General features: G+C 39.0%; 2 protein-coding genes across 2 annotated transcripts; one reads left to right on the top strand and one right to left on the bottom strand.

The window, feature by feature from the left end:
• Positions 1-38,860: 38,860 nt before the first annotated feature.
• LOC147229274 (DEP domain-containing protein 1B-like) lies at positions 38,861-51,807 on the top strand. The gene is made up of 11 exons (XM_086154611.1): positions 38,861-39,035; positions 41,792-42,057; positions 43,541-43,682; positions 43,947-44,074; positions 44,152-44,282; positions 44,367-44,414; positions 46,116-46,256; positions 46,391-46,557; positions 48,324-48,500; positions 49,806-49,988; positions 50,300-51,807. The coding sequence occupies exons 1-11, from the start codon at positions 38,988-38,990 to the stop codon at positions 50,462-50,464; spliced, it is 1,596 nt and encodes a 531-aa protein (XP_086010737.1). The 5' UTR covers positions 38,861-38,987; the 3' UTR covers positions 50,465-51,807.
• A 12,445-nt stretch (positions 51,808-64,252) lies between these two features.
• LOC147229273 (galanin receptor type 1-like) lies at positions 64,253-71,666 on the bottom strand. The gene is made up of 3 exons (XM_086154613.1): positions 70,728-71,666; positions 70,586-70,651; positions 64,253-65,230 (listed from the first exon to the last, which is right to left on the bottom strand). Exons 1-3 carry the CDS (start codon positions 71,391-71,393, stop codon positions 64,910-64,912), a joined length of 1,053 nt encoding a protein of 350 aa, XP_086010739.1. The 5' UTR covers positions 71,394-71,666; the 3' UTR covers positions 64,253-64,909.
• Between the last annotated feature and the right edge of the window lie 423 nt (positions 71,667-72,089).

Here is a 72,089-nt window from a genome sequence, read left to right as displayed (position 1 = left end):
ACAAGCATCCCAGTTAATGTATCATCATCTGAGTAGGTTTAGATTGGAGTTATTAGAGTATTTCACTTCATTGCATGACCTCCTGTTCCTCCTCAGATCATGAATCCTATTCATTACCCAGTCCTTCTGGAGTGCCCGCCTTTATAATATTACTCAATTTATATTCTGAAGCGGGCTCCTGGGAGAGCGATCAGCGCTCCGAAACAGCGACCCCCCTATAACCCAATCACAATATTTAAAGGGCAGCAAAGAGCTTTTTAATGCACGTCGTAGATAACCATTTAAAGTGGATTGCTTTGGTTTAATATGACCTTAACAGGCCGGCAGTCACATGTGAAGAATGAATAAGCTAATAGGAGAGACGACAGGGAAAAAGAATGAAATCAAAAAGCTGAATATGAGAGATTTGTTTCAATGCTAGCCGGCCTCTTGACGGCTGCTAAGAGGAGCATGATAGAGAATCACAAGCGTGTGAATGAAACAGGACAGGCGATGAATGAAGCTACTGCTTGCATTTCTCTTTTCCCTTTTCACAGGGTATGGACTGCTTTATCATGATAAGAGACAAGACAGGTATAAATGACACATTTACATTCTCCCATCAAAGGAAAGCTTGTCTCAGTCTGAATGAAAGCAACCGTGAATCTGGGTTTTCTACAAGTCACAGGCAGTTACATGACACTATAGCAGCAACATTCAGTGATAGTATGAACAGATCTTGAAAAACATCAACGCCAGGATTTTCTTTGCGGTTCGATATTACGCCGATGATGGTTTCTCATCATGTCCGTGTCAATCAAACACTTCACAACTTAATTCTATTCTCTTGTTTATTGATTGATTTATTTTCTTATGAATTTAATTGACAGGGCAGCTGGAATTTGCATTCTCTGCATCATATGACATTATTTGCTAATGTATGTGCAAAATGTGCAACGCTGATTTGTTTGCAGTGGAGTGAATGAGGTAGCACAGTCAAGTTCAAAATGATCTCAAACACCAGCTGAGTACTGCTATTTTCCACTACTTTATCTGCTGTGTGAACTATAGATATCAAAATCAGACAAACCATTCATATTACAACATTTATAGAAATGGAAGAAGTTTAACGACTGTTTCTGTTGTATAACCACTAAATCCAGATAATTAGTATTCTTTATTTTTCACATTTTAACAAAATAATAACTTAAATCCATGCCAAGGTTTCAGGAAATGACCAAAATACTAGACGTTTCCATGTAATGCGGTATTCAAACAGAATTTTTACACAGCATCTCTAAATCTTTTGTGACACATTATAACTCTAACAAAGTAAATAAGCCATGACTGATGGAAAACAATAAAGAGAGGAAAAAAAAGCATGTGAAAATGAATAGTCAAATCATTGTCAAATAAAATTTTTGAATACATTTAATTTCAGTAGAGTTTAGTAGAGCTATAGTCATGGCAAGTCAAGGGCTGATGCATGAGGGTTCACCATCAACAGATCGCCCCGGGCCCTGTGTTGGTTTGTTTCCCTTCAGCAAAGCAGCAGGAGATTATCAGTGTTTGAAGTCAAAATATGAAAAGGGTTGATCAAGGAGATTTCCACTTTTTAACTGCATTAACCAACTTGTAATATAATGATACAGCAAATCAGTTCAAAGAAGCTACAGCTGTTGTATTTCTATCCTATCAGTCAGAGAAAACTGCTTGACTTTTTCCATCTTATTGTTGACTTTAGTATATTTTTATCTGCACGTGATTTGCGCATGGTGCATAGCTGCTGAAGGCAGGTGCAGATAACTTATATTTAAAGCCACTCCAGTGTCCTTGACTTTAACTTTACTCAGATTACAAAGGCATCATTTCAACTTTAACGACACCGACATTGACGGGTAAATCGAAATAATCTTGCATGTAATATTGCATAGAAGTCTAATCTGATGTGAAGATTGCCCTATGTGTTGTGCTTTGTCATCATGAGAGAGAGCAAGAGCAAGAGCGTGTGTGTGTGTGTGCGCGTGTGTGTTTGTGTGTGTGTGTGGGTGTGTTTGTGTGTGTTTGTGTGTGAGCGAGAGAGCGAGAGAGCGAGAGAGACTCATCCACTGCACAATACAATCTAAATGATTGAATACATTCTGCTGAGAGGGGAATTAAAGACAAAATAAATGACTATGGTAATAGGACAAAATAGGCCGGTTCATAAAACCTATTTGCATCACCTTGATTGATATCTCACCATAGATCGCATTGTCAGTTGGTGGTCAAAACTTGTGATTAAGAATTTAGTGCTGAGTCAATTTCACTCTGTTTTTTAAGATTTTAATTAGTAAATGAACCTCTCTTATGGACAAATGATTGATGCGCCACACTAACCGTCTGCCTTCAGCATGAGTGACTGAGTGCAGACTCTGTGTGTATGTAAGCATGTGAATGATGCAGATGATATATAACAATCGTCTGAAAAAGAGCGGCCAAATGAGAAACCAGCATTACATTAATGTTTCCCAGCGTGATATACAGGAAAGGGTCACTGCGTCTAACCAGTATTAAATTCTAATTTGAGTTATTAGGTACTGGTAGCTTGTCAAAATAAAGGCATTTGATTTAAGTGATTGCAAAGGGCCCTTTAGTTCATGTCAAAATGTCTGTTACGGCTTATAAATGTGTTTATTTCCTGATAATGGCTTGTTTTAAATTCACCATTAAATCCCGAGGGACTGAGATATGAAGGTGTGAAATATCAAAACATGCGATCAAATAACTTTTTTTTTTTCCCAAGTGATTTACGGTTAAAAAAAGAGGACAAACAGGTTTTGTTTCCTCCTCTTAGCTCATTTTGGAACATTGAGCTTACCACACAGCTTTCCCAGACGCTGATTGTCGTTTGGATCATTGCTTATAGGGATTAATACCCTCAAAGTGGAATCCTATTGGTTTGTCAAAGAGCCCGTATAAATCATCCACCACCCGTTGATATGTAAACTGCCCACGAATCGCTTCGTGTTCAACTTTTTCTATTTACGTGCAAAAAAATGGTGCCATTTTGGGGGCTAAAATGGTGACAAATAACAGTAAAAGACTGCGAAACGCCGCTCTTCACACTTTTCAAGATTAATGTCATTTGTATCAGTTTAACACCCGTGGGGTTAAACTGCGTGATGAAGGAGATGTGAATTGTCCAAAACTGGAGAGAAACTGTGAAGGTTGGGGAAAGAGAGAGAAAGTGGAACGCAGGGGATATAATATATTTGTCGTTTGGGCCGGGGAGGGGAGGGACGATTCCAGGGTCAGAGGTGGATCGAAAGCAACAGAAACAGGAGAGCGTTACATTTCTCTGGCCACCCTTAAATAATGTCCGTAAGCCCAAGTTATTAACCTCTTTATAGCCCACAGAGCAGAGTACCGCAAGCCTGCAGTCAGGCCTGGTTGTGGTCAGGGGACAGATAGCCAAGATAATAGAAGTGCACATGGAGGAACAATGCACTGCGTATCAAGGGATGCAAGAAAGAGAAGCACAAGTAGGAGAACAGGAGCAAATATATAAGGTATAATCCCAGTCACAGATAATCAATGTAGAGATGAGGTGAGGTGAATGAGAAATGCACTTGAATGTTCCGCCTTACTTTTCAGATTCTATTTGTAATAGAGTTTATGATGTGTTATTTCTGCCCTGGGTAGAGGCTGGGGCGGTGTGAGACGCTGTGCTGTTCTGAGGGCTGTTATGGAGGCTAAAGATGCTGGTTCACAGAGGGTTCACCCATTACCCAGGCCCTGCAGCCAGCTGGGGGGCTAACCAGGATGATCAGCACGAGCCACAGCCTGCACAGGCCCCAATGATTTTCACATCAAGCTGCCTGATGTACAGCTCCACCATCTACCAATCGCTCTCCCATATCGATCCCCTCTTAAATGAGCCTTCCCCGCTTTGTACCATGAGCAATAATTAAAAAAGCAGCACATTGATTTTAGCTAATATTATGAGAGATCAGGATGTGCACATGCTTACAAAACAGCAAAGGCGCTTCAACTACCATCGGCAACGGAAAAACAAAGAAGAGAGGAAAAGGCGGAGTGAAACATTGATTCATTTCAAAAGGATACTAAACCATAGAAAACTCGAGAATTTCAAAGTAGTTTGTCTTGAAAAAAAATGCAAAAAAGGGACGCAGATGTCAGTCAGAGGGGAAATTCCTTCATGCAAAGTGTGTCGAACTGTTAGTGCTTTTAAAAGGGAAACAAATATCCAGTGGGTCTAGAATGGAACTATGAAGAATGAAGTGCAGGCGCTTGAGACGGTAAACACTGCCGCGTAGGAACCTGCATATTTCAAACACCATTTTTTCAGCTTCAGCCCGTTACTTTTTTGCGAGACGATATAGATTGACTTATGTCCAGCACACAGCAGACAGTCGGGCGACCATCAGCGGAAGCCCACCATGGAGGGAATATTTGTTTTCAAATCCTCAAGATAAATTATTCTCTCCACAATTCCCATGTACTTATTCATAAATAGTTTGGCATCACATTATCATAACATTTGTAAAGAGGATAATGGTAATCTGAATGTAGTCTTAGTATATGGAATATGATAATGTCATAACGTTGGATGACACACCGCTTAATTTATAAAGTTTTGATGACGCATCAGATGACTTGAAAATACGATATACATAGTGACACATCACATATTTATGAGGTCGCATCACAGGAGATGCGGCATTGTTCTCGGGGTCTTTTCTATCTTCGCAGCAGCAGAAGACTCCGGCTATTACATCGTGGTCGGGCATTTGTGTGCCCCTTTCCGTGTGGAATGAAACTTTGAGGGAAATAAAACAAGCAGACTTGAAAAAAATGCCCTCACCAGAGCACTTGCTCCCCCCCCGACGCCGTTTCACTGGGCTTTTGTGAATAGGTTACCTTTGAAAATGGAAATGAGAGATGTATGACTTTACAGCCTCGGACACAGACGTTCAACATATGCCGGGACAATGTGGACACTTTAACGTGATAAGGTTGTGTCACGCATGGGAGGGGGGAGGGAGTCCCTGGTCGCTCTGGCGCTGAGGTTGATAGAAGCCCCCAATAGACAATCTGCTCTGCTTGGCTATCGTGACTCTAACGTTGGCAGTGAGGGCCATTAAGGTTCCCATAAAGTGACCAAGGCCCAGGCGCCACACAGCGCTGAAGTGCCTCACACTTATGCGGCGCACAGACATCCCATAATCCTTAGCATATGGCCTTTGAGTGTCGACAGGCATGAAATTACATCAAGGGCATTTTTTGATAACTGTCGATACTCTCACAAAGCCGGTCAGTCTTATTGACGCCAAAGTCAAGGGCTGCAGTTGTGTGTGTGTGTGTGTGTGTGTGTGTGTGTGTGTGTGTGTGTGTGTGTGTGTGTGTGTGTGTGTGTGTGTGTGTGTGATGGGGGAGTTGTCTGGGTGTGATGAGGGACCTGCAATGTCAGACAGATGCCAGTGAGAGCTGATCCAAAGGGAGCCTGATCTTTATTGATATGAGTAAATTGATATTGATAAGGATTTGGATTGCTATGGATTGTTTTAAGCAGGAGTATAATAGAGAAGTCCTCAAAAAGGATTGCGGTCACAAAGTCACTTTATTAGAGAATAGTGGACTCCGCTATTTTAACCATTACTCAATTTAGTAAATTCATCATTGTGAATGTTCTCATCTTTCTCAAAATGTGATGAAAAATATAATGACTTGCCATCAAAGTGTGCCAGCATTATTTTCAGAATTTATCTTGATTTCATCATCATAGTGTCCATCCTTATGACATGCTTACATTTAAAAGGTACACTTTTCAAACTTACAAGCAAAATTATGTAACAAAGCACAGACTTTTCTTTCATGACTATCACATTAGCGATATTTGCTCGATCTTGACAAGTACAGATGATGGATGTCTCCGTTTCTGGGAAAAATCACGAAAGTGTTTGGGTCAGATAACATCCAAAACCTCTGCAAATAAAGGACAAGTGTTTCGAGTTGACTTTTTCACAGACGAATATGCACATATGCAATTACAGTGTACTATAGTGCCACCTAGTGATTATTAAATGTATAGATATTTCTCTCCTGTGCATCTTGTTTTCCAGCAACATGCATGTTTAATTGATGACTTGAAAATACAGGATGAATTTGTACAAACACAACATTTAGAAAGGTCTACTCTGAGATCATGAAAATCCTCGGGATCATATGTTTCTAATTTCCAATGGCAAATTCTTATGATGCTCCAGGCATCCTGCTAAGCGGAGGCAATGTGAGCATTCAAGTCCAACTCCCACAGCGACTCCTTTCAAAGTGTAAAGAGGATGGATGCTTTTAAGCTTGGACATAATCACATTATTGTCTGTAAAAGTAAGATCAGACCCCAAATGATGCTCTGGGGGACTTAATTCTAATGTCTCTTTTTATTCCTTAAATCAGATTAAATCAATCTGGCTCCTTTTTTTTTAAGTGAGATATCGACCAAAAAATAGAATTTCCCTCATGAATAATTTATGAAATGACAACCTACAAAAAAGTTTGAATTGGAGTTAACGGATGGAATTAGTGAAGCAAGGACTTTTCTTTTACCGGAGTCATCAATGAGTTGGTTGATCATAAACACACTGCACAACAGGAGGAAGGAGAAAAATATAGGTAAAATAAGAAACTTCATGTAACAAGTAAATAGTAAACCATTTGGTTTCCTTCAGGGTTCAAGATGAAATGATATAAAATGTAAATAATATAGTAAGTGTATCTGTTTATCTGTATACAAACACATTCTTGTTGTCCTATGGGAGTCCAGCCTATTTTGAGAATGAACAGCAGCTACGTCACTGGGATAGAACGGCTCATTGTTTGTGAATGAGCTCCTTCCTGTCCATACTGAAGCACTTAATGCCAACCAACACTAAATTAGGAAAGGTATTAAGAAGTATTATTTCCTTTGGTGCTGCAGGAAAATGAAGGCAATGAAAACATGAATTTTTGTTATTTAAAGTTATATTTAGACCCCTTCATTTTATTGAGGCGTGGAAGATGGAACATCTCACATCCTGAGAGAGAATGTGATCACCTGATCACAGATTCACACACACACGCACACACACACACACACACACATGCACGCACGCATGCACACAAAAGGCCACTGCGACACACTTAGCAGTGTGTCTAACTGCTTCCTGGTCCAATTAGCCTCCATTAACAGCCGCTAGCATCCCTCTTACAATGTTGACAAACACTTTCACACGCGCTCACCCTCGCTTGTTCAGACGTTCACATACGGACACAAACCGGCTGCCTTTTTTTTTTTCTTTCTTTTTTTAACCCACACACATGCACAGCCTGTACTTTACAGATATCAGCTGTTATCCCGTCTAGCATCAGTCCCCAGGCACTATGCTAACAGCCTCCTCTACAAGCCAATTTACAAGGATTCTGGTCATGTTTACATTAGCCCTCTCTCAGTGCATGAAAAGAGCAGGGCCGCGCCGCAGAATAGAAATGAGCAAATATGAATAATTCAATCTTCCTCCTGGCCATTAACACATTTCCCTTGAATAAAGTGATAATAGGTTATCATCTGTGAAATGGAAATTTCATAACAGAGTCGGTGAGAGGAGCGTCTCCGGTTACACCAGAGGAAATTAATTTCACAGCACATCTGCTCCACAAAGCCCCGGCCCTCCAATGCTAAGTATGAGAAAATGTAGTCGTTCAGCTCTGCTAGCTTTCTAATTAGATTAGCATGCTTATTTGAAGGTGGGAATCTTTAGTCTAGTCAAAGGAATTAGTGTTCCCCATTACATATACCTAATATTTATAATAATGAAATGACTTGGCCAATTAGGGAGGGTTAAAAATGCATTACTTTAACTTATTATATTAGACAGATGGCACGCTGAATAGCCCACGTTGCGCCGTGCATCCGGATTACGACGGAGGCCGGCTCAAATGTTTACATTCTCTTATAAAAGCTGTCGAAGGGGCAGTTCAGACGTCACCTTGCTGTCACTCCGCCTTTCTTAGGGAGCAGCTTTAGTGTGAGGAGCAATAAAAAGTTTAATGAAAAAAAAAAAAGAAAAAGAAAAAATACGACACTTCACTCTGCCCCTTTGTTGAAAAGATAAATGGCCGAGAAACAAATCAATCTCGAAATTGAAAACTTAACGGCGTGAGGATAAGAAACTGACAGCAGTTATGATTTCGATGCCTATCGTCACACGGAGGGCAGGGTGGATTTGGAGGGAGTGAAACCTCTGAGGGTGCAAAAGACTCCCTCCCTCCCCCCCCCCCTTTCATTTTGTTTCTATCATTTTTTTTTGTTTTGTTTTGTTTCGTTTTGTTGTTTACTGGTGGACAGCTGTAAATGATAAGAAATTGAGGGCTGTTATCTGAAATGGGGATCAGCAATCCCATGGCACGGTGCTATGAGACTCAAAGCAGCAGACTTAAGAGTCTGCAGACTGTGGAGGAGGAAGAGGAGGCAAACGCTGGCTCATACCTGAAGACCATTGTTTCCTCTCTTGAGCACCGAATGTGAAAACCTTTTGGCATTTTAGTCCAGGTTTTTGAATCCTATCTATTGACTTCTACACTTCGCAATTCACTTTGAGCAGGCAAGCCTGTTGAGGTGAGGATGGCGTTCGAGTATGAGAGATCCAAAACATCGGACCCGGTGATTTATGGACAACTTACAGACCTGACTCGCAGAAATAAATTTGGTAAAGTTCACTCAAATAGGACCAAATACAAAGGTATGAATCAAACCTAAAGAAAGTTTTTATCTCTACGTTTTTTAGCTTGTCTTATGATTTAAATCCTTGCACGGCATTGCATTTAGCAGAACTTCATCAACCAACACGAATGATAGTCAAATGAACACAAAAATTGCCCTTCATATTTTCCAAAATGACAAAATGTGAGACAACATATTTTGTACATTTATTGAAATCATAATCATATTGAGTAAAGTATAAAAGTCAAGTTTCCTCATTATGCAATTGGATATGAGGTGTATCGTTCGGGTTCTCACAGCAGGTCAAAGTATCCCTCTAAATCTTGAGTTGCGTGTCATGCTGGGGACCAGAGCTGATGAGCGTAGGTTAATGTTCACCTTCTCCGAGACCTTAACCCCAGCCGAGTTTCATTGAACTTGAACGTTGCTGATTTTTTTTTCCTAATATTGACATTTGTGTGTGGAGACAGGGACTGCCCTTCACCGCCAGAGGTTAGTACAACAAACCTCTGCAGCTACAACCCTCCACCCATGACGGGATGTCTGTATTTTATGACCGATTCAACATACTATAATCCAACACTACTCTACCTTCACACGCACAATTTTTGAACAAGTTCTGACGCCGTTTTTGTTGAATTTCTCCACTCCTCCTCTATCTTGTTCCACTCTTTTACAGCTTCCCATTGCTGTGTTTTAAAGCACAGAATCACAACTGCGGTGTTCCAGAGATATAGTCCAATTCACTGGTCTTAATTTTGCAATTCCATCACTCTGTTGCCGCAAAGCCCTGCTTCTCCATCAAAACCATTAAAGACTGCGAAGCTTGGAGTATCATCAACAATGACGGGTAAATATTTAGGCTGCCTTACGAGTGCAAATAAGCCACCCAAGGTCAAATGGCTCTGTTAGTCCATTGCGGCTTTAGCTGTAATGGTCTTTAGATCTCAGCACAAATTACCTGTATGTACACTATCCAGAATTAGACAGTTCTATGCATCAGCTCGCGGTGGGAAAATACAGGCTACACAAAGTCTACACTGCATTATAAAATGTGAGATAATGCAGCCTTCAGAATATTAAGATAAAGAAAATCTCAAGAGATTCACTTCTTCGCACCATCATTTTATATCATTTTCTGCATCAAAACAGTCAGTACATCTCCAAATAACTGCTGCTCGAGAAATAAAGGTTAAGTCAGCCTATTTACCACTCAGGAAATCATCGCATCTTCAGCAACAGACTTTCAAAGGTGTCATTTATCATACAATCTGTCACACGGAAGCAATGCTGGGGAAAAAAAAAAAAATCATAAATGGTCTTTTTATCTTTTCCATTATTTCCTTCCTCAACTTCTGTCAACAAAATCAAAATACCCTTTTGAGTCAAGCAAGGAGGTGCAGCTTTGGGGCGGTCGTGGTGGTCTCAGAGATAGGCTTCACAGGATAAGAAGTAAGTGAGTTCTTTGCCTCTGTGTCAACAAGAGACTTTATGGCTTTAAAGTAATAAATCATAAAAAAAAACTCCTCTAAACATTTATAGATAAGGGAGTTAGGAATCAAATCAATTTAAGTTTCTGTACACAAGGTCCCAGTGTGACCTGCAAACAGTTTGAGTATCAAACAATCTCAACGTGAAGTCACTGTAAATGGATTAGTGTGTGGAGAGTTGGAGGTCCCGTCCTCTCGATGCAACTACAGTACGAGGGGTATAAATCATAGATGGTCAAGATATCTTCAATTTGACTAGAAATACACAATTTTATATATTCTTGAGTTATTCAAAATGCATTAAATTAATTTGTAAAAATAGCAAACATTTTAAGAGAAACCAGAGGTGTGTTTGTTGCATGCTCTGAAGAAACTAGCAGGGAAATCAACAAAATAGCAAAAAAGGAAAAAGAAAAGGTATTCATTGTACAAAATGTCCCAATACAGTTCTAATTTGTCACTGTGCCTTTTAACAATGTTGACTAATTTGATTCAGTTAAATGAAATAATAATAAAAAAAAATGACATCACATAATGCTGCTGTGAATTTCGTATTAAAACCTCTTGAATATCAGAGAGATACAGACAGAGTCTATTGTCGGTCTATTTTTACTTACAAATTAAAACACTTTTTACATAGAAACCCAAACGTTAGGTCTGATTTTTAACTCATTTAACCCAGATATCAAGAAGGAGTCAAATAAATAAAGATTTGGATTTTTAGAAGACTTTTAGAAGACAGTTGGGTGCATTTTATACAATGTGATTGCATATCTTGTGTATAAAATATATGTCTATAAGTTATATAAAAGTCTCATAATCCGTTCTTATCCACTGCACCAATATTTACTTTAACTAAATTAAACTTAAACTAAAAAATCCCATCCTGTCTTTATCACTTATTTACTTTTCTTAATTGTGTATTTATGCAGATGTGCAAAACTAACCTTAATCAAAAATCAAAAGAAAACAGGCAGACTTTTTCTCCCATCATACAGTAAAGGTGTAACCAAGACTACATGCAACTTCTTTTCCTTTATCTGTTCTCAGGATCAGGCTGGTGTATGATCAGTGCAGTCTCAACAGATTACCCAGTGGTGTCTCGGGTGGTGGATTTTGACAAAAACTCAAATGAAAATTGGATTGCTGGGAAGTAACAGCAGAGGTTTCTTTATTCTATCTGCTAGGAGGCAACACTTTATTGTTTTTTTTTCTATTCAATTTTATTTTTCCCTGAAAGACGTAATGAATTTTGACACAGAGCTTATAATCAAATGCACAGATGTCAGCTTAATTCAATATTAAGACCACATGTTTAATGCTTAATGTGCATATTCAACTATAAAATTGCATCCCAGGGCAAGCGTTTCACTGACTTATGGCTACAAAAGAGCAAGTCAGTAAGAACTGTGTCAGCACTTACTTCTCTTATTATAAAATGACTGGATGAAATATAACTTTATTTATGTTATTTGCATAAAATGAAAAAAGGCAAGCCAAGGGCAAATAGCCTTTTTGAAATATAAAATAAAGAAAGGCCCCCTAAATGAGTCCTGGCAGGACAGAAAAAGTGGGTAACTCTGTTAAGCTCCCAATAAATTGTTTTATTCTCTTTTTAATAAGGCAACGCCTCGATCTGTGAGATCTTCCTGGGGTAAATGTGCCTAAGGTAGCTAAATCCCATGAATAGAAAGGTATAAAACTATTTATTGGACTCTCAATAGTGCTCAGACCTGTCCCATTTGAAAACATTTTCAACCCCCCAAAACATCTTTTTTTTTGTTTCCTCAAAGATGTCTCAAATTCAGTGAAGACTTTTTAATCTTGTTTATTCCATCACCAGCAATATACATATACATATTTCCATATATATGCATCGTCTTTCATTGGTGCGGCCGATCATTTCGGAATTTGCCTCATTTCTACACCACGTCGAATTTGAGATGACACAAATATCTCATACCTCGCAGCAGGCAGTGGGCATGCGTAAGCAAAGGCCATTCATCAAAGAGTTAAGTGTCAGCATGAAATCATCCCCTCTATTATGACAGCAACATTACTCATCAGGATTAGGCCAAGCCAAACAGAGCCTCCTGAGCCGCAGCCATCTCCTGCTCCCTATCGATCGCTGTTCCCTCCATTACCAACACAGAGGCTATCTGCATGACACCGGCACACTGCGCATGTTGATGATGCTCTTGTCTGCTACCAGGATGCTTGTATCATGAGGTAGAGAGGGAGCGAAGGAGGAAGCAAAACACGGGAGAAAAGAGGAGATAAAAAGAGACTGTACGTAGAGACTCTCCAGAGAGTGAAGGTATAATGAAGTGCTGGATAGGTTTAATACGAACAACAGAAGGGGCCACTGCTGTAGTCAAGTGCTGTTAATATCTCCACCGTTCCTTAAGCAAATCAAGTTATCTGGCAGTGGCTGTGTTTCGATAAGGAGCGGATGAGGTCCGTTGAGAACAGCTTGATTTAGATGTTGTTTAAAGTGAATATCCAGATAACTCAAACATACTCTTTATGATCTGAATCTGCTTGTATGTCTGCTTGTTGTTTTACTCCGCCGACCGTGCACTCGCGCTGAAAAGGAGAGATAAAGCTGCATTGGTGTCTGCATAAATCCCTCATTTCTATTCTCTTGCTTCCAATGCCTCAAATGTGCCAAAAGACATTACTTAAATAATGCCTGAAGGTGCAACGCCACTGACGGTGTCCCCTTTCGTTCAATTTGAAACGCATCAAATCCTCTCTAATTCCGCATTTCAGGCTTTTTAAATTGCCCTGTGCTCTGAAACGTAACCGAAGGCTTCAACTTTGTTTCAAGACTTTTCCCTTTTTATTTTCTATTAATGTCAACTTTGTGTTACTCTGAGAAGAGATAAGAGAGAGAATAAGGCCATTTTCTGTTTGTTATAAATGTCCTTTCTGCCGTAACACCGGAGCAACCTAGTTGATGCCAGACCTGGGAATTTAAGAAGCAGACCGGTTTTACCAAGTAAAAGCTGAACTCGTGAGGAATTTAACACAGTTTTTGTCAGACACACTAAAATCACACAAGACACTGTTCTTAAGGAGGACCGCACAGACATCAGTATATTGATTTTTCACCAAAATTCACCATTCAACCAAACCTATGGACTTGAATAACAGAAAAACTTATCATTATTTGGAATAAACAAGGGAATACTTGAAAAGATGACTTCATGGAACTGTGATTGATGTTGTTGCTGCAGTTTTCCTCTCCAAGCTACACCGTAAAAACGTAAAGAATAAGCTCAAAAACGATTGCGTTCCTTAACCATTTGACTACTTTTACAAAATAAGAGGGATTCAAGCGATACATCAATGCCACTCGTAACTTTCGATGTAAAATTATTCATCAAATATCAATTTACCACAGTCTTTAAATGATATTAATCGGGTAAGCTACTGGATGCAAGATCTCGGATCCACACTTTGCTGTGTCTCTTGGTTCATCGGTGGGTTTTTTAGTTGGAGGCGAAACACGTTGAATAATGGAAGACTTTCCAATCACCGACACCAAAGTTCAAAAATATATTGAATGTTTTTGTTTTTTAGTTTACTAACTGTACCTTTCCTCCAGAGGACCACATATCAGGTTTAACAACCCTTTTGTCTTGTCTCATTCCATCAAAAATGAAAGCAAGAGGGCAGTCTGTGTTTAAGTCGTGCACTTTAGCTTTAGCTTACTAAGTCACAGTGTTTTGCCGAGAAAAAAAATCCCATTTTCAAAGAAAAACTTATCATTGGACACTTGTATAACATAAACCTGTATGCTTCATGTGTTGTGAAAGTGGAACAAAATTAATCTACATACAATTCTTTTGAAGAGAGTAAGAAAAAAATATGGATGGTTTTTTGGTCATGTTTTAAAATGAACATCATGATTTAAAAAAGCTAACGGGTTACCTTCCAAGTAAATGATTATTTAAGGCTTGTTGTTTTCCTCTCTGCTTGTTTTGATTTATTTGTTTACTTAGTTCTGAAACACAAGACTCGTTCTCTACCCAAATTCCCTTCGTTTTTACAAGGCGATTGTTTCGTTGTACTTTACAGGCCGTATTCTAACACGGTGAAACTGCATGTGTTATGTATCAATGACATTAAAAAGCAACCTGTACTTGGATGCTGTAACTCAATCCTTGCGTGAATCAATGTATGGATCCTGCGGTATAGAGCTCAGAGCAGATCAGATAAGTTTCAAGTGGTTGAATGGTTGCTCTAAGCTGTTTTGAAAAGCTGAAAATGGAGAGGCAGAGAGACCCCCGAGAGGGCAAAACCGTTTGAAATTATGATCGGAATTCAAAGTGATAAAGCCGACCTTGGATGTATAAACGTCTCACCCTCTCAAAAGATATCAATACAGAGATAAAGGTGACTATTGGTCTAGGCTTTGTTCTTGATAATCTTGTTTTTCTTTTAAGAAGTAGACCAACTTTCCCCATACAGATTTAAAGATTTCTCAAATCAAAATCAGACACTTATCAAAGACTCCGAGGGACGTCTAGAGCCTTCACTCTTTGTTTCCCTGCCTTTAGTTCATCTTATCACTTTATTACAAATCTCACTGCTTGGACTAACGTCATTTTTCTCCCATGTAGCTATCAAATGCCCCTTCCCCCCATGTGTATCGACCACCTTCCTCCTGGAGATCAATAATGAGCCTTCGGAGGCAGAAACAAAAACTGTAATTACTCACAATGCTACAAATTCCTTGGCGATAAAAGCTTATTTCATTCATTATTGCAAGTAAGACAAATACTCACGGGCATGCGCGCGCACACGCATATACACACATATACATTCCATAAACCACGGCAAAAAAAAAAAACACACAAACAAACTTGCATGCAACGTAAAGAACACGGATCATTTTTGATCTCAAAAGGTTGATCTCATACGACGACTCGCGGGAACAAATGTAAATTCCCGCTTACTCTCAACGCCGTGACGACAAATCAAGTTTTTGTGAAGGGCTGTGTCATTCTATTAGCGAAATATAACTTTCGTTGTGAGTTTCATGATTCATCCGGTCAATATGTGCTCATTCATTTCCCCTTATCTCCACCATCCACATGACAATAAGTGAAATAACATTCGATCGAAGGGGGGGGGAATGAAAATCCATTGTGAAGCACATCTGGAAAAGATGAATTATTTTCCACCATGAGAAATAAGGTGAGCAATAAAACCCTTCATGATACAAAAGGGTGAGAAAGGATAACAAACAAGTGGGTGAGATTTGCTGCCTTTCAGCAACCCTCTTAAGTGGTAATGGGATAACCCTGGACACGTCAAGAGCCTATCAAACTGCCCCTCACATTCGACCCCTGGGTGAGACAGGAAGGGCCTGCTTTGTTTGTAGCAATTGGGTCCTGTGTGCAGGGCCGTAATGAAGTGACCTGAAATAATGGAAAGCCCTGGGCCCCACATGGATGATTTTTGCTGGGATAAGAGCAGGGATCCTGATTCGGAGTCACAGTTCATTTCATTTTTCGCCTCTGATGAGATCTCCTCTGTTATCTGATAAAATTGAACAGCCATTACCGGCAGGGGCTCAGGCCGGCCAAGCGGTAAAGCGCTGCCGACTGCTCCTAACAGAAATCCTATACACTCCACTTTGTCAGCAGTTTTGAATTTATTGGTGCTGGAGGTTGAGCCAGATGATAGGAATAATCTTGGCCCAAGCAAGATTGACACTTTATTTCAGAAATCAATATTTACAATTTACTTCTTTCAAAGTTCATTCTGGGAGAAGATTTCATATTATCCTTTCCAAATAAGCTGATCATATCTCTCTCTAGTTCCAGAATGGTTTCTCCAAAATGTGAATTTTTTTGGTTTGGGAAAAAAAAAAAAAAAAAGAAAAAAAATCAATGTCACCATTGTGGGTTTTAATCTGCCCTTTGATGACAGTAAATCTTTATCTTTTTATAGGCAAACGGTTGTGGGCCGCTGACACCATTTCCTCCCAGAACAAAGCCCCTCGCCCCGTGTGGACGTTGGTAGATACATGGAGCCCTAATGTGGCTGGACACACCACCGACGGGTCATTAATCAGACAGTGTGACAGCCACCTCTTCCCAATCCGGCCTGACTTCAGCTCTGAGACAAGCCCACTCAACTCCAAACCCACAGGAGGCCACGCAGGAACCGAAGAGACAGAGGGAGAGGAGGACTGAACGGCTGTTGGGAAAACAGGATAGAAAGGGATGAGGAGGAATGCCACAAAGCCAAGATATAAAAGGACATGATGGGTAGGACTAAGAGATAAGGGATGTACGAATCAGAGATGCTTGAGATATACCGGTGTGGGCTAAATCTGAGCAAAGAGGATTATTTTTTTTTTTTTTCACAGTTAATCATGGATGAACCGCGAAACTCACAGTATATAACCTAAGTACCTGCAAAAATCCACCCAAATGGTGTGCTTCAACACCAGATTTTGACTTGTCAGCCACTCTATGAAATGCAACCTCCGATCCCCAACAAAGTCATCCAACCTAATCTCATAGATAGGTGGAAGATGGTTGGGATGCTTTCAGATTGGTGGCTGCTGCCTCGAAATTCATACCTATTGCAGGTGCCAGGTCACAATTACCAGTTATGACCTTTGGCTATTTTTTTCCAAACATAGAATTCTACACGAGGACTATCTATTTGTGAGGGCTGCCATACTTTTCCATCAGTATTTGTATGCATGACTAGGCACATGACACATTTGGGTTTTCGGGGGCAAATAAGAAAAGCAAACGGCATAAGAAAGCATGAAACTCATAGACCTGTAGACTGCAATGTCTGACGCCTTCCTGTCTTCAAACCCAAGTCTCTCTCAATCAGTTCAAGAACCGCTGTGCTCCTGGCTTTAGTAAGGTTAAGCCTGGACAGCTAGCTGCAAAACACGATTGGCAAGCAGCTAAAACAGCAAAGGATGGAATCTCAATAACAGAAGAACCAATATTCCTCACACACTTGTATTGTTTCAGTAGGTTTCCCACAAGGAAAATGTACAAGCAGTTCAAAACAGTTTTATCCGTACATGGTTCAATCACCTGGACAATCTTCTATCTTAGGGAAGACGAGGGGAAAGGAATACCCATTGCAATTTACAACTATTGATAGAGCATCAGTTTCAAGGACAACAGAAACATGTCTTTGGCTCATCATATGCAAATAAAAAACAGTTAACATGTCTGATAAGGCTCCACCAGGACTGGGTAGGTTTTCGTTTGTCATTTTGTCAGGTAAACTACAATTTCCAAGTAGTTTTTTTGATTGAAATTCTTGAAAGAGGTTGATGTTATTTGCTTTTTAAAAAGTGAATTCATAAAGGATATTTAGCTTTGCATCTCAATGTATTCATAAATAGTTGGAACCAAAACCTGAAATCAAGAAGAACTTGACATTCAACATTCTGAAACTACATTGGTAACAGCGCAAGCACCTACGTCATGTTGTTACCACTGAGAATCCTCCATGACTCTGTGGTAATGCCCACTAACAATACTCCAAAGCTCTTAAAAAAGTGACATTGTCCACATTATCAGCCATTAAGAATATAACGAATAGGTCTAAGGAGTTTGCAGTTGAAAAGGGTATCATCTCGCACCCAAAGTTCCTGGTTCGATTTCCAAGATCATCCTATCGTACCAAAGCGGTATTGAGCAAGAAGCTGAACCCCAAATTGCCCTCTGCACAATGCTGAAGTGACTGGCCACTACTCGGGGTTCATCCATGACGGCTACAAATTCGGAGAATAATTTCCCGTGTGGGATTAATAAAGAAGTCAAAATAAAAATTGAAATGAAGAAGTGAGAATTTCCTTGTTTCCATATTTTGATTTTAACACCACAATGTTCAGTTTAGGCATTCAGTGATCAAAAGGCTTTCCATTTAGAGGAGGTCTGGGATAAGCAGAAATTAACACAAGGTAGCAAAGATATTAATTGAAACAGATATTACACCTCCATTACCAACTTCTGTGCTTTATTTGTAATAGTTTACTACAAGGTGCCAGTAAAATGTGGCAAATATGTTTCTGTACATTTCTGTGGCAGAAACATTTCACTAAGGTAAGTGATTTTGTGATATTTCGCTACAAATCCCAAACCATGATCCGTCCAGGGAGACTACATTTCTGAACTTGACATCAGTGATGTTGAAATCAATGGCTACTAAATAAATACATTTGTCTCTCAATCACGATAGTCCGATTAGAATTTAGCCCTGACCATCCAGCTACCACTCCTGTCATTAACCCCTGCCTTTCTATGTCGAGTTCGCGTGTCTCCCCCTGTGCCGCATACTGGATGCCGGTTCCCTGGCTTCTGCCCGCAGCAATTCCCTCACTAAAAACCAAAGACAAAAAGCTGTCCGTGTGTGTGGACGTGACAGCGAATGACCTTCGTCTCTACATGTGGCCCTTTGATGGACTGGAAACTCGTTCATGGTGGACCAAACACCTCACCCACAGCTTAGATTGGCTGCAGCCACCACCCTGTGTGAAAGATAAGAATTAATTGAAAGAAAAATGCTGTCTGCCCCAAATTGAGGTTATAGGGAAAGTGTGATATATGCGGAAAAAAATACAAAATATCCTCCTTATCTTTTGAATGGTTGGCTTAAACAGCTGCAGAGCTATAGAGCACAACAGTACACAAATTACAGTTCAACTTCCCTATGAGTATATGCACAGCTCAGTGATCCGAGACACACAAGTGGGAGCTAAACCAGGCTAAAATGATTCTTTACAAAATATTACCTTTGAGAATATTGTTAACAATTTGAGTTTAGTGTCTAAGCACGCCCTACAATCAACTGGTGACTGGTCCAGGGTGAACCCCACCCCTTGCCCAATGACAGCTGGGATAGTCTCCAGCATCCCTGTTACCCTAAATGGAGGAAAAGCGGTAGATAATGGATGGATGAATGGATGGACGGATGGATGGATGGATGGATGGACGGGTAGACGGATGGACGGATGGACGGATGGACGGATGGACGAATGGACGGATGGACGGATGGACGGATGGACGGATGGACGGATGGATGGATGGATGGATGGATAAGCGTGCTAATATCATCAATTGCCATTAAAATACAAATGTGTCCAATCTGTATTTGAATATTTTACTAAAAACCCAGAGATCGTGATCCCATGACTGTTCAAACCAGTTGAGACCTAAGGCAAGCCACAACCATGGCTGGGGACCATGATATATATTTCATTTCTCTATATAGGGAATTAATGACAAGAAATATCTGACCTGTGTTTAAAACATTATTACATTCAACTCATGAGGCCATACTGTATTGCATAGACTCTCCACAGCTCAATTATCTATTGCATGAAAGGACAAAAGTAGTCCAGACAGGTCACACGGGAGAAGTAAAGAGACTACTCTCACTAACTCTTCACTCTTAAGATAAAGACATAGCTAATGCCATTCTCATTTATAAACTGTCGCTTAAAGCATCTCGCTTTGCATTCTAAACGTGGTTCACTTGCAATCACCCAGCATTTCAGATATAAGTTGGAAACTGTTGGAAACTGCTGTGGAGTTTAGGTCATGGTGCCAAACAAAGATAAGCTTTTTTTAATGTATTTTCCTTTTTATTTTCATTCCTGGTATCTCCCCTTTGTGTGATATTCATTTCCTGTGCGTTTTTCAGTCACAGAAAGGCCATAAGAACACATATTAACACAGATCATCACAAGTAAAGCCTCAAAGGTACGACCTGATGCAGTTAAAGAAAAGATAACCAATCACAACTTTGGCTTTACTGAAAACCTTAACATGATTTGCAGCTAAGTTAGAGCCCAGTGAGCATGTGTGTTATCCAATTTTCAGTGTTCTTTGGGATTGAAGTGATGTTCCAAATCATCTTATGGGCAGAGCTAATGCAGTTTCAATTGATCACAGGTTTGAAGGAGAACCATTTTCTCATCTGCCTGAGGTGCCCAAGGATAGCAAGGAGAAAATGTATATATTGCCCTTAAACTTAAATATATGAGCATTAATATATACATCCACATTTTTGTTATTGCATCCCTGCTGGTAGTACGGTTTTCTCTCCTTATACAGAAACCCCCCTCTTCTTGTGCCTGGGATAGTCCATTAAAACCCCACTTCACTGTAAGCCCCAGCGGATAAAATAAAATACTGCACTTCTCCGTATTGACTGAATAAAATGAAATAATCTATGATGCATGAACAAGCTCTTAATGAAATAATAATGTCCTTTGCGGTGAAAAACGGATTGGTGGTACAGTAATTGAGCAGATTTATTTCTACCCGCTGGAAAATGGGAGGAGAGGGAGGCAGTGGTAGTCTACTGAAAACTGCCCTGCTATTTTATTTAATCTCATATTGGAGGAATTATTGGCTGGTAATCTATTGTTAAACATCATTTAGGGTGATGGATTGAGACTGTCAAGCTTTTCCCCACATAATCAATTCATATCTCATTAGCACGTATTATTTATGATTCTCATAATGTCCCTGTAGGGACAAGGCTGTGGGAGAGCTGGCTCCATTGGAGGCCTCAGCTGTTGCTAAAATGAAGTGAGACATACTGTAGCTTATGACCTAATAACTGCATATATAAAAATGCTTTTGCTCACACTATTGATTTGTTCGAGACCATTCCATAAAAGAATAGAGAAGATTGAGAATTGAGGACTTCTGGCCCTTTAGCAAAAAAAAAAAAAAAAAAAAGAAAAATAGCCAGGGTGTACAATAGGTTTCCCATATTACAGAAACTGAATGATAATAGGAAAGTTTGATATACGTACAGGATATAATCTCATATGACGTATATGTGATCATATTGATAAGGACATATGATATTCTTTTTTTATCTTACCAAGAAATGTTAGGGGTCCTGAAAATGTGACTGGGTCTACAAAACTAAATATTCACAACGTTTAGCTGGGTGTGATTGTACACAAAGGCCGACTAAAACCGTTGTTCAGATAGTGATAATGAAAACAGAAATGCAGAAAAGTAAAATCCAGGCGATCGTTTCAGTAAAGTGCAAAATATAATTGATTAACTGTCAATGGATTCAGGAAAGCCGATAATGCGAGGATGAAGCCAGCTATAGTTGACCTCTCTGAACCACAAATACAAAATTAGTTTTCAACAAATATATGAGAGCTTGATAGTTTATTCTGAGTTTCTCCCCTCTACTTTAAATACTTCTGTGCCAAACTGGCAAAAATTCAGCATTTACGCTAGATAGAGATAGAGAATTGCAGAGTCGGTTAATGTATGTATATATATGCACATGTGCATATATATACAGCATGTGAATCTACAACCACATACAAACACACACACACACACACACAAGAACAGATAAAATAAATAAATAAATATGGCGCTTAACCCATACTCAGCCCTAGATAACATTCTGATAGATTTGTGCTTCCTAAAATGAGGTATAGTAAGAGACTTTGAAAATAAAAGGGACCGAGAGATTTTCCACTAACAGACTTGAGAGGTCTTAAGTCTGAGATCAGTGATCAATATCCTGGACAGGAGCATGCTGAGCTGCAGGAGCTTTCTCTCTGTTCACTGAGCCAGCACAGAAAAGGAAAAGTGTCATATTGTGATCTTTATCCAGTAATCGTCCTGACACGCAGTCAAGTGATATATATGTCTACTCGTTTGCCCGAGGGTTCGGCGACTGTCCACAGAGTGTGGCGCTGCAGACATCTCTGCTGAGCTCTGGCAACACTTTGCAATAGAAAGCTAAAAGCCAGAGGAGAATGAAGAAAAAAAAAAAAAAAAAAAAAGCAATTATGGACAAGTTATGTTCAATTGGACTTTGTTACAACAAAACAGTCTTAGAATGGATGTATACTGATAATAAGTTTCTGGATCAGTCAATGTTTATTTTCTGCAACCACACCAAACAAGCTGTTCAACTAAGTAGATGCACAACCTGTTAGAAGAAAAAACATCCCTGTTATGGAAAAGAGTCGAAGCCAGTTCTTGCAAACTGACAGCTGTCTTATCTCGAGCCAAATAAAGGTCTTTAAAAGAGTCAGTTTTTTACTGTCCTGACAATTAGTGTCAGTACAGTGATTGTTGCATTTTATCCAGATTCATCCAGAAAACCTGAGGCCCATTTCGTTGTTGCTTAGCCATAATACAGTTTAACAAACATATTTTGTCGACGCTTAATGATGTATCTATATTTTTATATTTTTTCCGAAAGTTAAGGAATCTTGCTTTGAGGCAGCTTAAGAGCAACAGCGTGGCATTGCAACAAAACCCATGTAGTGCTTCACATTGCTTTTATTCACAGACACGACTGTGCCATGGCTGGGCGATGGTATATTGCGCAGTCAGCAGACGGCAAAAACAAATCAGGTTTGCAATCATCTGCTCTTAAATTTTTACCCAAATTTCCAAAGGGATTTTTACCATTGTGACCAAGGAAATAGTCACCGCCAAGTTGGCAGAAAACAGATCGTTGCTTTGCTGTGTTGCATTCGAATCAGTATTTCCCACTTGACCATCTAGAAAGAAGGAGGCTGACTAACATTAATTTCATGATTAACTTGTTATAATTTTATGTAAATATATCCCGCCATTTAATGTACAAGTTAAATTTATGTGATTCATTTTACTTATGAGAAAATAAGCTTGCAAGGTAGTAAGTCCATATATTTTCCTTGTTGGTTTCCTGCTGCTTACTTTTACTAAGTTAGAAAATATGTAATTGAGTATGTAAAGATGTAAATGACAATACAAGTAAATAAGTAAGTTTGTTCAATTGGTTTCCTCCTTTAATTCAAGTAACCATAGAAAAGGATTGGGTTTAATTTTTTCTAACTAGGATAGCTCAACATCGCGGATAAAAAAAATCCCTAGAACCCTTAAGAATTCCTTTTTTTGTTTTCAAATGTAAGTAGGAGTTTCCATTAGAACAGTGTGCCATTCGTACACGACAGCTGAGTGTCCTGAAAATAAACAAATGTCCGTCAAAAGAAGTATCCTTGTCAAAATAAAACTTCTCTTGTTTTTCAGCACCAAGCAATATATACCAATGGACCTCTTAAAACTGCTGCACCCAGAGAGAGAAATGGTTGTGATTGTCAAAATAGTTAGACATAAACTTAAATTTCCCAAAGTCGTGAAAATAATATACCCTCTAAACTAGACTTCTTTTTCAATTGATTCAATGAAAAAAGTTACAATAGTTACTTTTGATAGTCTATTTCTTTATTTTCTCTATCCTTGATCTGTGAGTTCGTACTTTCCTTATTTTTTTCACCGTGACGACAGTGCATGAAAAGAGTTGAAAGCTGAGAACGCTCCACTGAGGACACTTCCACGACACACTTTCAAGCAGCAAGAAGCTTCCCAATGCCCTCAGCTGTGAATAGTGCCTCTCTATCCATTAAAAATCATTTCACTGAAATATGTTGTTTAGCATAAAAAAATTAAAAAAAACGCAAGTTGAAATGTATTTTTTATAACACAATAATATCTATATTTTGTTTTTGTAAGCAACTGCTGTCATCACAATATCATGTACCTTTTCTGAATTCATCCAGCAAATGGAGAATTTTGCAACAACATTCGTGGATCGAGTAACTCCTAATGTTCAAAAATGTGCATTAGACAGTTGTTATATATCTTTTGTGCAAGAATGTATTTTGTGCACAACACTGCTATTCAGGAAATGCTCTGTACTTCTTTGCTTGAGACATCACAAACTGTACATTTATGTTTTTGCATCTTGTACCACGGATTCATTCATTCATTCCTTTGCATACTTGAACTGTGCAATGCTGTTCTTTTGTCATTTTCTACATTTCTACCAAGAGGCAATTTGACATATTTTGAATTAGTGATCTCTGTCTATCTTAACCATTTCCACAATGGTATGCTGATACGTTCAAGATTCAAACATGCTTTCCAACTTCATCTTTAACACCTATGAATCCTTTTAACTCCTATTTTCATCTTATGATTTTAAAACCCTTTGGTCTTTGCCTGTTTGCCTAGTTAAAAAAAAAAGTGTAATTAAGTTCAAGAACGAGGTGGTTGAACATAAAAAAATTTCTTATACAAACCTGACACCTACTGGGCATCCAGGGAAAACGTTGAAAACTACTCATGAAAACACAGCATCACAGCCAGAGTAATTAGGTTTTATCCGATAATTGCAATACAATTGAAATATTTTAAAGAATTTGATCTAATTCAATGCAACATTACCTTCTGCATATAATAGAAAATATGTTCATAATCCAAAGAACACATCCTGTGAATGTTAGACTGTCAAGAATGTATTTTCCAAAAATAAAAACACAAAAAATAAAAAAAACAATGAAAGATATTACTCGTGGTTCATGTTTACTTGAAACAACAAATATTTACATTCTTAGATTTGTCTACCTAATGCACTTTACTTTTACTGTTCAGTAAAAACATGTATTCCACTGCACAGTTACATTTCAATACGTTTGTCTGACATTCAATTCATTGAGAGGAATCTGCTAAGTTATTCATAAAGCCCCATTACTCCTAATGCATTTTTTATCAGTTAGACATTGCCTTTATGTGATGATATGGAGGCTTGTAATGAATATTTACTGTCCAATTATTAATGACCTGGACGATTATTAATAACCCAAAAGGATGGCATGTTAAATTCCAACACACAATCCATGCTACTGCATCATACATGTATGCATTTAACTATCATACTACTATCTTTGTTGATCTTATTCAACATATTTTGACCTTCATTTATGTAATGAAATATTCTTATTGTATCATTTATATCATTATTCAAACTAAATCACAGATTGAGGCTTGAACTTCATGTGCACCAGTGAAAAAGATCAAGTGGCTATGCATAAGGTCTCACTTCATTTGTCCCACATTTGGTTGCTGAGTAGAATATTATTGATTTTTTTTTTTTTCCTGACCATATCTCTTTACCTTGAATGTCGGAGATGTACATCAACCTTTTCCACTATTTACTCACCTATCGTGCTTATCACATCACTCACAGACTTCCAATGTTTGTTAAAATGCACCTTCAGCAATTCAGCTAGAACTGCAAGCTTTTCTTTTAAAAAAAAACATGGGCAGGAAAAATAGAGGGGAGGCTCTTAGTTACTTGCAAAGCTCGAGACAAGGGAATTCTTAATATCAAATATGGCCCTATTCTACAGTGCAAAGAGACACATGAAGCATTACGCAATTACTTGACATATTGTGATACTGCAAGCGTCTTTACTTAGAAGCGTAGATGCACACACACAGAGTTAGATTTTACAGGAGCTGATATGCCTGCGGACTCATTCTAGCATTTGTTTAATCACATTTGCTTAGTTATACCTGTTGTGGTGACAACGGACAGGTGATACAGCAGTGAGAACAGGACGGGAATGGAAATATCAGCTGCTGTGTTCAGAGGATGGTAAAACATGAAGTAATACACATCCACTTCCGTCAGATCAGATTATAGCTGTTTTATAAAAGCAACATTACATGTCACCCATGTGTGTTCAAATGCAAATAATATGTGTTTATTGATAGCGGGAAATACTGCTATCCACAAATAAAAGACGGTATTGATATCAATAGGTTTTTCATTGAAACATTTTCGATGGAAGTTGGGCGATTGAATTTCTGGATGGATGTCCTCTATTCTACAAGACACCTGTCTCTTATCTCCCTCTTATCTGTGAGGATCGAAGCATGCAGACTCTTGAATTACCTATCCATACAATGTCATCTGTTTGTCCCCCAAGTTGGTGTAACCTGACCTTGAAATCAGAGCCCCCTAAAATAAATAAATGAAACCCTAATCAAAAATGCTACTCTCCTTTGGACGGGTGTCAAAGGGAAAGGATGATCCGTCCTGATTTGATTTTGTTTCCAAACCACATGATGCATTCGGACAATTAAAATTTCAGCAAGTCATTCGCTGATAGCCTGTGAGTGAGTGCTGCTGGGCTGGGTTTTGGTTTTGAATTTCTTGCGGTTCTGCCGACACTCTGAGGGCAGGTTATTTATTTTGGCCTGCCGCCATGTCTGAGAAAACCATGTTTCTCTGGGTTTGTGTCTGGAGTCAGAAAGCAAGGTCAAAAGTGTAGAGAGGTCCAGTGAAGAGACACAGCTGACTGTTACAGAGATTAAGTCACTGAAGGTTCAGTCTTCAGAGGTTGACACTTAAAATGCATTTGTTATTGCATATTGACCATATTATGATTGTGCAAAAAAAAAAATCTTAAAAAATTGAAAAATAAATAAGAAATAAAGAATGTCACTTCTTTTAATCCTTGCATGGGAAAAAATAAAATAAAAATAAATTCACATGTAAATGCCGATTACAGCAGATACTTATCAGCTATGAATATTGTTCACCATGTGATATAATAGCAGAAAGTTTTACTTCAAACAAAATCAGACTTATATGTATTGTGGCAGTTGGTTTGTCACATACACAAAATCATTCCCCCCCTCCCCCCGCACACACACACACAAGCAGACACACACACAAACACACACATGCCCATGCATGCAAATGAGTATTCAGTAAGAGGCTTGTGCGCAGCCACTTGTAGAATGTTTCGCAGGCAATCTGGCACAGAGGTTCGCAGATAAATGAAAATGAAGCAGAATGTGATTAAAATGAAGTCGTCAAGTATAATCTGCTGCCACCGAGCGACACTACGGGGACTTCTGATAGGGGATACTGCTATGTTGGGCAACGGACAACTAGATACAGAGGTGCAGCAGTCCATGAAACTCTTTTACCCAGAGGGGTAAATGATGATGTCATCAAAATGGGCCTAGAAAATGTGCTTGAGAACAATGCCCAGCTAAGGGGGAATTGCAGATTTAGTAGTCAGTGAAGCGTGGCAACTCCTCTACAGGCAGTGCATAATTTCCAGCAAGGCAGGATGAGAACATGACTTGGAAAATATAAATGTATAGTTTCACTATAAATAATGAAACACAAATGGCATTCTATACCTTCTGGCTGGCTACGCAGGGCTATTTTTGTTTTTCTTATTACACTCCATTGGGTTTTTTTTCCTCATTGAATTTTTAATCTTGAAGAAACAAAGACCACTCTCCAAAAACAAGTCAACAGGAAATAACAAACTGAGCACTCCTTGAGGATTAAAGACTGTGTAAGAACTTTCTTTATATGGTTTGAGTTATTGTGCGATTTACTCAGAGTTGTTACAATGGTTTTTTTGTTGTCGCTTTTCTGGTGGGGCATGAAGCACCACTGCGTCTTTATGCTTATTTCCGAAGGGGGTAAAAGTGAACTCAAATAACATAATGAAGTAAGACTTTCTTTAAACTTTCCCAAAACCATCTCAGGTATATGATGGCCTCAGTAGGCAAAGTGCCAGACTGACAAACAAATAACAAAATATCTCTACCATGAGGAAACTGGTGGAAACTTGTTCGGGGCTGTTACATGGTACAATGAAACTCAATTAATCATTGAAATGTATCTGACCTGGGGCAAATGTGTGTGGTAAGCGATCTTGTATTCAGATGTTAAAAAGCAGGGTACAAAAAAAAATAAGAGTAGAGGAGACATACTTTTTTTTTCCAACTCCAGTCTTAACTGCTGCAATGCTTCAATAGTTTCCACATTTTTCAAAGACCAACAGACGTCACAGTTTTACTCTCACAAAAAATTGAGCTGGTTCGGTAGCTCTTAAATGATAGGCCGGATGTTTCTAAGTCCCCCCATAACTATTTACATCTTATTACATGAAAGGATGACATTCTTGTCAGCTTGAAAGATGATAACAGCAACAACAATAATAATAATGATAATAGTAATAATAACAATACATATGTTATGTATATGTATTAATGTTTTTTCATAGCTGCTGTGTCGAGAGCTGCATTTTCAACAGGATTATGAATATCGAACAATAGGAAGTAGGCTCTCAACCTAAATTAATACGATTTGAGGAGTAAAAAGTTACAATCATGTAAGCATTAATAGCGATTTTGGTATCAGTGGGATCCCAGCAAGTGTGCGAGGCTTTTCAAAACTCTCAAAAATTGAAGTCAATTTGGACAATTTTGTCGCGTTATGCTGTATCATTGGTGGTAAGTGTGGTTACGCACAGGTGACATTCACAAACCTTGGTTGACTTGCTCTGGGCCCGACGACCAGTGCTTTCTATGGCAGGCCCGTCACTACGGGTGTGTGTTTATCATCAGAATATTCTTGTTTAGGCCGCAGTTCAAAATAAGTTGAATTTCTACAGTCACAATGCTGCCATCAAGTGTGGAGGCCCACACATTACATTTGTTTCAAATGAAAAATCTATGCATGTTGAATTTGGATAAATTAAGATTAATGTGTGTTTACTGTTATGAATACAGATATGCCTTTTTTGCTTTGATTTGCTTTCCACTTTAATAGCTAAAGAAATAAGCTTAATATTTTTGTTTGTTTGTGTGTTTGTTTGTTTGCCTGCTTTTTCACACATTAGTTTACATGCATGTTTGTTTGCTTCCATTTGTTGGCTTGCATGTTTGGTGACCTGCATGTTGGTTTGTATTGCTTTGTAGTTTGTTATTATTGTTGTTTATGTTTTTTAACTCCCTTTTTTTCTTCTACTAATTCAAATGGAAAAAATAATGTCAACATTTTTGATGGAGTCAGTCATGCTTGTTATATTTTTAGCCATCTCAAAATGCATACTTAATCTAGTACATAATCAATGAATAAAGACCATATTGAACCTGCAGAGGTCACCAAAAGACTGTGTATAAAGTACCTAGCCAGTAATCCTTTTGGTGAAGTAAAGAAATATTCTCTTCTGAACAGAACGGTGGATACTATCCTCCACTGAACTTCACCACAACAATTTATTATATATAAATAATGCACATATTCATGGTAATATCAAACTTAGTCAAACAGACTAAGTTATTCCATTCTTAACAACAAATAGAGAGAATTCAATGCATTGTGGTCATGGACTCCATTAACTAAATCCTGATCCTAATTCTCAAAAAAGACTTGTGTTGCTTGCTTGCTGCAGAGAGAAAAAGGAAATGGACTTGCAGTCTGACAAAGACACAGTCAGTCGGATTACATCTAATTCATCCCTGAAACAGATGTTTATCGCTCTGTCTCCATGACAACAGCCATCAACACGAAGGAAGATGGGATTTCAATTAGGATGGGCCCAAACCTAGGTAATGGATTTAATAGGGCTGAAATGTGGGAGGAAATGGCACATAAACATGGCCTCATAGATGTTGTTTTGCTTTATACAGAATGGCATTTGTAGAGGATTTAAAATTCATGTTCTTTTCAAGTCACATAATGTCACTGATTTCCTGGACCGCACGACCTCTTCCGGCATTCTATAACCTACGCTGATCAGAAAGTCTGCATTCTGTAGCATCCTGTGCTCCGAAAATGTCATATAACACTTGAGTGAACACAAAAAGAGCATTGGTCATTGATAAATAGTGACTATGACAATGGTGCTGAAAGTATTATGTACACTTTAGAATATATTACCTTTGTAAAAAATTAGAGAAAAGCCTCTTTCTTCTCTATCATTATGCCCTGAGGATGAACCGCATAGGATCTATTTAGTGTAGCTGCTGTAAACACGCCTGGATTTGGCAAGAAAACACAGCAGGGTTTGCTTTCAGTGTGTCATTCAACAAATATACTAATCTGCTTTTTCATGGAATCATACAGGATGTGTATATTTCAAAATTTTAAAGTCGGCTATTTTTTATTAGCTTAAAAGAAGGGATTTCATACTTAAATTGGCTTGATGTGTTTTTTAAAAGCAAATATTGAGGCAGAACATTGTCAGCTAATTCCAATGCAGGACAATTAACAGCTGACCAATTATGAAACGTGACAATTAGACAATTTTAATGCGGATTTATTAAAATGTTGTAGTGACATGTTAACAAGAGAGTTACGCAAGGCTAGTATGCTTTTCTTCCATAGTGTGTCCATTTTCCCTCCAGTGATGTGGATATCTTTACAACCACATATTGATTTCATACACGCACGGCTGATGCAACTACGTCTGAGAAAAAATGTAAGTAAACACATAGAGTACAAATAAACAACAGTATGTAATTTTTCTTTGTGTAAATGAAAAGAGGTTTGATACCTTCTCAGATATCTTCCAAGATAATGGCCATTTGGTATTCTAGTATATTTTTTCAGTGCAGTTCAGTCTTCATTACTTTATTTTATTTGCAACTTGTGGTTTTAGAGAGTTAAAAATACAGCATCCACTGTGGAGTGGATTTAAAGAGCTGACCTATTAAGGAAATCTGCGAGGCCACAAATGGTTTGGCTTATAGTTTTATGCCAATGTCCCCAGTATCCTCTGTTTCCCAGCTGAATATTCAGTTCACAATAATTCGCTTTCGTCAGGATTTTACAGGTTAAGGGTGCCAAAGCCAGCTGATATTGGACCTAATGAGACCACCCTGGGAAAAAACACTATGTGCTCCTGTCAAAAGTGCATAGTGGAGACCTTTTCGTTTCATCTTACTGGATATGGTGGAGAAATAATTGCATTTTATTCATACAGCCAAATCATGAGATGAGTCACCATAATTGAGCTCAAGGGTCAATCTGTACACCACTTTGTTTTCAAAAACGAGGATCACAAATCTCTGAACACCAATGCTGGACCAGATTGTGACCACTTAGGTCTTGGGATCCTCACCATGGTTTGGGAAAGCTCCAACCTTTTCATTATTCTGTCTGAAGAACACTGGCAGTGTTGAAGTTACTTGTTCTCCTGTATTTTTTTGACTGAAATTACTTTTCTTAGTTGATCCAGGTCATGACACTACAACACTGGACACTGACTAGATTTGGTTAGTAAGTCCAACTCAACTGGTCGACCTACTCAAACAGATATGTATGAATTATCTTATAGGTTTCACAGATTGTGGTCAAACAATTACGAGCACAGAACCAGCAAGAAAGTGAGTAATTATGTTACCATCCATCCATCCAGCCATCGTTTGCCGCTTATCCAGACTCCTTCGTGCGGTGAGACCGAAGCGCTAACCGCTGCGCCAACGTGCCGCCGAATTATGTGATCTTAAACGCTAACTTTGACTTGCTGTATTTAGAGTATTCAATTGATTTAAGGTGTGATTAGTTATTTCTCATTGTACTGTTTGTTATGGGCAAAACCTATGGGATTATGTAATATTTATGTAATTCCTTCTTACTTCAAGTAAATGTTGCAATCAACCAAACTTGGGAACGCCCTGCTAAGTGGATAAAAATCTACTGCTTGGTCAAACAATCACTGAGCCACCGCTAAGCCACTATGTGCAGCTGCTGAAGACGTGTTTCAAGACAATAAACAGCATGAGATTTTTCTGCCCTGCAGAGCTTCATCTATGACTTTGAGCTGAACATGTAGCTTGAAAGTTGCACAAGCATTGGACTAAGGGCTAAACTGAACCCGTGATAGCCTGCTAGAGACTGTGTCCTGCTCTGTGGCTGCGCTGAAAATGGATGAAAATCAGCTTTTGGCATTATGAGGCACCACAAATGTTTCCCTGCTGCTACATTTATCAAATAATTGCATCGCAACGTCTGGGAGGATTCTCGATCATCCAGGTCATGGTAGTCTATGTACAAGTACATGTGGATATGAAACAGCTCAGACATTCGGTGTTGGTGTTTGCCAATGGGAATCTGCTGCCACAAATGAACGACAATCAGTGAGCACTCACAAGTGGGAGCCAGAGTCTCACCGGTTGCCAGGTCATTCGTCACTCAATCTCCATGTCTTCTGAACGTGCTCCTATCCATCCGGTGACCAGTGATTGGAGACTGGTGACCACAGACCAGCCACCGCTGACCAGAAATCACAATGTGAACCTCCGTCAGGTTTAGGCCTCATGTATCCTCATTTGCCCCCACACATCCGGAGACCACGGACCGAAGTTCTAACCCGTCAGGTTCAGTCCCTTCATAGCCTCGCCTGTTCGTTACGCATTCAAAGACCGCAGACCAGAGACGAAATGGTGAACCTCCTTCAAGCTTAGTCCTTCATACAGTGTCCATGTTTTTTTCCCTACACATCCAGAGACCACAGATCGGAAAATCAAATCAAATCTTTGCACTTAAGACCTTAAATCACTTTATAGCCTTGACTTTGACACTTTATAGTTTTATTTGTATTTCTTATTCTCCCCCCCTTTGTTTTTACTGTTCATACAATTTCCTACTATTATTTATTATTGTTACGTTTTACTTGAAACTCTGGCACAACAATTTCCTTCGGGATAAATAAAGTTGTTCTTATTTTTATTCTTATTCTTATTCTTAAAAACCGAAGGGTAAAACCCCATAAGGCATGGTCCCTACATATCCATTTTGTTTTTCTACGTTAGGTTCAGTCCCTAGCTAACCTCAATCATCCCTATGCATCTGGAGACCACAGACTGGAGCCCGGAATCTGGATATTTAAGACCAGAGACAGGACTGTAGAATGGAGTGTGATGCCCATCAGGTCAGCAGCACGCAAGACACTGCCATGCCCTCCCATTCAGACTGGAGACCAGGAACCAGAGACCTGAGACCCAAGACCGAGACTCAAGTCCGAAACCCCATGCTGTCCAGATATATCAAGCATCTGAAGCAGTCCCTTTAACTGAAATGTAACATTTTTCAGGCCCATTAAAATGATTAACATGTCTGTTATCAGAGGAAAACTTTATCTTTTGGTGTATTTTGTAGATAATGCGATTTCCTTCCATGGGAAGTGCCTGGAACATTTTTAATGAGAGTAATTTTACAGATGTTTTATTGAAAGTTATATTATACAACAGAGTGCAGAGTGCAAGTACACTGATCAGATTTTGACCAAAGTGAGGGAGGAAACGGTCACTGAATCTAAGTGCTATGCAGAATAAGTAAAATATTAATGATTTAATGGTATTGCTATTTTCATTTTGACTTTAAATATTAACAGCTTTTCTGATTAAATTTCCAGAGAGAAGTAATACTCTTTTCACCTTACATGTTGTCAACAGACCTTGGGAGCTTGAAAGATGGACAACATTGGTCTTTTTGAAAAAGGATGGTGAACCTGTTACATGACAGCGGATTACTGAATAATGGTTGTTTACACACGGAATATGAATTAAAACTTTTGAAAAAACTGTCACCTACCCTTTGTAAAAGAATAACATTCGGATGCAATCAAGAAGTAATGGACATAATATAAAAGATAACATAATTTAAGTTGCCTTGTTCATGGTCATTTGGAAGACTCACTCTCATTATTTTGCAACATAGAGATTTGATATAACTTAAATTTCTCTATGTGTCTTAGGAGAGACTGCTGCTGCAAGCAATTAATGAATTTTAATGTGGTAATTTTTACATAAAACTCTGTGAGAATTGCAAACAATAATAACCACATTTGTGGTTTCTGGACACATTGTGACAGGGATGGTGCTGGTATAAAAACAGACACAGCTGCAAGTAATTAATTACCATGCATCTTGAATCTTATCATGAAGCAAATAGAAGAACATATTCATCATGACAAGATGAACCTCCAGGGAATGACAAAACCCTAAACCTTGTGGAACTTAATTGGATGTATTTGTATTTCGGTGAAATCGGCTCAAGTGGTCCATTTCACCTCATGCCCACATGCAATCAGTCTCCCAGTTGAGACAGCAGGATACACTTACTAGTTGAGGCTCTTGCTTGCTTGTGTGTGTGTGTATTGATGGAAAATACTCACATGTCAGCAGGCAGCTTTCGAAGGAGGCGAATGAAATCACTTTCTGTTCCATTCTGGAGTTAAGATGTTCTTTTTGTCAATCAGGTGCTGCTGGAGTGAAGACCAACTCATCAAGCCATGATTTCTACATACAAACAAGGAAAACAGTAACATTTACAATGAGTCCATATAAGAGCATAGTGCTTTCTTCATTATTTTACAGCCCCCTGAATTACTATGTCTATGTTATTTCGCTTAAAATGAGACTTTTGGTTGATAATGGTAAAAGTAATATGGCATTTGACAGTTTCAATGTGCTATGTAAATCATAAGACATTTGCTACTTTCACTGTTTTGTTGTCTGAGGTATTTTATTAAAGTATTATCATTCTCTGCGGGGAGCATGATGTGGCTCCGGATCCCCAGACAACAGGGTCATCCCATTGAGGTAACTGTATGAAATAATCTTTGGTATCAAGAAAGAAAATTCACAAAGCAAAATGATGTCTGCTTGATGGCAAACAAATATATCTTTTCACATCTCAACACTCAACTATTCCAAGTCATTACCCAGTTTTACCCTCATATAAAAATTGCTCCTTTTACATCATGTAAGGGGAAATCATCACTAATAAGAAAGCTAGTGGTCGTCCTGCATCTGAGTATGATCCTCTGTGGACAAGGCAAAAATAACAATATTCATAACATCAAATATGCTATTTAACAAGCCAAAACAAATCAACAGAAAGATAAAAATGTTTTATTTTCAATTATTCAATCTAATTTAAGTTAATATTCATAAAAATTGACCTCTTCTGTTTCAGAAAAATTATGCCTGCTGACAATGAAAATGAAAAAAAGACCAAAAAATTCTGACAGAGAAATATTTGATAATATCGTCTAATATGAGCATGCATTTTCTGTGTGACTTTACAACTACCTCCATGTTAAAGTGTCAAATTGAATAATGCGTCTTTTGGTCTTATCTACAATTGCCATGTCCTGGGATGAACAAATAACTATTTTGCCTTATCTTATTTGCTTATAACAAACCTTAAATAAAACTGATGCTTAGACAAAGTGATTTATTATGCTGCCTATAAATGACAAACTCAATAACTCCCATTAATGAAAGGTTGACAATATCTCAGTGCCTCATGACAAAATCATTTCTTTCCCAAGCTTCTTGAGCTTATAAGCTGTGTGTAGGAAGAATTAGTTTCAATGACATTATACTTGAAGGGGAAGATGTGATTGTATTTCTTGTATGTTTAGATTAGATGTTTCCCTAATGGTTTACCTAATTAAAAAGTCCAGGCAAAATACAATTGAATCAAACGCACCAGAATCGTCTGTTTAATTGAAGTCATCCAGAATTCAAATAAGTCCTAATGCATGATGTTTTCATCAATATTGTTGCTGTAAATGTTATATGTTTTTTGTTATTGGCACTACTGCACAACACTGTCATTGTCATCAATAATTAAAGTTTATTTTTTTTATTGTATTCATTCACATTTAGACAAAAATACAATTTCAAAAGAGCTTACGCATACATGGAATAGCACTTGTACAAATACATCACAGGTTTACAAAAAATAAAGATCAAGCACAGGATGACGAAAAAAAAACTTGCCTGAAATCAAGCTACGAATCATCAAAATATGGAGAATTTCATATACTTGCTTGATGGCATGTTAGATGTCTGTGGACCTCTTGACTAATATGTAATGAATATATGGGCTAAACCTAGAGTCAATGCAAATGAAGACCAGTACAATTTTGAACATTTACAATTCTGTCTCCTTGCAGTGCATTTGTGTCTACCTTTGACACCATAAGAAATGTAAACACAGACATCTGTATATTAATTCTTGTACATTATTCAATAGGATAGTCATCTCACAACATAATGCAGTATCACATGAGGAAGATTATGAATGGATGAATATAAAAAAATTAAAAAAAAAAACAGTTCTGACTCAACTCTAAATCTGCTGATTTCAGTAAAGCTGTGTTAGTTTCAAGCCTGGATAAATTGGCTCTGTCTCAATTTCTCATCACTCAAAGACTCAAGGATACTTGAAAATAAATGAACTGAAGACTATGTATGATGACTGACTCTCCCAAAGTACTTGTCTCTTCAAAGAAAGCACAAGCCCTTTGCCAAGTGGAGCAGTGTGTATTACACTGTAGAGTGTGACCAAGACAATAGGTCCTCAGCCTCCAGCAGAACAGTGTTGCTCTTAAAATCAAGAGATCTCGAGCAGATGTCTTTGGTTTTCCAGAACTTAGTCCATAGCGTGACGTAAAAAGATGTCAGGGGCCCGTCGTAAGCAAACAGGAAATGTTCTGTCGTGAAATCATAACAGTAATTTGACAAATATGGTCAAATTTAAAATGGCTTTACTAATCTTTCCCTTCTTAAATGATTTTCATTAATGTGTTTAGTACTGAAATGGAACATCATTTGTGCTTTTCAGTTTGTTTTGATATCAAAGAATCCCCTCAGTGCAATACATGACACTTGCTACCTTCTTGAGGTATGCAATCTCTCCCCTTGGGAACACTCATGACAAGTACACACTGTGACAGAGAGACACTGCTTTGTGTTCCGTGACATCTCAGCATGGTTGCCAATTACCTCTTGTCATCCAAAACAACAGTCCCTGAGTAAACTGGCAGGCCCATATGAGAGATTTGGTTGATGTCCAGTATTGGGTTGAATTACATTCCCAATACAGTTCCATGGATCATTGTGTCATTTTCTTTTTGAATTGTTTTATTATATACCATGCCATCAATGTTATTTGAGATTTTTGCGACAGAGAAAGCTGATTGGACAGACATGACAAAAATGTTTTTAAACATCTTTAGGGACATGTTGGTAAAATGTCAGGCACATTCTTTCTGAGAGTTAGAAAAGATTAATACCAAGCTCATACATATATGTGTACAACAAATAAAAAAGGTGATCATCGAAATAAATACAGGGACAAAGGGAGAACTAGACACTCTTGACAGCTTTCGGCAGACGCGTGATATAATGTATCGTCAGATGCGTGTGGAGTAAAAAAATAAACAGGTGTAACTTATATAACCCACTTAAAACCTGATCTGACATTGCTACAACATTTTGAATGAACTCATGTGGAATACTTCAAACTCATCAGTGTTTTGATTTGCAAAAGATGATCAAAAGTATTAACTGTTTTGTAGTGTATTTCATTGTATTGTACTGTGTTGTATTGTATTGTATTGCACTGTATTTTATTGTATTGCATCAACTGTACTGAATAATGCATCTTCACTTCTGACACTGAGCTGCGGAATACTGACAAACACATGGTCTCCAATGGTCTTTTTTGAAAACACATTTCTCAAATTTCTCATTTGTCAAAACCATGGGCACAAATACCTTCTATTTGTGCCCCTCTCTGAATAGCAAAATCCCTGCCAGTTGTGACTATAGTTTCCCTTTTATTCCTCCCTTTGGGGGACCTTCAGTATCTTCACATGTGTCCTCTTCACTCCTCTCCTGCTCTGATCACTAACCAATGACTCAAGAACAAGACGGCAGGTAAGAATATGTATCAGATTAGAGAGACCTGTTTTAAAGTGGCCAACGTGTGAAAATGTCAGACTGAAGCTCATAGCACACTGAGATGGCATAGGCGTCTTTTCTGTCAGCTGCACAGACAGATAAAACTGCCAGGCTAGAGGAACCCTGCCTCTCACGCTTATGTAACTTCAAAATTCTTACTTATATTTGAGCTTGGCAAGGGCAGCTGCCAGAAAAGCCTTTAATACCACAACGATTATTTGTCAAACTTTTGGAATGTGTGTACCCGTGGAAGTTCTTCGCATTAAAAATAATCCACCCCCGTGTTCAATGTTGAAATATCTAATTATGCATTATGCATTATCCATGTGGAGGTAACGATAATAAATAAATAGTGTTGTAAGAATAGATTTTCAAACATTGTCTTTCCAGTATCTTGATTGATAAAACCTAGCCTGATTTCAAAATAGTCTCAGCATTTCATAATATAAGCCTATCTCTCAAATTTATAATTTGTAGACAACACTTGGCAGAAATTCAGATGTATAATAACTTTATAATTTAAATGATAAAACCATTATACAGTATAATTTTAACTGATAATTCATAATAGAATAGCAGAGAATATTCCTTGAATCATCCCACAGTGGGAAATGTCAACCACTCACAGCAGAAAGTGGACAAGTTGCACCTAAATATAATTTAAGATACTGTGTTGCTGTCAAATCGTTCTAAAATTTAGCTTTGACATTCTTTTTTAATGCATGTAAGGATCTTTAATTATCAAGGGCATATTGATATTGGCAGAAAAAAATTGTGATAGCAGGATTTGCCTCTTTTCTTGAAGATATTTCACCTCTCACAAAGAGGCTTCTTAAGCTCGGCATTAAAGAACCTGCTTCCATAACAAATCAGGAAAATTAGTTCAGTCAACACTTATCTTTCCGGATATTGTTACTTCCTCCATGTTTGCAAGCATTGCGTCCAATCACACTTCCGACTAAACTCTGTGAATCTAATATGCCTTTTCTTTTGATAAGTTACATTAAACCACATTTGATTATTGTGCATTGAGTAAAACGTTTTTTTTTTTTCCAATAATTTATAAACCCTGGCAGACACCAAATGTTTATTTTCGCTGTGACTCACGGTGCACTTGTCTGCGTCTGCCGGTTGAGAAGGCGCATTCCTGGCTGTGACGTAGCGGCTCGTCGTCCAATCAGAAACCTCAGCGACTATTACGCAAGAGATTCAAAGTTGGCCGCAACGTATCAACCCAAAGCCTGGACTTCTCCTCTTAAATACGGTGTTGAGCCTTAATGTATAGATATAAGTTTAATTAACTCATATAAATGCTTCCTTAAGACCATAAGAGTGAAGTGGGTCGACGGTATCAGGATGGGAGGCAGTGTTATTGGACCGGGTCCGTACAGGGCAACGAAGCTGGTGAGTCGCGTTGAGTTGAATTCATTTGAATTCATTTACATCGGCGAAATTCCACCACATCACTATTTCTTCTTTTTCCTTTTCACCCCATACGCTTTGTATCTTCGTGAAATAAGTGTAGTTCATAAGTTTAATCCGATACTTTATGTTTAAACACAAATAAAAAGAGCATCGTACGTTATAACGTACCGTCATGACTGTAATTAGCCAGTTCGCAGTCAACTCAGACCAAGCTCCGTTCAAGTTCCCAACTTTAAATTTGCTAAATAGAGCGCCAACTAAAAATGCTGAGAATAAAATCATATAGTCGAACGCACCTCAACGAAAAACAATGCGATTGGTAGTCCTGCTTGTGTCGCTCCTGTCAAATAAATCTGAATAAAACAAATATGCCCAAGCTTTGCAAACTTTGAGATTTGCTTTCAGCATAGCCCTTATTCTCTTGTGTAAACCCTTATTATTGTTAGAAAGTGCATTAAGGTATTACACATTGAGTATTATGTAAATCTTCTGGATCCATATTCAACACTGATTTGTTGTTGTCAGCTGTGTTCATCTTTCTGAAGGAGACAGGGGCATTTAAACTCCTGCAACCGGATTATTATTAATCCAACATTAATATTATACAACATTAATGTTGTCACTAATATGTTACATGAACATTTAGTTCATGTAACACTTTTCGCTCATACACATTAAGTATGAAAAATAGAGAAAATGAAATCAGTGTTTGATGCAAAAGGGAGAAGTCATTTCTATATCTTTTATATCATTTATTCTTGTTTTTCACTGTTATTTCAATATTTATTATGATCGGTTTCAATCACTGAGGGCAAATATTCTTCAAGATTCCAGACATTTATTGTCATTAAATTTAGAGATAGCAGCTCTCAAAACAGACAAAGAACAGCCTTAAAAAGCAGGACAGCGCTGCAATACAACAAAGAGCAGCATCTCTGGGTTAGAGATTTAAGACCAACAATATAAAACTATATAAATAACAACTAGAAGAATGAAAAGATAGATATGTAGAAAGAAAAAAGTAAAGAAGTAAAAAGGTGAATAGTGTAAAAACATGTTTTTTTGCACCGTACTATATTTGTTCAGGGTTGTATCAAAATTTAGTGTGATGGCTGCTCTGGGGTAAAAACTGTTTTTCAATCTGTTTTTGCATTAATTGTCCTAAACCGCTTTCTTGATGGCATCAGTTGAAGTAGGTGGTGGAATTGATCTCTGAGGATGCAGTGGGCTCTCCTGAGGCAGCGTGTGTTATAGATGTCATCAAGTGATGGGACAGGATGACCAGTCATATTTTTTGGACGGTGTTTATGCACCTCTGCAGTGGACTTAAGTGCATTTAATAAATAATGTGAAAAGCTCTTCCTTGTCTTAACCAAAAAAACAATATAATGAAGAAAACTCACACTGCCCCTACTGCCCTTTAAGAAACATGATGGAGAGTTACAACCAATGTTATCTCACCATCTTTTTTCTAAAACAGAACATTGTTTGCATTATTCCATGAAAAGGCCATTTCTATCTCATCTACCACTGGTCTTTGCCCCCTCTCTGTTTAGCCCATTTAGACCTGTCTGGTCATTTATTCAGTTTGATTGTGGGATCTTATGTTGTTGTGTTTAGTAAAGTTTTTATCTATGCTTTTACCTGCTTGTCTAATTTTTCTCTTGTCACTGGAAGACTTCACTCAGAAGGTGTAGATAGAAAGCTTGAGACTAATGATCTGGTTTGCACCATGACAGCCTCCATTCTGTGTGTGTTTGTTGATTGCCGATATATTTACGTAATTAGTAACAAATGAGGCCAGAACAAGGGGTATTAAAGTAATCCTTACATGGTTTCAGATATTTTTATGGTCTCCTTTAGGATATACACTGAGGAACAAACTGCTGAGGGGATGAAGTGTGTGCCGACTTGTCTTCCCTTCATTAGTTGTCAGGATTCAACTTGTGCAATGGTTGTTGAACACTGTTCATAGTTCAAGTTTTAAATGTCCTTGTGCAGTTTGTAGAAACATGTTGCTTAATGTTCAATTAGTTGAGACCTGTCCTCATGTGTTCCTGAAATAGGAAGTTCTCAAATGTCTTTAAACAAACAATGGCTATTACAAAATACAAATAAAAGGTTAAAAAAATGAGGCGTTTCTCAACAATTGAATGGTGTTCACAAGTATTGGATGCATTTCTTATATGCAGAAACTTGAACCTTGCATTAAAGTAATTCATTCATGCAACTGGAAACAGATTGTCTGATTTCATATTCATCAAATAGTTATCAAAGCTCTTATACAGGCTTTATCAAGCAGTTGATAGGGTGAATAGGTGAACTGTGTATATGTAACTGAGGAGCCTGATTTACATTAGTTTTAGTATATTATTAGCCTATAGAGCAAATAGACCCACTAAAGACACGTTACATCATGATGTACAGACGTCTATATGTACCGATGGAAAACTTCTTTTTTACACAACACTTTATGCTAAACTGTGCTTTGATTGATGTAGGTACACCATGTTTGGTCAGTTGCGCTCTAACTAAATTGTTTGCATGGTTATCAATTGCTTGGCATTACTATGCAGCTTCTGATAGGTACTGAGTACAGGTAATACATTTCTAGTATATTTGTCAGGGGAAGAGGTGCAGAAGTTAATTCTTTTTCCTTATTGCAATTCAGTGTCTAAGATAAATCATATATTGGCATTTCTTAACCCATTCCCATTTTTTGTTTGTTTTTGCAGTGGAATGAAATGATTAAACTCTTCCGCGGTGGCATGCCATTGAGACGACACTGGGCACACTTCCGCTACTATGAAAGCAGTTTCTCTGGCTCTGAGGCTGTAGATTATCTTCATGAATTGCTGAGGCACAATGGCAACTTTGGTCCAGAGGTAACTCGCTTCCAGACTTTGCAGCTTCTAAAAAAGTTTCTCAAGGCTCATGTCATCGAAGATATCAAAGGACGCCATGGGACAGAGGACTTTGAAGACAACGGTCAGCTGTACAGGTATTGTCTGCATGTTTCTTCTTGAATAAATTTTCATCCAAAAAAATATTTCATTGGTCTTGATTTCTCAAAGAGCACTGTAGACAGCTACATCATGAACATCGGTGTCAGAAAACGGGTGCATTTTGAATCAGGAAAGTTCAGATACAATCAAAAAAAGTTTAGACTTCAATTTATTTGAGAGATTGCTAATTCGTGATCCAAAAGAAAAATGGAAAAAATATACTTTAAATTAATTGGGCTATACCTTTTAAGTGAAATACATAACTTACCATATGAATTGTGTTTTAACAGTGTCTTACAACAAATGCAAAAGGTTTAAAACCCTCTGGCTTTTTGCACTCTAGCTGCTCTGAGGAGTGGAATGAATGTTCAATACCCAGTTTGTATAAAGTGTGCATCTAAAATATATGTGTTCCAATTTTTATTAACTTGTAGTATTGTGCACTTGTAAGTGGTTCTCGTACTGACTGACAGATCCAACCTAAACCTCAGCGTTAACAAGGCAGTCCCATTAGCTGGCCTAACATCTGTGAAGGTACTTTATGGATAAAAATCTCCTGTTTTTGTCATTATCCAAAATGAAAGGGAGTGGTTCCAGAACAAATTTTCCTTTTTAAACGTGTTTTATTCTCCTGTGAATTTCTGTGTGATTAAAAGATATTTAAAATGAAGTTTATAATCTCTCGATGTTGTTTTGATTTGCCACCATAGATCGATATGATTACAGATAAATGTCTTGGAAATTGATCAAAAATAAGGACATATGGTCAGCAAACCATACCTTTAACTAATTTCAACTACTTGTAATTTTCTGATGTATCAGGAAAAAAACCTCAACCTTGAATTCTATTTGCTATCAAATTGAAGGTGATATATGTGTTGCTAAGATTCTCAACATGTGTTGATATGACGCAACCTTGAACAGTCCACAATTGGATGTGGATTCCTTTGATGAGTTGATGGAGATTCATTTTTTAAGTAATACAAAACCACTTATCCATGTCCATTGCCATGAGGTAAAATGCAGTACAGACAGAAACATGCAAAGACAAGCAAGACATTTGCGGTATGACACGGAAAATGAAATCCAGCATCCAGCAATGAAATATTTTCATACCCACCTTAGCATGCTAGCATGCAGTATGTAGAGGTTGTCCACAGGGTTGTATGATTCAGTCCTGGTCAATGTATTTCCCAATTTGAACTCCCAGGATTGTTCCTTGCATCTAGATGGTTTACAGCCAGCACATTAATCAAAGAGCTCCTAAACAGGGACATAGACCAATGTTTAGAAAAAATTAATAATACAATTTTGGCCTGACTAGAATGAACAGTATGTGTGTCCCAAGAATAAAAAAGATACAGTGACTCATATCTTAACCACTGAGGGTTGTTAGGAGACTCAAGAAAATTGTCTCTACTTGTTTACTACTCAGATCTTAAGTTTGTGACTAAGCCTTCATCTCAACTTTCTCCCCAGGTTCCCCACATTGTCTCCCCTTAAATCTTTTCCAAGCAGGCCTCTGTTTAAGGAAACTGACTTGCCGAGACTCATTCGCTGGGATGACTATGAAGAATTACCAGAGCGGGAAAACATTGCGCCCATCAAATCAGCTGTCATGGTGAGAGAGAATTGTGTCGTCTTTTCATGCTTGCTTTGACTCATGATGTGCTCAAATTTTGCAAAAACGTACAAACTTGGCAGGGCACACATTTATTCGCGTCAAGTTAAGATTGAGAAATATAATTTGGTGAACTTGGAAGTCATAACTTGCATTTGATGTGCAAGGCATCCGACTTCTCCGCTCAAAGTTAAAGTTAAAAGAAGTTCAACGTTAAAAGACGTCAAAGGTAAAATAAATGTGTCCTCAATCTTTCCTGAGCAGACCTCAGATTTCTGGAATAAAAGGCACAGTGTCGCGATTGGAGATGTGCATGAATGCAAACTCATACGCAGGAAAGAGATTACTTCCCAACAAGTGGACCATATCTGGAAATCAATGACACTTTCACAGTATGTGACACTCAACATATTGAAAATTATTGTTCATTTCTGTAGCGTTTCCCTTTCATTCATTTATCCTGCTTTAGTTTACAGAGAGTGCTGGGCCTAACAACACTGGATGGGGTGTTAGACCCAACACATGTGAAAGGCAAACACATTGTACACAATGTGTTCAGTGTTAATAAGTCGGGAATCGTCGTCCTGGAGAGCAGTGCTGGTAAGGTTCATCACTTGAAATAAATATTGCTTATTTTTAAAGATTAGAATGTAATGACTAATACTTTTGTCCTTCCTTTTCCAGAGGACATGCCTTACTGGGTGGTATCAGCAATGAAATGCCTTGCCAACTGTAAGTGTTCATTTTCTGCGTTTAATGTCAAAATAGAAAATCCCATTCTGTTTTTTATGACTGGTTTGGCGCCTTTGTTTCGGCCAGTGAGGTTGTTTTTTTCAGCACTATTTTTATTAGTGGAAACCAGGAGAGTCATCAATGAAGCACCACACAGTGTCTTGATTATTTTCTGCAACTAATTCCCAAAAATATCGTAAACTTGCACTTTTCTGTCTGAAGCCAATTGAGCTCTGTCGTCAAGCCTGCCCCACTCACAGTGAGCTCTCTCTTCAAGACTCACAACAACTGTTCTCAATTCAGGGCTCAGCAAAGTTTGGGAGTTGCAACATTCCTCTTGGGCATGGCTCTTGGTTCTGCAGCCAAAACGGTTGCATGGACTTGTTGGCGTACAAGTTTTCTACTGACATACCAACACCACTTTATTATTGCATCCTTCTTGATGCTCTCTTAATCAAAAGACTACCAGTTTACTTTCTTTCACTGTGGTTCAGGGAGCTACTGTAGCAATCACTAAGATTCTGCCCTCTGTACTTGACAAGGCACTCAAGGTTGATGCTGTCCATTTCATTATATGGAACTACTTGTGGCGTGAACCATGAATGTCTACTTTTTTGAGTTTCTATTCACAAAATGAATTGAATAAGGCCAGTATCGATTGCATCTATAGATATGGTTTTTAAGTATACAGACGGCCTCTGAATTCAGGTCCATCTATGAATCAGTGTTAATCTTCCGTTATGGAGGATAGTTAGTTCCCATTTTATCCACTCAGATTATCAGCATATTTTCTGTAAGGTTGAGGAGTTGCGACAGACTGCTATAGAGTCAGCAGGGCCTTAAAGAATTCACTAGATTAGAGCCTGGTGTTCATATTTGTTGGACCAACAGGGGGTTTTGGCATATAGGTTTAATTTGAGTGATATGCTGATCATACCAAGCCCAATTAAGATGCTATATTTATATATGTCTCCTTGATAATTGGCTTTAGCAGATCTTCAGGGACAATGGGTTGTCATGGTATTCTCACACTTCTCCACCTACCATGGTTTAACTACATGATAGCTGCTTTTTAAGACGTGCCCAATCCAATACTTTGTGGGAAGCTTGCATGCCTTTTTTCCTGGTAGAAGTAATAATGGCCAAGAGCCTTGTCTCTTGTGTCATTTTGCAACATGACTAAAACAAGTGGTAGGCGTGAGCTACATTTAAGCAAAGGCTGTACCTGGCAGCTTAAGATAAGATAAAGTAATACTTTGTTCATCTCTGTAGGGGAAATTCATTTGATTCAAATTCATTTTGATTCATATTCATTTCATCACAGCAGTGCATCAATAACAATATTAATAAATATAAATAGAAGAGACAATTGAAAGGACAAAGATGATAACAAGGATGAGAACAGATAACAGAGTGACAACAAGGATAAAAATAAACAGGATGAGAATAGAATACCAACAGCAAGGGTAAAAAAAAAACAGATAACTGAATATCAACAACAACAATAATAAAAATAGTTAACAGAATGACAACTAGGACAAAAATACTTGCATAAGACTTACATGGGCTGACTATGAATAGATAAGTCCTTCTTGGTGCACTAGTGTGTTGACCTGAAGTTTAAAAATGTGCATTTATTTGACGTGTGACCATCTGATAGCCATGTTTGAGGACTATCACTGCGTTCTTCTTCTCTCTTAGGGCCTAACGGCAATGAAACCAAACAGCCAGTTTATCCAGGTTTCGAGAGGGATGTGCTCCGAACGGTGGCAGATTACTTTCAGAGACTCAAAGAGCCCCTGCTAACTTTCCACCTATATGAAGTCTTTGTCAATATTCTCAGTAAGTGCACCCCTTGGATGTTGATCCACTACTTAAATGTGTGTCCTACTCTCTGCTCACCTGTGTCTTTTGTGCATTTTGTCCAGCTTGTATTGGCCTCAGAGAAAAGGTTTCTCCTCTGCTTATCTCTGTAGGTCTGCTGCAAGAACAAGGCACTGCTGCTGAGGCTCTGCAAGTTAGCTCTTTGTTACTGCCACCGCCCAATCGAAGACGCCTCCAGCTGTTACTTAGACTCATGGCCCGTGTTTGCCAGAATCCTCACCTCCCACCACTTAATGATGCCATTGCTACCCGCACATTGGTACACATGTCTAACAATTATGCTCCAGATTTGTTTCATCTGCTTAGTTTGTTTCGGTCATTTTCAGATGTTTTCTTAGTCAGTGTTTTTTTTTTTTTTTTTTTCTTAAGTTTTTGTCATATCTAAAGTAGCACCTTATCTTATAGGATGATTACTGCATGGAGACTGGGTTCATGTAACTGTTCTATGATAGATAAACAAGTTACAAGTTAGCAGCAAAAGAATTTATGACAAATGAAAAATCTTGAATATTCAATTTTAATACTGATTTGCAAAGTTTTGAATGTTATATATTGGTGTGTACTAAAACTATTGTGAAACACTCTTTACACAACAGAATGGAAAGATGTTAGCGTAATTCTTCAGTGACTGGTTTGCCCTATTCCTACTTTTTTTTTTCCCAGCACACAGCCTTTCAACTAAAAGAGCTGCATGTTTCATGATAATGAGCCTATTTGGATGTACATTGTTAGCTTGTCAGTTTTCAGTCTTGAGGCATGTTACTGGCTGCTATTGTTTCTTCCCCGTAGCAGGAAAAAAATACAGCAACTTGTAATACCGAGTTCATATTGATCAATAACACCTTGCGGTAAGAAGATACTTGCCTGCACTGAAGCTTATGACCAAATCAATGATTGGTTTTGTATACTTCATATTTAAACAATGTCTGACCTAGGCAATGCAATAAGGCAATTATATCCGTGTTTGTTTGTAAGCAAATAATGATGCCTGCACTGTGCTTTACACAGTAAGCGAGAAGTCCCCTGTGTCCTCCTTTGTAGCCTTTAGAATAATGGCTTCTGAAATGCTGTCAAACATAATTACACGTGTATCAGGAATTCTTGTCAAGTCAACATGCATTTGTGTAGACTGGCAAGTGAGGCAAAGTGCTCATTATGTTGTGTGCTAAATCACCACTTAAAAAACTCACAGGCATTATGAAGGAAAATAATAACATCCTTGGTTCTTCTTATCAAAAAGTCATCTAAGTAGAATAAATGAGGCATCGCCCTATGCTGCACAATTGCAGATCATAGTTTATCTTGGGTTCAGGTTGGAATGGGTGGGGAAAAGTGTCAGCGGTGCTGTGCAATAGGAGACGATCAGCCAGAATGAAAGGAAAGGTGAACAAGACAGTGGTGAGTCCAATGATGCTTTATGGTTTAGAAACAGTGACAGTGACGAAAAGACAGGAGGCAGAGCCGGAGATCGCAGAGATGAAGATGTTGAGGTTTTCTTTGGGAGGCACGAGGATGGATAGGATCAGGAATGAGTCCATCAGAGGGACGGAACATTAGACGTTTGAAGAGAAGGTCAGAGAAGCCAGACATGTACAGAGGAGGGAGAGTGAATGTATTGGTAGACAGGTGCTGGAATTGGAGCTGCCAGGCAGGAGGTCTAGAGGAAGACCAAAGAGAAGAGTGAACAAAGAGTATACAGAGAATAGGGTTAGATGGAGAAAGTTGATTTGCTGTGGTGACCCCTGAAGGGAAAAATCAAAAGGAAAAGAAGTTTATCTTTTTAGTCAATAATCATTATTATTAGACACCCTTTTATGTTAGTCACAGGATCCTCGTCTTCTTCACTTAAATCAAGGCTATCGTGATACCAGCATATTTTCTGCCTGTCCTCTTCTCAGGATTTAATCAATGCAAGCACACCTTATAATATACCTTGATCATTCAGTATATTCAAAGTTCCTCAAATTTCCAGAGATGCTGGATTTTTTTTTTTAACCACGTTTTTGTTGTCTTTTCTCTGTCAAGATGGTGCAGACATTCTCTCACTGTGTACTGGGTTCAGCTGATGAGATGGACTTGGATGAGCTGCTTTCCACAAAACTGGTGACATTCATGATGGAGCACCACAATACCATCTTCCAAGTGCCTCCTAAGTTACGATGTCAAGTTGAGGAACACCTGTCACATCTCAGAAGAGCCCAGGTCAGTATTTCAAGTATGTTTCTTGACTGAGAAATTAAAATGTTATTTGTAGATAATGTGGGATAATGTTCCTAGCAGGTGATCCTCCCTTCTTTTATTGGTCAAGATCATAAAAAAAATAAACTATGATGAGCTCTTGGCTTTTGAAATGCATAAAACCATTTTTTTTTTTTAAATATGCTTACAACAGGTAGTTTGCAGACTTTTCCTGAAAATGTAATGCTAGTTATCTGCCACCTACGGTCTTAAATTTTAGGAATCTTTTTAAATGTATTGCAAATATTAAGGAACAAAGGGGGGGGGTTAGATCTCTGATCAAGGAGGATTTACTTGTGTGACATTTCTAAATCTCTTAATTATTGGAGTCATAGGGACACAGCTTGCATTCTTGATCTGCATTGTCGGGGAAGGCAAAGTTTTTCCTGAAGTCTTTTTGCAATGCATTTCTCAGCAGCTTTGTTATTGATGTGTGTCTTCCCATCTGGCAGACGCATCAGAGAAAGAAGCGAACAGACTGTACTGACTGTGACAAACACTGTTTGACCAACAAATGAGAGCTTGATAGGGTTGTTTTTTATTACTTATTTAACATTGGCTTGTGATCATGCCTGTTTTGAATCAAAATAGAACAGAGCTTTATCTTAATTTTGCTGTAAATTAGGTTTATACACGCAAACCACCGTGCACACACCATATGACTTTGTCTTCATTAACTGTTCTTAAGTTTCAAACTCATTTGTTACAAAACTTACATGTACAGGCATGATCATCTGAATATGGTGAATGTTAACTTCATATTACCAAAATTGGGTGCCAACATATTCAAAAATTTCACATAGCAGCTTCTCTATAATTGTTTGCTATATCAATTCACAGAATATATTAACTTGGGATGGCTACGCTTTTCTGACAAGCAGCAAAGAGCATTTGATATTGTTCACAGGACAGATGAAGAATTAAGATTTAACTGCTTGAGAATGTCCTCAATTGTGAAATCTTTTGTTGCACTTTGACATTTTACGTCATATTATTATGATGGAAAGGTATGGTATTTAACCACAACACTTTATTGTTGTTGTTCTTCATCTTGTGTTTATTATAACTGTAGCTGAGACCCTTTTGGATGTCTTTTTATATTTATGTGAGAAGTCCAAGACTATATAGATAGACAGGGAATTGGTCAAGGCTATATGACTAACAACGCTAGTTATCTCTTCCTTTTATTATTGAATACCATCAGAGAAACCCCCAAATGATGTTGGGGATTTTTTTTTGAATACCTTTGTGCTTTGCTTGTTTCTTCAGATAAAATATGCAGGATCAGATACAGACTTCAGTGCATCTCCAGCTTTCTGCAAACAGATCAGCAGGCTGGACTCAGAGGAACAGAAGGTGATTGGCACACAGACGCCCCTGCAGCAGCTGCTGGAAGGCCTGATAGCAGACAAGGAACTGCCTGCCAAGGACAAGAGGAAAAGACTTAAACAGGTTCGCCTTCAAGTGAATGAAGAAACTTGAAAAAGGAATGATCTATGTTGCAATAGTAAACCATAATGTTTGGTTGTTTTTTGGAATTTTTGACCCAAATTGATGCTTCGAGTTTTAATTGGCATCTTTGTGTAGGAGCCTGATATGTCTAATGTTTTGTATTTTAAGTACCTGTTAAGCTATAAGGCTTAAATCACAAGCTAAGAGATTCCTTTCTGGTTGTAAAAAGAAGCTTATTACCTCTGACAATTGTTTCCTCCATATCTATGACAAGGTTTAAACATCCCAGATAATGTGCCTCTCCCTTTCAGTTCCAAAAGTCATACCCAGAAGTGTACCGCAATCGATTTCCCACTGAAGAGAGTAAAGCTGCTATCCTGCCTGAGAGACCTCCCCGTCTCAAACCTCAACTCATTTTCTTCAACCTCAAGAAACCATTCCAACCCTTTCAAAGGAGTTGGAGTTTTAGGGCATAATCTGCCACTACTGATGCATCGACCCTTCAGGCTGAATACATATCACAACCAGGGACATGAGGCCAGAGCTGGTTTTCCACTGCAAGACTCAGGGCTCGGCAGGTGATAGAAACATCTGCAGGAGCCACAGGAGCAGATACTGCATTACACATCATTATGTTGTATTCAATTAATACTGTTTAGTAGACATTTTTCAGAATTAATAATCAATTACTTCTACTGTAGGAGAAGTTGCTGCGTTACAACATTCACAAAATCACCCGCGAGGTCCTCTGGTGAAAGACCCCATGAAGACAAAATGAGGCTGCTGATGATGATACACGTGCCACATATCTTGTCGCTCACGGTTATTGCACCAGTTTGTGAAACTACTCACATGAGCACAAGCAAAAACTTCTGGTGAATCACCCGTTCAAAAATAGATTTGTACTAATGTTCCTCAAAACTTGAAAAAAATATTCAAGCTTTATTCACTGGCAGAAGGCAAACCACTAATGTGTTGTTATTTTTATATATATATATACATTGAAATAGCTGGTCTAATATTGAGTAATTGTATTGTTGCTAGAAAGATTTTAATAGGAATAAATCCCAGAGATAAATAAGGAAACATTTCAGAAAAACAAAAGGGATACTAGCTGATGATATAGCTTGTGAATATATAGGTTGATCTACTTATATATTGTAACAAGAACGAAGTTGTATTTCTCGGCAGATTTGAGAGGCAGATACGGTACTAAAACATTTTACTCTAGTAATGCTTTTTTTTTTTTTTTTTATCCCAACGTGATCCTACATATCAGAATTTGTTTCCGTTTTTCAGAAAACAGTCACTTGCTATACAATCACATGAAATATACCTTACAAATGTGTATTTGAGAAAGCATGGTGATGATTGTTCTGAATAAACCCCAGCTACATATAATATTATCCCACAGGGTTCAAGAAGATGCACTAAACTGTCCACCCTTTTCCATCCATACCTTCCCTGTAATTAACTCAGCGGGTCCTATTGAACGTGCACTTAGAACACTTCATTTCATGTTTTAACTTTTTAGTCTAATTGTGTTCCCAAGAACAATGTCTTTGTTGGTACATATTTCAGTGTCTTAGATCTGTAACCATTTTCAATGTTTTTTTTTCTGATTATCAGTTATGTGTCGTCAATCAAGTTCACTTACCTTGAGTCTTAAATGTTATTTTATAAATAATCAAGTTGTGGTATTTTTGTAAGAATCTCGAAAGATATGCTGAACAAATACGATAATGCTGGAATGACTGTTACACTTGAATATCTGACTTGTGCTGGATTAATTTTTACTGGATTAAAAGTTTTCCACTGATACATACGTTTCTCTAAAATAAGCCAAAAAAAGGCCTGGTTTTTCATAAGATAAGTTGTATTTTGCCTCCTTCAATGATATCCATATGAAAAATTTTACAATGTACTTCAAAAATAAAAATCTGTAGTTGAATAAATAGCGCTGCAAGAACCAGAACAAGCTATGTCCTAACTCCTTAATGTACATGTTGAATGAATTGATTTTTTCTTGCACTGACCCCACCAGCACACACTTGGCTGTTAACAGATTTTTCGATTTGGGAGCTTTCTAAGTACCCGATGTTAAAGCAAAGAAAAATACATATGCTATTTCATTACTCGTTTCTATACCTCTTTTTGAGCAGTTCCCTTCAGGTACTCTGCCCATTGACAGCTGGGGTAGGCTCCGGTCCCTTTGCGACCCTCATGTGCTTGATATCTTAACCCCAGGATAAGCAGTATGGATAACCAGCATCCCTTTTGCTGCACTAAGTATCAATTTGCATCTGAAATAATACAGACAGGAAATTGGACAACGCAGGAGAGTGAATATTTTCTAGAAAAAATGAAACACGACAACCATTAACTGCCCTGCACACACAGTACCAAGTAAAAACGAGAGGGTACTAAGATGAGGAGATTAGGTACTATGAAGGTGAGGCTAATGACCCTCCAAACTGGTTATTCATTTATTGTGTAATATGAAAATCGCTGCAAGTTATTAGATAACTAATGAATGATGCTGTAGGGCTAGTAAGTGGTCATTATGTTTTAGGTAGTGTATGATCAGTGCATTGACATTCAAGAAAATGTGGCTTCTGATAATATAGTCGCTGTCCCATATAAGATGATAACAAGGCTTTATTGTGAAGGATGCAGAACTCTTGTGACTTTGCAACCACAAGTGCAAAACCTGACCTGAATACAAAGCAGCCAATTCATGGACTGATACTCTACTAAGATATCTGACAGCTTCCCTCTGGCAAAATGACCCGGAAAATAACTTTCCAGGTCCCAGTTATAGTCATTAATTTATTTTTGCCTATAATTCGGTCTCAAATGGAACTGAAACAGGTGTCGCGATGGTCTTTTGTTCATTGTTCTGGGATTATTGATGGATTTCAATTCCTCCTATTGCTCACTTGGTTTCTCTTTGTTCACAGTAGTTTCCACTAACAGATGTGCTGAAGTGGAGAATTTATTCATTCTATGAGGGTTGAAAATTAACAGGTACTTATAATATTTTACCAAAGGTCTAATGCTATCAAAGCTGCAAGCTTTACACGGTTTTGTGCATTATGTGTCAGTGATTCAGTGTGTTCCCTGGTTGGGAGACCTCATACTGGTTCCTTTATGCTTTTCTGGGAATAAACACCTAACTACAGTCATTGGGTTTTTTCTTGTATTTTGAAGGGGTTTGAGAGGAGAGGTGCAGGGTATGTGTGTTGGAGGACATTTTCATTGGCCTGGAAGCATGAAAAATACTTATTGCTTACTGTACAAAGTATGTAAATTCGCAGAATGTTTATATATACCGGATGCCATTTGTTTTCTTCCTGCCAGGCTATACAGAGAGGTATTTTCTTTTATCAAAAAAATATATACTTGTATACTTTTAGCCAGTTGCCGGGGGAGAGCTGTCACAGTATTAAATTCAACCCCAACCCAAAAGTTAAATGAAACCAAAGTTTACTATTACTCACTTACAAGACGTAAACTTCAGCTATCCTTTTCGTGCAGCTCCACAATGGTGCCCTTTTAACAATGACAACAAGTAATTTCAGTTATTACCAACACTGACAAAAACAAATTAATCCACAAAGAACAGAAATTGCTGAAGAAATAAAAGACATTTACCACATCGTCATCATAAGCTGAATGATCTGGGTGGGGCTATTTGTTGCTGACACAATACAAAGTGTTCTCTCAGGTGATAAACAAATTGTGGTGGAAAAGCCATCTTTTCGTCTTCAGGTCCCTACACAGCATCTCAGAATGCACAATATGTTTCAAAGTGTTTATTGTCACCTGCACAGTAAAGAAACATGTTTCAATTTACAGTGAAATTCTTACTTTGCTGTCCACTGTGAATCCAGATAGTTTGACAAGGTGTTAGTACAAAGTACTAAAAAAGTACAAGAGTAATAGGTAAATTAGTAAGGACAAAACCAGGACAGAGACTGAAAGGTGCATTGGGGAAAAAAAAATCAAAAGGTGCAACTAGAGAGATTGTCAGATAAACTGTGAGATTCAGGCTGTTGGACATGTTTTGAGCCTTCTGGTGTGACATTGGTGTCTCCTCTTTCTCCCTTTTCAAATAAGCTCTCCAGTCAAATTTGTTTATAGGCCATTGTCATGAGGGTTGGCTTGGCCAAATATTATGTATGCAAAGAAGAACCCTATGACTGAGACAATCGCAAGAGTGAAGCCTGGGTGGGAGTGCAAATTTTTCAAAACAAAATACCCGGAAGACTAATGAAATACATATAATTTTTAACCACTGTTTTTTCTGTCTGTCAGCCAGAGTTAGATCTGGTTCCACTGCCAATCTGTCAAGATGTACAAACAACGAATGAAAGAAAAATATAGGGAGCATTAAATATGAAATGGGGCATTTATGTTCAGTGAAACATTATATGACAAGTTATCTAACACGGTTATATTTCCTTATCTTTATTGATGAATTTATTTCTATTCATCTTATTTTTTTCCATACTTCTTTACTGTATGGAGTAACTCAGATAACTCGATTTCCTCCAGGATCTATAAAATATTTTTGATACTTATCCTAAAACAAAACATGTTCATAATGCACTCAGCCTCTTTCCAAATAGATTACACTCTATCTAGACCATTTAGGTATTCAGATATGTGGATAAAACAGGTTGGAATGGATTGTATGGGCGAATGGCGGCAAAACAGAAAAAAAGGTTTTATTTTTGATGTGAAAGGATAATAGGTAAGAAAGAGTGCTCTTAGCCCTTACTTCCTCAGTTGTGAAAAGTTTCTTTTAATCATCCTTGACATAAGGGCCTTGATCTGACATTGGCAGAAAAGTTATTTTATGATAAGATTCACACTTTGAAATTTGGGTATATAGCATTATATTTACATGATTGCTCAAAAATGCTTCTCAGACCTGGATGGGTGATTGTGAAAAAAGGAAATAGTTGAGTATCACCAAAAAGAATCCTTGTTTATCTTGATGCAAACAAAAGCCGGACACAAACTTTAAGCATTGACTGTATTGTGTGTTTGAAGAGCCACCACCGGGAACACCAATAACACCAGTTCATTTCAATTTAAATGATAGATCTATCAAAGCTCAAAATCCCAACAGAATCTTCGGTTCTCTTTTAAAATTGCACCTCTCCTTCTCGCTGACTTCATCTGAGTTTCCATCTTGCATCACTCCCCAGTGAGCCTGGTTGTCAACCCGTTTGAACTCCATCAACATCAATTAGATAACAACCGATTCAGAGCTAATGATGCTGCAAAGTCAGAGCGTGGGTGCAGTGAGAAGGCACTGTTTTTGTGAGTGGGTTTCTGAGTGGGTGATCTTTAACTCTAGATGTTGATTACAGCCTCAGTGCAGCTTGTAGCGAGTGCTTTTCCTCCCATTTGCTCTTGCCGTATTAAAAAAAAAGAAGTTGAATTAAAGCTTTTGCAAACTAGCTGACAGAATAGTGGAAATGTTTTTTTTTTTTTTTTCCTCAGAAGGAAATAAAGACCACAGAGAATGGGGAGCGTTCTGCTCACATTTTTTGTAATTGTGTCGGTTTAATGAAAGGATAGGGAGTTATTTGGTATCAAATAAAAGAATAGCAATTATGTGTCATTATTACTCTGCAGTAATTGTAACTATGGCTGTGATACCTTAAAGTGAAATCAAAGAAAGATGCTAGTTAACCCTAATTGTGGAGTGGCAATTTTGTTCATCTCTCCATATTTTCTTCGTCTGAGACAATTACCCCTGGAGTTTGTCTAAATGATTGACCCAAATAAACTTTTGTTAATTTATTTATTTTTTCTATCCCAAATAAAAATCAGACGAATCAGAATATCAAAAAATGCATTGAAAACTCCACATACTAATTTATTATTAAATTAAATTAAATTATTCAATTAAAATTATTCAATTGAAAATTAAATTCCCCCAGTTTCACAAATGGCTGGGTAATTTTAACCACTCGTGTTGGTAAGGGTGATTTACAAACAAAACCTGGAAAATAGTTACTACAGACCAGGAATTCCTAACACTCCTGAATAAAGATGACCCGTCCTTTAGGAGTGCTGGATATTCATGCTGCTATACAGCTGAAAAATTGAGTTAATAAAAAACACATTGTAGTCTGGCAGACACTTTGCTGTCACTCAGATGATGAAATGCACATCATTGGTATATAAAAAAAATATTTGCAAATACTGTATATGATGATGCAAATGTATTGTTGTATTCATTCCCGGTCTTTCAGTGCAAGATTTTTGAAATGGGTATGTTGGTTACTTTTAAAAGAAAGTGAACATACAAGCATTTCATATTTCTCACAGCAACCTGTGCGGATGGAATTTAAATGGCAACTTGGGATTCCCAAACCCATTTAAAGATATAATGCAATTTAGGCATTTTAGACTTCCTAAACCTGAGTTTAGGGTCAAACTGTCATCTTGGGTTAACACTTGCCAAAAGTGTGATGACATACGTTGCTTTCCAATGGAGATCTGGGTTGAGCTAAGATCAATGATCTAATATTGCCTCCTCAGAAATGAGGGGATATTGGAGGGTAAAGTGGACTGGAATTGGATTGTGAGGGGATACTGAATCTTTCTGTGATGGGTTTTTTGCAGGGACGTCTATGTCGGGGTGTGGGGGTCTCTCAAAGAAACTGGAGATCACACACGAATAGGTCCTTTCCATAAATTCTCTATGGAGCCAAGATCTGCTTTGTGTACTGCTCAGTCTTTGCACACATGATACACCGTTCACCCTGATGTTGAACCCTGGTTCAAAGAGGAAAGGGAAAGAAAAGTACCGTGCGCAATGAACAGCAGAAAGAAGACAAGTTAGTTTACCATCTGGTTGTTAAAATAGAACAAAATGAAATTCTAAAAAATCTGCCAAAACTCAAGAGTTCCATAGAATGTTAAAAATACAAACCACGGAGGACAGATAATTCCCCTTGTGTAAATTAATCAAAACAATATTCCTGTAAATAGATTTTCTCTTTAAATACCTCCTTGAGATATTTACCAAAAAAAGCACAAATAGTTTGTTCCCAATTGTCTTTTGTATCACTGGTTTGATTTAATGCGGGGAAACGCACTGCTCTCCAGTGTACTCAACAAATTCTTGAGGGAAACCAAAGGTTGGGAATAGCAACTACATTTTTGTTTATTTATTTATTCAATTTATTTATCTTTTCATTTTTATTCATTTCCAGAACGTGACTACACAGGGTGAATGTTTTTTGAACAGTAGGTTCTGAGAAAACATAAGAATTATAAAGAATACAAAACAGTCCTCGGTGATACAAAAGAAATTTATTTCTTCAAGGAAATGCCAGCATTTAATATAGTAAAATAGAAGCAGGACAGCATCGAAACACAATCAGCTTTTTTTTTTTTTATTATTCTTTGTTTGGTGAATTTAACAAATTCAACAGCAATGTTGAATCATTCAGTGTTGAATTCTGGTAAAACATGGTGAAACAGATGTATATTCAAGAACAGGGTTCAGAATGTGAATGAGTTTTATACTTTTAATTTACACAAGACTGTCAGATAAATCCTACATTAGATCACAGAACAACATTTGAAAAGATAGAACAATTCGTACCCCATTTTTTTTTTCCTTTCTTTTTGTTATTGTGACTAAATAATAAACATCGAATATGAAAGCGTTACGAATTATGGCACATACATGTGTCTTAAGAGTTTCATACTGCTGAAATTCAGGTTCAATTTCTCTCATTCATTTCTGTGTGACGACATAACACTTATTTCAAAGTGTCCTTTTGATTATCCTGCCTCCCAGAGAGTCCCTGTCTATTCATACACTTTGGATTCAAATCTGGATCTCACAGGTATAAACTCTGATACAGCTGCCAGAGAACGTTGTGGTCGACTGAGCGCTATATTTACTGATTAAAAAGTGTGTTGTTAATAATGAGTCAAACAGCACTGGAAGACACACCACCATCATTCTTAAATTCTTATAGGCTCATTTCAGACAAACTATCCAGTGTCACATTTCCATTCCGCGGTTAAGACTACCAGTTCTGTTGTCGGATCACTTCTTTTATTTTATTTTGTTAGCATTCTTCATCTTTGCACAGTGTTCCTATTGAATTTTGAGTGTTTATGTTCCACAGTAACTTGCTATCATTTGTCTTCAGGCAAATGTTTCCATCAATGTCATCGCCGTTTCTTTTTTTATCCATCCATCTCTTCAGTAAACGCCCGAAGTGTATCTTTGCATGCTGTACATTCTGTCTCCTATCATAGTTCTCAACAATTCAAATGTTTTCTTTATGTTTTACTTATTTATTTTGTGATGGTATCTTTTTGTACCATTGTTTATTTCAAACACTGTGTCCTGTTGTCTATTTGTCTCAATGTGTGAGCTCTTGTATGTTAATCCTGAATGACACATTTGTAGGACAATATAACTCACTGACAGTACATAGAAATTTTACAAATTTATTTTAAAGTTGTAAATTTATTTTTTTCTGCTTTCACTGCTAGAAGAAACATCCACACATTTCTGAAAGGGTATATTTCATCATTAAATCAAAGTTAGCAGTAAACTCACTATTCTGTCACCTTCAGTTCTGTATAAAATCCAGGATAAAATATGATGCTCACACCTGAAAGGAAAACCCTGCAAGTTTCTGGACACTTGGCATATGTATTGAGCGGTAATGTAATTTAAAAGAAATTCACATTAGAATTACATTTTCATTAAAGGGGGGGGTTCTACTTAACACGTTTTAACATGTCATCCTATGGTGCAGCACCTGCATCCAAATCTTATTTCCGTCTAGTTCCATGGCAGCTGTTTGTCTTGGGTGGAGTGACCACTGTTATATTTTCGCAGCTTTTAATCTACACTATGACATGATTTAGCATATGCACACCCTACCACACCCACACAAACACACACAGACACGCACACACAGACACACACAGACACACACACACACACACACACACACACAACATACGCAACATGACTATGTGATCTTAAAATTAAATCTAAGACACAACGTTTTTTTTAATCTAACGGTGAGTTCTAGCGTGTGAAACTCAATGATACAGCACATTTCAACTGCAATACATTCACCAGATAATGGATAAACAATCACACAGTCTAATCTATAGTGTTACAAAAAAAAGTTCTTAAAAAAAAAAAATTTGTGTCATCTTTATAGGTGCTTTGAAAGAAGACATACTCTTAATTGAGTTTCACCTCTCTAACATTGTCCAGAGGAATTGGACGCCATCATGTCCATCATACTGTCACCACTGAAAAGCCACATGGCACAGACATCTTGAGTCGAGTCTGTGTCCCATGTGTCCCATTTTAAACATTTTCCCGGATACCAATCAGTTTGAACGTCTGTGTAGTCACTGTGACTGAAGTCCCTTTTTCCCTGCTGTCCAGAAAAAAAATCCTTGACTGTCACATCTGGGGTTCGCACTGATAGGGAGTACGGTGAAGCATACCAACTGCACTGATAAACTCCTCCCTTCAGGTTGTGTTGTTTGTAAGTCTTGCCACTGCAGTAAAAAATATCCATATCATATGGTCCCTCGGCCACAGTAAGCTTGCACAGGGAAACTTTTTTTTACATTTGAATAACATATTAACATTTTTCAAAGTTATACATCCAACGTTTGACAGCGATGGTCCAAGGTAATGGTCTCACTGAGTCGAGTTTCATTCGTTTTCTCCTTTTTGGGGTGTGTGGTACACATCATAAATATGGCATTGAGCCTACATATCGATACTATTGTTCACAGTGAGAGTAAATTGTAACTAAAAAGGCTGAAAAAGTGGCAACATCAACAAGGCAGCTGTGCACACCAGCATGGATGGGACAGAAAATCAAACAACCCGAGCAAATGACACAGTACAGAGCCAAGTACACAGTGAGATATTTTACATTATCGTGTTAATTACATCTGTGATATTTACAAGTGGATATATATGGTATAAAAGCTGGTTTCATTGGTGTAATGACAATGTGGATTTTTTTTGTCTTCTATAAACCTTTCACAGTAGCACAATTCTGTCTGCAGTTTTAGGTAATTACTTGAAAAGTGAGGCACACCTCAGAATATCTGTGTATGTACATATATTAGACAATTCTGTTGTAAGCAGGATGAAAATTGATCTTTTGTGATTGATAATGCCCACCTGCTCCAATGTTGTTGTTAACCATAAGTCTACATAAGTCCGTCCTTATATGTAGAAAAAAGAAATGAGTAGCTTTATTACTATTTTAAGGGAATAATTCCCAATATAATCAATTTCACATGGGGTCTTATTTACAAGCATATAGTGCGGTGTTCATTTTATACAGGTGGCATAGCAAGTGGCATGGCGCACACACACACACACACACACACACACACACACACACACCCACACACACACACACACACACACTCACACACACACACACTCACACACACACACACACACACACTCACACACACACACACACTCGTTGTTTTGAGCTTATTTTTCAAATTCAATGTTTCATTTAAATAGAAGAGGACTAAATGTTGATCTTTAGAAGTTGTAAAAACCCTCAAAAAAAGGAGAATGTCAAACAACAGCCAGCACAATCTTGCAACTGAACATGCAGAAGCTAGAAATAGCGCAGATAATACTAAGTTAAAACCACTAAATGCTGTCAGTTTGTTTGGCTACATTTGTTTGTCATAAATGAAATTGTAAAAGCCAGACGATCTGGATTAACTTTTCTTGTTAATGAATTTTGAATTAAAATTATTTTACAAAAATGGTTATTCTAGGAATAATAATAATAATAATAGTGGTTAGTTAGTTAGTCCTCTTGCAGGAAATGCGTAGAGCCAACCGTGGCTACCAGGTTTCTCCATTGGGGTCTGTCGTTGGCAAGTTGCCGTGCCTGTGCCAGGCTCACACCGCAGGCCCTGAGGTCTTGGGCCACAACATCAAGCCAGCGGGTGCGGGGGGCACCTCTGGGTCTTCTCCATCCGGCTAGCTGGGGATTAAAGGCCAAGATGGAGCTTGTGGGGTGTTCGGCAGGCAAGCGGATGATGTGGCCATACCAACGAACTCGCCGCATTGCTGCGAGGCGAGATGCTGGGGGCTGCTGGGTTCGATCCCTTAGGGTCTTGTTTGTGACATGCTGGGTCCAGCTGATGCCTTCTAATGTCCTCAGGGCCCTGGAGTCAAATCCATCAAGCCTGGCTGCCAGCGTGTTGTTCAGCGGCCAGGTTTCGGAGCCATAGAGGAGGACAGAGATGACTGAGGCATTGTAGACCCGGAGCTTTGTCACCCGGGATATGTGCCGGTGTCGCCACAATGGTCTCCACAGGGACTGCATGACTGACGCCGCAAGGGCACGGCGCCGGTCAATCTCAACTTTGAGATCTCCGGTGTTTGATAGGGTTGAGCCGAGGTACTTGAAGGAGGCGACAAAGTGGACAGGGGTGCCGTCGAAGAGGAGTGGTGGTGGATCAGGTCCCTCTCCTATATGCATAAGCTTGGTTTTTGGCCAGCTTATCTTCAGGCCGAGTTTCCTGGACTCCTCATCAAAAACATGGAGGGCTTCGCGAAGCTGGTCAGCGGTCTCGCTGAACAGCGTGGTGTCGTCTGCGTACTCGAGATCCCTGAGGGTGTAGCTGCCTATGGGGACCCCAGGGATCCGCTCAGAGACTTTTGTCATCAGATGGTCGATGACACAATTAAAAAGTTCTGGCGCAGCGACGCAGCCCTGCCTCACCCCGCTGTTGATGGGGAACCACTCAGAGTTCCGGCCATTCACACGCACACAGCTTTCGGCTCCTTGGTAGAGCTGCCTAAACAGTGTGGTTATTTTGGCCGGGACTCCGAGGGATGTCAGGATGTTCCAGAGAGAGCCGAGGTCCACCGTGTCGAAGGCTGCTTTCAGGTCGATGAAGGCGATGTAAAGGTGCCGATCCTTCCTGAACTCCCGGGCCTTTTCAATTATGAGCCGGAGGGCAGAGATGTGATCTGTGGTAGACCGATTGGTCATGAAACCGGCTTGCTGTTGGCGGCGTCTGCTTTGGGTTGCAGGTAGAGCACGGGTTAGTAGGACGCGGGTGAATAGTTTTCCGGGGATGGAGAGGAGGGTGATTCCTCTGTGGTTGCTGCAGGTCAGCTGGTCGCCCTTGTGCTTCCAGAAGGGAAGTATAATGCCCCGCCTCCAGTCATCAGGCAGCGACTCAGTGACCCACACATGGTTGATGATTTGTGTGAGCCAAAGGATGATGTTGTTACCTCCGGCCTTCAGCATCTCAGCTGTGATGGAACATAGGCCAGGGGCTTTGCCGTTTTTGAGCTTTGACAGGGCTGCCTTCACTTCGGCTGGGGTGACCGGGGAGATGAGACAGTCCGGGTTATTGTTGGGGTGGGTGGTGGAGGTGGGGGTTTCTGGTAGGGGAGGATGGTTTAGGAGCTCACTGAAGTGCTCCTTCCAGCGACTGAGGCAGTCAGCTTCAGTGGATAGGACGTTTCCGGTCGTATCCTTAACCAGGAAGCAGCGCTTGCGGGGGCCTGCTTTCCCTTGGCGGAGCAGATTGAAAAGCTGCCGCAGGTTGTTGTTTTTGGAGGCTGACTCCATGGCTGTCGCCTGGTTTCTCCAGTATGTTTCCCTGTCTTGGCGGATGGAGATGTTCCGTTGGCCGTTGAGGCGCCGGTACAGGACCATGTCCCCACGCAGTCGAGCAGCTCGTCGGCTGTTGACGATGTCCAACGTGGCTTGGGAAATCCAGGGCTTCTTGGGGGCTGGTCTTGTTCGCCCGGCGGCTCCCTTCGAAGCCATGGTCACCTCGCTTTTAAAGTGGGGCCAGTCCTGGGACATCCCGCTGGTGAGGGCGCTAAAACGGTTTGCGATGGAGCAGCTGTAGCGCTCCATAATGGCAGGGTCTAAGAGGCGGGAGGAGTCCAGCTTGGGGGAGGCATTGGCTGAGGCCCCCGCCTTGAGCTTTAGCCGCAGGTCGGCTATCAGCATGCGATGGTCGGTGTTGCCAAGCTGTGCACCTCTGAAGACACGGCAGTTGGTAACCGATGTCTTCCAGCGGCGGGAGATGAGGATGTGGTCTATGGCTTTTTTTGTCTTCCCGTCCGGGCTGTACCAGGTCCAGTGGTGGATTCTCTTTCGGGGGAACCAAGAGTCAGCGATGCAGAGGTTGGTGGCTCTGCAGAGGTTAAGTAACCGTTGGCCGTTGTCGTTGGTGGTGGTATCGACGGAGACTGGGCCAGTTACAGCCGGGAGGGTCGGATCCTGAATCGAGATTGTGGCATTGGCGTCGGTGAGGACGATGACAATGTCATGGGGGGGTGCGGCCTGGATGGTATCTTGCAGTTGGTCATAGAATGTGTCCTTGGCATGGTCTGGGGTGACGTCAGTTGGGCTGTAGGCGACAATGACTGTCAGCTTCCCATGTTGGTGTTGGAGGCGAGCAGACAGCAGTCGATCGCTAACTGGTTTCCAACTGATGACGGTGTTCCTCCGGTATAGCGGGATGGCTAGGGCTACTCCATAAAGGCCTCTGCCATCATTTGGGCCGCTCCAGAGGAAAAGATGGTCGCCAGCAGTGGTCTCTCCAGTTCCGCGCCAGCGTGATTCACACAGGCCAGCAAGGGTGATGTTATACCTTGAGAGTTCACGGGATAGCAATGTGGCATAGCCGGGGCGCAGGAGTGTCTGGACATTCCAGCAGGCAATGCGGGTTTTGTGACGGAGATCCAGTTGGCGTAGTCCGGGGGCAGGCAGGGGTCTGTTACCGAGAAGATCCGTCCGGTTTATTCTGGTTGCTTCGGTTGGTTTCGTAACTGGTTTATTTCACCATGCCGGGTAGTTGGCCCTGCGATGGCTATTCAGCTGGTGGGGCTGCCACCTCACAGCACACTGACATGCTGCTGGAGGCTGGCGGGTTCACGGTTTGTTGTGACCCACCTGCGTGTGCCCCCAACACGTGCTTTTCTCTCAGGGTCTGCTCCCCTAGCCTTTTGTCTTCCCAGACTAACCCACAAGGCAGTGGGACTGAGCCACACTTTGTCTGGTCCCTCACCTGGGACCTGTTTGCCTTGGGTGACCCTTCCAGGGGCATGAAGCCCCCGACAACATAGCTCCCAGGATCACTGGGGCACGCAAACCCTCCACCACGGTAAGGTGGCAGCTCACGGAGGGTATAATAATACCCTCCGTGGGAGGGTCAATAATAGTGGGATATCACAAAATCTTATCCTCCCAACATTGTCAACTTCACTGAAAAAAAATATACATTCAAAGAACAATGTTCACAATAATCACACTGATAATATTTCTTCTTCTTCATCCCCTTCAGGGGTCGCCACAGCGATTCAACCTTTTCCATCTAACCATATTCTTTGTATCCTCCTCTCTCACACCAACTAACTTCATATTTTCTTTCGCTATGTGTATAAATCATCTCTTTGGCCTTCCTCTAGATCTCCTGCCTGGCAAATCCAATTCCAGCATCCGTCTAGCGATATATTTACTATAATCACGCTAATAATACATTCTTATCCTATTTCAGCAAAAACGTAGTAAGAGTATTTATTACTAAGCTTTGATATTTTAATGTATCAGCAAGTAGATAGACCAGGATGTAAGAATGTCCATGATGTGACAATTAGAAAACCAAAGTTTAACTTCAGCCAGAGTCATTCTACACAAGCTGTCACCAAAAGCAAAGAAACACTGAAAACACATTATTTCCTTTAAACCAGCTTGAATGAAGAGCACTTTTATGGAAAATGTAATTGGGTCGACCTTCATCCAAGCAGTATCTACACTGGAAATGTGAATAATATCACCGTGCCTTAATATTGTTTTGCACTGCTAAAATTCAGATTTAAATCAAATATTGGTGCAGTAAGTCGAGGGTGGAGTGTCCGCTTTGCTCCGGATCTCCTTGATGTCATTAAGTGGCGTGTCACTCGAACTGATCTGGCATTTAAATACTTGCTTGTAGGCCTTCCTGAAGTTCTCGGAGAGGAAGGCATAGATGACTGGGTTGATGGATGAGTTACTGTATGCCAGGCAGTGGGCCACTATCCTCAACACAAAAGAGGCCTGGTTCAGTGGAAAGGTCCCAAACTCCGCCCACAGATGGACAACGTGATGAGGAAGCCAAGACAGACAGAACACCACCACCACCACCAGCACGGTTTGAGCTGTCTAGAATCCACAAAAGATAAAGAAAAAAACAGCGGGAGTGAAAAGGAGAGATTCAGTTAGTGCCCTCCAGGGCCGTAGTGACATTAACCTGCCGCTGCGCTGAGATTTACGCTTTTTTAGATAAAGCGGGGAAGTAAAGTTTTAAAGCCTTCTTCTGAAGAATGTTATTTTTCATTATTCCGCTAGGATTCATGTACAACGACTGCTGCTGAAATGCTACTGGTGACACGATTTGCATCGATGCCGTTCCTATGGGTCAGACGAATCCCAGGTTTACAGAAAACAAACACTCTGAGCTCTTGCGGTTGACATAACTTATAAACAGAATTTGTAAAAGAAAGACATTAAAGAATAGTTATAGGATTTGCATTATATTATATAGAAATACTTCAACAAATCAATGTAAGAATAAGAGTAAGAACAACTTTATTCATCCCGAAGGAAATTGTTGTGCCAGAGTTTCAAGTAAAACATAACAATAATAGATAATGATAGGAAGGAGGGAGAATAAGAAATACAAATAAAATATAAAGTGTCAAAGTTAAGGCTATAAAGTGTTTTAAGGTCTTAAAAAGTACAAAGATTTGAATATTCCCATTGGCTGAAGGAAGAGGAATTAAAAAGTCTGATAGCCTGATAACACCAAGGTGCTATGATGTGGAGCTGTTACAATGTGTTAAAAGTATGCCAATTACATTAAATATTTATCTATCTATTTATTTACCAAGCTTTGTCACAAATAATATTTGATGAGCCAGTTTTGGTACACGAGGCAGACCTGGGTGAGATGCTAGTAGTTGAGGCAAGACTATCAGCAATGACATAGAAGTGGTTGCATAAAAAAATAAAAATAAAAATGCTTAAAATGGTGTCTGATCTGAAGCATTCGAGTAAGCAGGGATATTTTCAAAAAATATATAACAGGCAGAATGAGCCGAAGGAAAATAATTTAAAAATACTATTCGCTATAGTTGTTTTGAAGCTTCCCCGAGTAAAGTACTGCTCTACATATATGCAGTCAAATTATATGTTTAAATATCCGTCCTCAGAGTAGAAGAGGCAATATTTGCTTAATATAAATCAATATCAGGCCTATCTGATAAACACAGCGACACACATATGAACACACACAGAGTCCGACTGAGAACAGTTCCCACAGTTTTGGTGGAGCACTATCAGTGCTTTGTTTATAACCTCGTAATAACATTGCCAATAATAGCGTCACCTCAAACCCCTAAGCACCCATCAGACCAGCGAATATAAACGAACCCTTTATGCAGAAGAAATATCTATAAATGTTCACATATAAAAACATCTTGTTAAATTATTTTAGCTACCCAATAATACACTACAAGCGATTTCTGTTTAACATTTATATTGATCGATGGGTTAAGAGTATGACAGCCTGATAGTATATTTGTGTGTATTCATTCATTATTTTATCAATATATTATCTATACCGCTTATCCTGCACTCAGGGTTACAAAGTAGGATCATTCTGCATGTTTTTGGACTGTTGGACAAAATCGGAGAACCTGGAGGAAATCAGGTTCTCGGTTTTGTGTGTGTGTGCGTGTGTGTGTGTGTGTGTGTGTGTGTGTGTGTGTGTGGAGGGAGAGGGAGAGCTGAGTCACGAGTCACACGCATAGTGCTACTGAGACTGAAATAATATAAATACACAGATGGCATAGCAGCAGCTTCTTATTCCATAATGATACAATCTGAGCGTTGCCACTTAGAAAATGTCTCTTGAGGCGCATTGGTATTCATGATGGTGATGAAAAACAGTGATCACAGTTCACACACTTGAAAAGGAAATGCATTAATGATTCTAATGTGAATCTGTTTATGACTGACTCGTTCGTCTCATCCTGACTATGGTAGAAATCTAGCATTCCATCTCCATGCCAACCACTAAAAGTAAGCTTCTTCTTCCATCAGCCTTGCATGAAACTTATATTAACATACTGTTTTTTCTTTCAAAACTGGGAACTCTCATCCCTCAAAAAAGGTTGGGCAGTTCCTCTGGAGCATTTTTTTCCCGGTTCTCTAGTTAAATTATTTCAAACTGGCTTCCCTAAAAATTAATTTTCATAACTCTCAGTTACCAAATTCCAGCTGCTTGCATGACTGACTCATTTTACCGAGAAAGGCTTTTTAACTGATACCGCACATTTTTGTCCCTTTACTCCTGCCTAAGTCTAAAAATTAATTCAAAACATGAATACTTCCCAAGTAAAACACACTCCCACATTGTCACAGCCCGGGGAATACTCAGGAGAAGCCGCAGTCGATAATACTTTTTGGCATTAGAAAGAGTCAAAACAAAAATAAGCACATTTTTCCTCTTCATAAAACAAGAAGGAATTATATATATATTTTCAAAGGGGAAGCTCACACTTAGCCATTGAGATTTAGCTTTTGATCATTTCATATTTGACTTTCAAAACTGTGGGTTTGTTGATAAGAAGTTCAGCTGTGAGAATAACCTTGCTCTTTCCAGCTGTTGGTAAGACAACGGGGCCTGGTGCCGAGCAGCTTGTTCCCCAGAGAACCACACAAGCTATTGACTTTTCACTTATTTAAACAAATCTTTGCACCCTCCATCAAGAACACCACCGCCCATTGCAATTATTCATTAGTCTCCTTTGATTTTCTTTTTTTTTTACTCCCACTATTGATGTGAATATATTGGAACAGCTAACAAAAGCTGTTTCCCCGCAGACTAATAGCTTTAAAATTGCCAGCGATATTTCAAATTCAGTATGAATTTCTGTCAAGGTTTACGATGAAAGAATGGAAAATCTATGAATCCACTTTCATGCAAATTGCTGAACAAGAATGTTGAATTATCTGTTAACTCTTTCAACAATATTGATGATAATATCGAAGCGACTTAGGAAATGTGATGATCTGCACAGAGGGATCAGTGCCGAGCTGGCATCGGCTCCAGTCCCGTTCAGGCCTGAGTGCCCGATAAGCACTTAAACAATGAGCAAATTAATGAAAAAACAGTCCAGGCATTGCAACTAATTTTCCAAGTGGCCAACTAATGAAATTACAAGCGTTTTTCAACCAGTGTACACTGATTGTTTTCTCCCCCGCTGAGTTAAAATGAGAAAGAAATAGCAGCAGATGGTCTGTACTTATTTTTCAATCCAGTCAACCGATCCATTTGGCCCAAAACTATTTTGGATGTCCAAACCAGAGCCATTAAGCTATCTTATCCCCACTCATATTAACCAAATTCAGCCAACAGAGGTCCCCGGTGAGCTTGCTCTGTGGGATCTACGATCCGTAAAACTATATCCAGATATACTCTTCTATTTTTTATTTTTCTTAAATACTGTGCCGCTGGGTAAAATTTATTCAAATCAGTGGGGAACCTTCCTCCAACATAATCTATGATCCTCCAAAGCTCATACTGCTACAGGGGCCACATCCTCCAAACAAACCAAAGATACACTACTTAAGACACTAGATGAAAAAGAAAAGATATGTGAAGGCAGTTTTCTAAATGAAATATCTAAGAAAAAACAAGACAAAAAGACTATTAGCACAAGCACCATGTTCTCAGCCTTCTGGTCGACACGTAGATATTCGACCAAAAAAGGGAAGAACGTTCGAATGTTTTTAAAATACGAATAACGACACAATTATTTTATTGTTATCCAATTACACAAAAATTACCCTTGACTTTTGGGGTTAAGATGCATATAAAACTGATTTTTTTTTAATTTATTCATTCAATTTTTCTTTTCTTGAACATTCGTTTTTTCAGTGAATTAGGAAATATGCGAGGGAAATAATACTAGATTCAAAAGACAACTGGCTTCTCAAGGGAACCCAAAAAAGGGAAAGTGATAGCCTGGCTTTCTCCATTCAAAGCTTTAGAAAGGATTCAAAAAATAAGATATGATTTGTTACCTATAAAGGCTTTGCAGGTGCTATAACGTGGATTTTTGTAATGACATGGACATGAAAACCAAAGATTGGTTTCCTGCAAAAGAAGGACTAGAATCATCTTGGATTTTTTTTTTTTTTGGTTGGTTTTGATTGTTTTTTATTTTTAAGGGAGGACATATGCAATCATATTTTAAGGATTTCATCGCAGCTGCAAAACTCATAATAATTCTACAGTGTTGTTATACCTTAATAAGTGTACCGACAGGCTTTAGGACAAAGGTGACCTGAGAAATGACATGTTGTCCCTGTGTCTGTTTTATGCAGGTTCTCATGTTTCCTCCCACAGTCCAAAACCGTCCAATAGTTAAATGAAATACTCTTAATTTCCCAGACCTGTGAATGAAAGAGTAAATTATAGTACATCTCCCAGTGGCCCAGTGATGTTTGGTGTCTGCCTGTCACCCAGTGTGAGCTTGGGTTGGCTCCACCCACACTGTAACCCCAAATGCAAGATAAGCAGTACAGATTATGAAGGAATTCTTTCTCATAGGCCAATGGCTTTACAAAAACAAAAAGGAGCTTTACGTAGAAATCTTGAAACTGAACATACTCTACACATCTTTACCAAAGGCAGACAGTAGAGTCAACACAAATTTTGGCAAGAGACAAGAGGCCCCGGCTGTTAATGTGACATAATGCATCTTTGGCACCAGATTGTCTGTTATTTATTGTCGGGAGTGGGTTGATTCCTCACCCACATTTAATATTTGTATGCAAATTGCTTCCTTTGGAGGAGGTTAGAGTTTAACACTGGCTACTAGGGTAATTTATGTATTACAGTCTGTGTGCCAACTAGCAAATCTGTCAGGGTAGCTTTCTCTCTGAGCATTGGCTAAACCAACACGCACGATGACATCAACCCAATAAATCATCTGCGTAGCTGAGATTCTCGTTTGTCTTTCCACTCATGTAATAAGAGGAATTAATTCGGTGGTCATTCTTCATTTCATGGAAGACTGCAGATAGTGCTGCCGAGCTGACCAACTGTGAAAAGAACGATGACCGCGCCTTTAGGAAGTGGAAGGACCGTCCGAGGGTCGAATGGCGAATTGATGGCACATTTTGGGCCACATTAGTGGAGAACGTCAAATAAGTCGTTAATAAACGATGGCATTCTGCACAGCCGAACATATACTGTGTATCTCCCTGGAGGCAGCAAATAAATAAAAACAAATGAATATTTTTTCTCATCTTCTTTATTTAGGGATGTAGTACTCAACTATGGGTGATAAAAACACATAAGGTCTTCAGAGTTTAAATTATGTGATTAGAATGATTCAAGGAATATATATATGTGTTCATGTATACATAAATACACATGTGTATTTATATATTTCAACGGCATATTTATATGATTTAATGAGATGGAAACAACACTTTAATACATACCTTTTTCTTCGACGCCTCTGACTTTTTGGACATATTTCTGAGTTTTTTGTGCAGGTGATTTAAAACCTGCAAGCAAGGAGACACGGGTGAGCGGTCGGATGATTGAGTTCCCCCTTAAGTTAATGATAATTTAGTGACTTACTTTTGCATAACAAAAGGAAATGAGCAGCAGGGGCAGCACGTAGCCGAAAACAAACGTGCAAACAACATAGATTTTCTTCTGGTTTTGATCCGGCCACACTTCCCAGCAGAAGGTTTCGTTGTCCGCGTTGAGGAAGATGCCCTGGTAGTACATGATCGGCGCCGCCATGGCGAGTGACAGAATCCAAATCACGAACACTCCGATCAGTGCGTGTTTCGCCACCCGGACGGAGGAGGACTTTCTGGAGTGCACGATGGCAACGTATCGGTCCACGGACATGGCAGACAGGGTGAAAATACTGACGAGCATGGACACGGTGAAAAAATAGTGAATGAATTTGCAAATGAAAGCGCCCAGGTTCCACATCGGCATTATGTAGATGGTCGCCTGGAACGGGATGCAGAAGAGCAGGTAGGAGAGATCTGCGATACTCAGGTTAAGGATGAATATGTTGGTGGTGCTCCGTGGTTTCCCGGGTTTGCTCCTGGCCAGGACGGTGATGACCATGGAGTTTCCCAACACGCCGATGGTAAAGATGAGTCCGAACAGCAGCAGCGTGATGAAATTATCCGTGCCGATGCCAAATAAAAGTTTCTGCTGTTTCTTCTCCGTCTCAGCATTGTCCCACTGATCCTCCGAGGGCCACAAAGACTCCGAGAAGTTCATGATATATCTTTCCCTGCACTTTTTTTTTTGACTAAACCTTAGAGAGGTCTGATTCCCGATGGTGCGTCGGAGTTTTTGCGCAGGGAAACGTGCTTGAACGCGTTTTCATTTGCGCTCCCGATCTGAATGTATCGTGTTAAGGGGAAGGAGGGTGGAACTGCAATAGGATACTTAAAATCAACGATACCCAACGTGAAACAGCGCAATCTATCCCAAAATTCATCCGGTTAACCGCCTCCAAGCCGTGCGCCCTGGCGCGTCTGCTTGTGCGGACCTCTCATCCGTGCGCACCGAGCGCGCTGATCCGCTGTGAAGGCGATTCATCTGCAGCCGGACTTTCCACCCCCCCCACCCGCCCCCGCACCATGAGAGGGGTTGGCCGGTTGGCACACACGTCAGAAACTGGTACGGACGCCCCAAGAAAAATAAAATCGTTTCCCACCTCCTCCCCGTGTCATTTCCAGTCCAGGAAGACAGTATATCACGATGCAGAAAATCCTACTCCTTCCTCTGATATGACCTTTTTTAGCTCTTTCTCGTGGTTAATCAGCTTTAAACCAACAGTGTTGAGTATCTCTTCCAATATTTGAAGCCAAGTTTGAACCATCCTCCTCACACTTGCTTTGTTGCAATGTTATTTCTATGAAGATCCAAAGTTATACTTAAACTTTCCATGATAAGAAAAATAAGCCTCTC

This window comes from Fistularia commersonii, chromosome 11 (assembly GCF_037954325.1).
Source record: "Fistularia commersonii isolate RoL2024-O1a breed Wild chromosome 11, RoL_Fcom_v1.0, whole genome shotgun sequence".
NCBI classification, from domain to species: Eukaryota; Metazoa; Chordata; class Actinopteri; order Syngnathiformes; family Fistulariidae; genus Fistularia; species Fistularia commersonii.
Note: the sequence above shows the minus strand (reverse complement) of the source record. Positions and strands in the feature narration are given on the sequence as shown.

What these genes read in the sequence shown, in the direction of transcription:
- LOC147229274 (XM_086154611.1), top strand. Translation starts at nt 38,988, where the DNA reads ATGGGAGGCAGTGTTATTGGACCGGGTCCGTACAGGGCAACGAAGCTG. An exon ending in GACAACGGTCAGCTGTACAG is followed by an intron (nt 42,058 to 43,540) that starts GTATTGTCTGCA and finishes CTTTCTCCCCAG; the next exon opens with GTTCCCCACATTGTCTCCCC. An exon ending in AAATCAATGACACTTTCACA is followed by an intron (nt 44,075 to 44,151) that starts GTATGTGACACT and finishes ATCCTGCTTTAG; the next exon opens with TTTACAGAGAGTGCTGGGCC.
- LOC147229273 (XM_086154613.1), bottom strand. Translation starts at nt 71,393, where the DNA reads ATGAACTTCTCGGAGTCTTTGTGGCCCTCGGAGGATCAGTGGGACAAT. An exon ending in TTTCCTTTTGTTATGCAAAA is followed by an intron (nt 70,652 to 70,727) that starts GTAAGTCACTAA and finishes CCTTGCTTGCAG; the next exon opens with GTTTTAAATCACCTGCACAA. An exon ending in CAGAGGCGTCGAAGAAAAAG is followed by an intron (nt 65,231 to 70,585) that starts GTATGTATTAAA and finishes TGTGGATTCTAG; the next exon opens with ACAGCTCAAACCGTGCTGGT.